Source organism: Oncorhynchus keta, chromosome 34 (assembly GCF_023373465.1).
Source record: "Oncorhynchus keta strain PuntledgeMale-10-30-2019 chromosome 34, Oket_V2, whole genome shotgun sequence".
In the NCBI taxonomy this organism is placed as follows: domain Eukaryota; kingdom Metazoa; phylum Chordata; class Actinopteri; order Salmoniformes; family Salmonidae; genus Oncorhynchus; species Oncorhynchus keta.
In genome coordinates, this window is record NC_068454.1 from 80,654,769 (window position 1) to 80,723,894 (window position 69,126).

The 69,126-nt window shown below is 42.1% G+C and overlaps 4 protein-coding genes and 2 long non-coding RNA genes across 16 annotated transcripts in view; 3 read left to right on the top strand and 3 right to left on the bottom strand.

Annotated features, from left to right (window-relative positions):
* LOC127915347 (tuftelin-like) overlaps positions 1-12,740 on the top strand; it is a 19,266-nt gene extending 6,526 nt beyond the window's left edge. Inside the window, exons 6-11 of one of the 2 annotated variants that reach the window (XR_008091061.1) lie at positions 100-210; positions 451-674; positions 913-1,018; positions 8,002-8,085; positions 8,800-9,316; positions 9,755-9,849. Coding sequence is in view for 1 of the 2 variants with exons in the window: in XM_052495417.1 (XP_052351377.1) it covers positions 100-210; positions 451-674; positions 913-1,018; positions 8,002-8,085; positions 9,755-9,849; positions 11,125-11,197 (693 nt within the window). In the remaining variant the exon portion in view is untranslated. Of the gene's footprint in view, positions 1-99; positions 211-450; positions 675-912; positions 1,019-8,001; positions 8,086-8,799; positions 9,317-9,754; positions 9,850-11,124 lie in introns of those variants that run through there. The other variant, XM_052495417.1, reaches the window with a different exon arrangement.
* A 1,350-nt stretch (positions 12,741-14,090) lies between these two features.
* Positions 14,091-15,722, bottom strand: LOC127915348 (uncharacterized). Its single transcript, XR_008091062.1, has 3 exons — positions 15,702-15,722; positions 14,432-14,634; positions 14,091-14,227 (listed from the first exon to the last, which is right to left on the bottom strand). It is a non-coding gene; the product is annotated as an uncharacterized LOC127915348 (long non-coding RNA).
* Positions 15,723-15,840: 118 nt separating this feature from the next.
* Positions 15,841-24,290, bottom strand: LOC118381163 (protein C1orf43-like). 2 transcript variants are annotated; one of them, XM_052495418.1, is made up of 7 exons: positions 23,931-24,290; positions 20,214-20,315; positions 20,023-20,122; positions 19,867-19,920; positions 19,301-19,467; positions 17,522-17,580; positions 15,841-17,442 (listed from the first exon to the last, which is right to left on the bottom strand). In XM_052495418.1, the coding sequence occupies exons 1-7, from the start codon at positions 23,991-23,993 to the stop codon at positions 17,214-17,216; spliced, it is 774 nt and encodes a 257-aa protein (XP_052351378.1). In that variant the 5' UTR covers positions 23,994-24,290; the 3' UTR covers positions 15,841-17,213. The 2 variants fall into 2 exon arrangements, with proteins under 2 accessions (XP_052351378.1, XP_052351379.1); XM_052495419.1 differs by having other exon boundaries at positions 15,841-17,424; positions 23,931-24,268.
* Positions 24,291-31,835: 7,545 nt separating this feature from the next.
* Positions 31,836-60,116, top strand: LOC127914914 (uncharacterized). Its single transcript, XM_052492688.1, has 10 exons — positions 31,836-31,983; positions 42,338-44,733; positions 44,944-45,758; positions 45,939-46,146; positions 46,398-46,496; positions 46,654-46,903; positions 48,043-48,159; positions 48,695-53,781; positions 56,940-58,798; positions 58,841-60,116. The coding sequence occupies exons 2-8, from the start codon at positions 42,841-42,843 to the stop codon at positions 48,850-48,852; spliced, it is 3,540 nt and encodes a 1,179-aa protein (XP_052348648.1). The 5' UTR covers positions 31,836-31,983; positions 42,338-42,840; the 3' UTR covers positions 48,853-53,781; positions 56,940-58,798; positions 58,841-60,116.
* LOC127915352 (uncharacterized) lies at positions 46,914-48,032 on the bottom strand. 9 transcript variants are annotated; one of them, XR_008091076.1, is made up of 6 exons: positions 47,926-48,032; positions 47,614-47,730; positions 47,380-47,496; positions 47,302-47,340; positions 47,109-47,264; positions 46,914-47,062 (listed from the first exon to the last, which is right to left on the bottom strand). It is a non-coding gene; the product is annotated as an uncharacterized LOC127915352 (long non-coding RNA). The 9 variants fall into 9 exon arrangements; XR_008091075.1 differs by having other exon boundaries at positions 47,614-47,769; XR_008091072.1 differs by lacking the exon at positions 47,926-48,032 and adding an exon at positions 47,809-47,918 and having other exon boundaries at positions 47,536-47,730.
* Positions 60,117-66,958: 6,842 nt separating the features above from the next.
* Positions 66,959-69,126, top strand: part of LOC118376982 (phospholipid-transporting ATPase ID-like) — a 132,642-nt gene continuing 130,474 nt past the window's right edge. Inside the window, exon 1 of the mRNA XM_052495451.1 lies at positions 66,959-67,173. The gene's annotated coding sequence lies outside the window, so the exon portion shown is untranslated. The remainder of the gene's footprint in view (positions 67,174-69,126) is intronic.

Below are 69,126 nucleotides of genomic sequence, written 5' to 3' on the forward strand. Positions count from 1 at the left end.
TTGGAGCTTCACTCAAATCTATGGAAACAAACTGTGTTTATAAGTTTTCTCCCAGTTGAACAGTTCCTTTATTCCCTCTTTCTTTCTCTCTGTCTTCAGGGAGGGGAGGATGAGGTGGAGAGGGACAAGATGAGGGAGGTCAGTAAGCGTCTGTATGCTCAGCTACAGGAGGCCGAGAAGAAACACCAGGAGGAGAGAGAGAGACTGCAGGTAAAACATACATACATACCTACATACATACATATATATATATATATACACACACACATACCAACATACACATACATACATATACACACACACATATATATACATACATACATACACACACACACACACACACACACACACACACACACACACACACACATACATATACACACACATACACACAGACACACCAAAGTGCTGTACATTATGAAACTATGACTCTGTCCTTTTCCTGTGCAGGCTGAGGGTGTGGATCTGCGCCAGCGTCTGGGGGAGCAGGATGAGAAGCTGAAGGGGGTGGAGGAGAGTAGTGAGAGGAAGGACCAGAGGATTGAGGAGCTCCAGAGGCTGCTGGGAGGCATGGCGCAGGAGAGCCAAGCCCTACGAGACACACTGAGGAACAGAGAGGAGGAACTCAGAGAATTACGCAAGATCAGAGAGGAGGGCAGGAACGAGGAGCAGAGGTGAGGAGGACAATAAACAGAGCACACACACACACACGCTGCCCTGTTGGAGCTAGAAACACAAGCATTTCACTGCACCGGCGATAACATCTGCAAATCTGTGTAAGTGATTTGAGTTGACACAGAGCACACACACACAGATCACACACATAAACATCAAGACAAGCACACACACACACGAGCACACACACATAGATGAAGAGTGTTCTCAGCCACTCAGGCTGTGTGTTCTTCTCAGGTCAGAGCAGTTGGAGAAGGAGCTGGCCATTCTGAAGGAGAAGATCCATCATCTAGATGACATGCTGAAGAGCCAGCAGAGGAAAGTCAGACACATGATCGAACAGGTGAGACACACACACACACACGACTATAACATGTTATAACTAGCTATAACACGACTATAACATGTTATAACTAGCTATAACACGACTATAACATGTTATAACATATAACATGTTATAACACGACTATAACATGTTATAACACGACTATAACATGTTATAACATGTTATAACTAGACTATAACAGGACTATAACAGGACTACTATAACATGTTATAACTAGCTATAACACGACTATAACATGTTATAACTAGCTATAACACGACTATAACATGTTATAACTGCTTAACAGGACTATAACATGTTATAACATGACTATAACATGCTTTAACAGGACTATAACATGTTATAACATGCTTTAACAGGACTATAACATGTTATAACTAGCTATAACACGACTATAACATGTTATAACTAGCTATAACACGACTATAACATGTTATAACATGCTTTAACAGGACTATAACAGGACTATAACATGACTATAACATGTTATAACAGGACTATAACATGTTATAACATGTTATGCTTTAACACGACTATAACATGTTATAACATGCTTTAACAGGCTATAACATGTTATAACATGACTATAATGCTTTATGTTATAACATGTTATAACATGCTTTAACACGACTATAACATGTTATAACTAGCTATAACACGACTATAACATGTTATAACTAGCTATAACACGACTATAACATGTTATAACATGCTTTAACAGGACTATAACATGTTATAACATGACTATAACATGCTTTAACAGGACTATAACATGTTATAACAGCTATAACACGACTATAACATGTTATAACTAGCTATAACACGACTATAACATGTTATAACTAGCTATAACACGACTATAACATGTTATAACTAGCTATAACACGACTATAACATGTTATAACATGCTTTAACAGGACTATAACATGTTATAACATGACTATAACATGCTTTAACAGGACTATAACATGTTATAACATGCTTTAACACGACTATAACATGTTATAACTAGCTATAACACGACTATAACATGTTATAACTAGCTATGACTATAACATGTTACGACTATAACATGTTATAACTAGCTATAACACGACTATAACATGTTATAACTAGCTATAACACGACTATAACATGTTATAACTAGCTATAACTAGCTATAACACGACTATAACATGTTATAACATGCTTTAACAGGACTATAACATGTTATAACATGACTATAACATGCTTTAACAGGACTATAACATGTTATAACATGCTTTAACACGACTATAACATGTTATAACTAGCTATAACACGACTATAACATGTTATAACTAGCTATAACACGACTATAACATGTTATAACTAGCTATAACACGACTATAACATGTTATAACTAGCTATAACACGACTATAACATGTTATAACTAGCTATAACACGACTATAACATGTTATAACATGCTTTAACAGGACTATAACATGTTATAACATGACTATAACATGCTTTAACAGGACTATAACATGTTATAACATGCTTTAACACGACTATAACATGTTATAACTAGCTATAACACGACTATAACATGTTATAACTAGCTATAACACGACTATAACATGTTATAACTAGCTATAACACGACTATAACATGTTATAACATGCTTTAACAGGACTATAACATGTTATAACATGACTATAACATGCTTTAACAGGACTATAACATGTTATAACATGCTTTAACACGACTATAACATGTTATAACTAGCTATAACACGACTATAACATGTTATAACTAGCTATAACACGACTATAACATGTTATAACATGCTTTAACAGGACTATAACATGACTATAACATGCTTTAATAACATGTTATAACATGCTTTAACACGACTATAACATGTTATAACTAGCTATAACACGACTATAACATGTTATAACTAGCTATAACACGACTATAACATGTTATAACTAGCTATAACACGACTATAACATGTTATAACTAGCTATAACACGACTATAACATGTTATAACATGCTTTAACAGGACTATAACATGTTATAACATGACTATAACATGCTTTAACAGGACTATAACATGTTATAACATGCTTTAACACGACTATAACATGTTATAACTAGCTATAACACGACTATAACATGTTATAACTAGCTATAACACGACTATAACATGTTATAACTAGCTATAACACGACTATAACATGTTATAACTAGCTATAACACGACTATAACATGTTATAACATGCTTTAACAGGACTATAACATGTTATAACATGACTATAACATGCTTTAACAGGACTATAACATGTTATAACATGCTTTAACACGACTATAACATGTTATAACTAGCTATAACACGACTATAACATGTTATAACTAGCTATAACACGACTATAACATGTTATAACATGCTTTAACAGGACTATAACATGACTATAACATGCTTTAACAGGACTATAACATGTTATAACATGCTTTAACACGACTATAACATGTTATAACTAGCTATAACACGACTATAACATGTTATAACTAGCTATAACACGACTATAACATGTTATAACTAGCTATAACACGACTATAACATGTTATAACTAGCTATAACACGACTATAACATGTTATAACATGCTTTAACAGGACTATAACATGTTATAACATGACTATAACATGCTTTAACAGGACTATAACATGTTATAACATGCTTTAACACGACTATAACATGTTATAACTAGCTATAACACGACTATAACATGTTATAACTAGCTATAACACGACTATAACATGTTATAACTAGCTATAACACGACTATAACATGTTATAACATGCTTTAACAGGACTATAACATGTTATAACATGACTATAACATGCTTTAACAGGACTATAACATGTTATAACATGCTTTAACACGACTATAACATGTTATAACTAGCTATAACACGACTATAACATGTTATAACTAGCTATAACACGACTATAACATGTTATAACTAGCTATAACACGACTATAACATGTTATAACATGCTTTAACAGGACTATAACATGTTATAACATGACTATAACATGCTTTAACAGGACTATAACATGCTATAACAGGACTATAACATGTTATAACATGCTTTAACACGACTATAACATGTTATAACTAGCTATAACACGACTATAACATGTTATAACATGCTTTAACAGGACTATAACATGTTATAACATGCTTTAACAGGACTATAACATGTTATAACATGCTTTAACAGGACTATAACATGTTATAACATGCTTTAACACGACTATAACATGTTATAACTAGCTATAACACGACTATAACATGTTATAACTAGCTATAACACGACTATAACATGTTATAACTAGCTATAACACGACTATAACATGTTATAACATGCTTTAACAGGACTATAACATGTTATAACATGACTATAACATGCTTTAACAGGACTATAACATGCTATAACAGGACTATAACATGTTATAACATGCTTTAACACGACTATAACATGTTATAACTAGCTATAACACGACTATAACATGTTATAACATGCTTTAACAGGACTATAACATGTTATAACATGCTTTAACAGGACTATAACATGTTATAACATGCTTTAACAGGACTATAACATGTTATAACATGCTTTAACACGACTATAACATGTTATAACTAGCTATAACACGACTATAACATGTTATAACTAGCTATAACACGACTATAACATGTTATAACTAGCTATAACACGACTATAACATGTTATAACATGCTTTAACAGGACTATAACATGTTATAACATGACTATAACATGCTTTAACAGGACTATAACATGCTATAACAGGACTATAACATGTTATAACATGCTTTAACACGACTATAACATGTTATAACTAGCTATAACACGACTATAACATGTTATAACATGCTTTAACAGGACTATAACATGTTATAACATGCTTTAACAGGACTATAACATGTTATAACATGCTTTAACAGGACTATAACATGTTATAACATGCTTTAACACGACTATAACATGTTATAACATGCTTTAACAGGACTATAACATGTTATAACATGCTTTAACAGGACTATAACATGTTATAACATGCTATAACAGGACTATAACATGTTATAACATGCTTTAACAGGACTATAACATGCTTTAACAGGACTATAACATGTTATAACATGCTTTAACAGGACTATAACATGCTTTAACAGGACTATAACATGTTATAACTAGCTATAACAGGACTATAACATGTTATAACATGCTTTAACAGGACTATAACATGCTTTAACAGGACTATAACATGTTATAACTAGCTATAACAGGACTATAACATGTTATAACATGCTTTAACAGGACTATAACATGTTATAACATGCTTTAACAGGACTATAACATGTTATAACATGCTTTAACAGGACTATAACATGTTATAACATGCTTTAACAGGACTATAACATGTTATAACTAGCTATAACAGGACTATAACATGTTATAACATGCTTTAACAGGACTATAACATGTTATAACTAGCTATAACAGGACTATAACATGCTTTAACAGGACTATAACATGCTTTAAAAGGACTATAACATGTTATAACATGCTTTAACAGGACTATAACATGCTTTAACAGGACTATAACATGTTATAACATGCTTTAACAGGACTATAACATGTTATAACATGACTATAACATGCTTTAACAGGACTATAACATGCTATAACGGGACGATAACATGCTATAACAGGAATATAACGGGACGATAACATGCTATAACAGGACTAACATGCTGTAACAGTACTATAACATGCTACAACAGGACTATAACATGCTGTAACAGGTCTATACCATGCTATAACAGGACTATAACATGCTTTAACAGGACTATAACATGTTATAACTAGCTATAACGGGACTATAACAGGACTATAACATGACTATAACATGCTTTAACAGGACTATAACATGCTATAACAGGACTATAACATGTTATAACATGCTTTAACACGACTATAACATGTTATAACTAGCTATAACACGACTATAACATGTTATAACATGCTTTAACAGGACTATAACATGTTATAACATGACTATAACATGCTTTAACAGGACTATAACATGCTATAACAGGACTATAACATGCTTTAACAGGACTATAACATGTTATAACATGCTTTAACAGGACTATAACATGTTATAACATGACTATAACATGCTTTAACAGGACTATAACATGCTATAACAGGACTATAACATGCTTTAACAGGACTATAACATGTTATAACATGCTTTAACAGGACTATAACATGTTATAACATGACTATAACATGCTTTAACAGGACTATAACATGCTATAACAGGACTATAACATGTTATAACATGCTTTAACACGACTATAACATGTTATAACTAGCTATAACACGACTATAACATGTTATAACATGCTTTAACAGGACTATAACATGTTATAACATGCTTTAACAGGACTATAACATGTTATAACATGCTTTAACAGGACTATAACATGTTATAACATGCTTTAACACGACTATAACATGTTATAACATGCTTTAACAGGACTATAACATGTTATAACATGCTTTAACAGGACTATAACATGTTATAACATGCTATAACAGGACTATAACATGTTATAACATGCTTTAACAGGACTATAACATGCTTTAACAGGACTATAACATGTTATAACTAGCTATAACAGGACTATAACATGTTATAACATGCTTTAACAGGACTATAACATGTTATAACATGCTTTAACAGGACTATAACATGCTTTAACAGGACTATAACATGTTATAACTAGCTATAACAGGACTATAACATGTTATAACATGCTTTAACAGGACTATAACATGCTTTAACAGGACTATAACATGTTATAACTAGCTATAACAGGACTATAACATGTTATAACATGCTTTAACAGGACTATAACATGTTATAACATGCTTTAACAGGACTATAACATGTTATAACATGCTTTAACAGGACTATAACATGTTATAACATGCTTTAACAGGACTATAACATGTTATAACTAGCTATAACAGGACTATAACATGTTATAACATGCTTTAACAGGACTATAACATGTTATAACTAGCTATAACAGGACTATAACATGCTTTAACAGGGCTTTAACAGGACTATAACATGCTTTAACAGGACTATAACATGTTATAACATGCTTTAACAGGACTATAACATGCTTTAACAGGACTATAACATGTTATAACATGCTTTAACAGGACTATAACATGTTATAACATGACTATAACATGCTTTAACAGGACTATAACATGCTATAACGGGACGATAACATGCTATAACAGGAATATAACGGGACGATAACATGCTATAACAGGACTAACATGCTGTAACAGTACTATAACATGCTACAACAGGACTATAACATGCTGTAACAGGTCTATACCATGCTATAACAGGACTATAACATGCTTTAACAGGACTATAACATGTTATAACTAGCTATAACGGGACTATAACAGGACTATAACAGGACTATAACAGGACTATAACATGTTATAACTAGCTATAACAGGACTATAACATGCTTTAACAGGACTATAACATGCTTTAACAGGACTATAACATGTTATAACAGGACTATAACAGGACTATAACTAGCTATAACAGGACTATAACATGCTTTAACAGGACTATAACATGCTTTAACAGGACTATAACATGCTATAACAGGACTATAACATGTTATAACTAGCTATAACAGGACTATACCATGCTTTAACAGGACTATAACATGCTTTAACAGGACTATAACATGCTACAACAGGACTATAACATGTTATAACAGGACTATAACGGGACTTATAACATGCTATAACAGTACTATAACATGCTGTAAAAGGACTATACCAGGAATATAACATGGCTTTGTGTGTGTGTGTACAGCTGCAGAACTCTCGTATGGTGATCCAGGAGAGGGACCGTGTCATCAGAGATCTGGAGGAGAAGGTGGCTTTCCTGGAGGCAGAGGTCAGTACCAACTAACCATGCCTGGGATTTGTAGTCTTTTGTTCACCAGCTACTGTAGCTCTGAACTGTATTCTTTTATGCCTGCAACACAAAGTATGGTTTGACTTCCTCCAACCTCTGACGCTACAGTTGAAGTCGGAAGTTTACATACACTTTAGTCAAATAGATTTAAAATCAGTTTTTCACAATTCCTGACATTTAATCCTAGTAAAAAGTCCCTGTTTTAGGTCAGTTAGGATCACCACTTTATTTTAAGAATGTGAAATATCAGAATAATAGTAGTAGAGATTTTTTTCAGCTTTTATTTCTTTCATCGCATTCCTTAGTCGTTCAGAAGTTTGCATACACTCAATTCATATTTGGTAGCATTGCCTTTAAATTGTTTAACTTAAGTCAAATGTTTCGGGTAGCCTTCCACAAGCTTCCTACAGTAATTTGGGTGAATTTTGTCCGATTTGTCCTGACAGAGCTGGTGTAACTCAGTCGAGTTTGTAGGCCTCCTTGCTCACACATGCTTTTTCAGTTCTGTCCACACATTTTCTAGGTCAGGGCTTTGTGATGGCCACTCCAATACCTTGGCTTTGTTGTCCTTAAGCCATTTTGCCACAACTTTGGAAGTATGCTTGGGGTCATTGTCCATTTGGAAGACCCATTTGCGACCAAGCTATAACTTCCTGACTGATGTCTTGAGATGTTGCTTCAATATATCCACAGAATTTTCCTGCCTCATGATGCCATCTATTTTGTGAAGTACACCAGTCCCTCCTGCAGCAAAGCACCCCCACAACATGATGCTGCCACCCTCGTGTCTGGATTTTTTTATGGCGGTTTTCAAGCAGTGGCTTCTTCCTTGCTGAGCAGCCTTTCAGGTTATGTCGATATAGGACTCGTTTTACTGTGGATATAGATACTTTTGTACCTGTTTCCTCCAGCATCTTCAAAGGTCCTTTGCTGATGTTCTGGGATTGATTTGCACTTTTCACACCAAAGTACGTTCATCTCTAGGAGACAGAACGCGTCTCCTTCCTGAGCGGTATGATGGCTGCGTGGTCCCATGGTGTTTATACTTGCGTACTATTGTTTGTACAGATGAACGTAGTACCTTCAGGCATTTGGAAATTGCTCCCAAGGATGAACCAGACTTGTGGAGGTCTACCATTTTTTTCTGAGGCCTTGGCTGATTTCTTTTGATTTTCCCATGATGTCAAGCAATGAGGCACTACGTTTGAAGGTAGGCCTTGAAATACATCCACAGGTACACCTCCAATTGACTCAAATTATGTTAATTAGCCTATCAGAAGCTTCTAAAGCCATGACATAATTTTCTGGAATTTTCCAAGCTGTTTAAAGGCACAGTCAACTTAGTGTATGTAAACTTCTGACCCACTGGAATTGAGACACAGTGAATTATAAATGAAATAATCTGTCTGTAAATAATTGTTGGAAACATTACCTGTGTCATGCACAAAGTAGATTGTGCATGACTTGCCAAAACTATAGTTTGTTAACAAGAAATTTGTGGAGTGGTTGAAAAATGAGTTTTAATGACTCCAACCTAAGTGTATGTAAACTTTAAACTGTGTGTGTGTGTGTGTGTGTGTGTGTGTGTGTGTGTGTGTGTGTGTGTGTGTGTGTGTGTGTGTGTGTGTGTGTGTGTGTGTGTGTTTAGAACCGGGAGATGCATGATCAGATGGACTACTTCCTGGGAGGTGAAAGGTCAAACTCGCACCTCTCATCAGACCGCCACGCCCAGATTGTCTACAGGTAATTTACATCCAGTAACACAGGCAAACACACACCCATCATAGACCTGTCAGATTGTCTACAGGTAATTTACATCCAGTAACACAGGCAGACACACACCCGTCATAGACCTGTCAGATTGTCTACAGGTAATTTACATCCAGTAACACAGGCAGACACACACCCGTCATAGACCTGTCAGATTGTCTACAGGTAATTCACATCCAGTAACACAGGCAGACACACACCCGTCATAGACCTGTCAGATTGTCTACAGGTAATTCACATCCAGTAACACAGGCAGACACACACCCGTCATAGACCTGTCAGATTGTCTACAGGTAATTTACATCCAGTAACACAGGCAAACACACACCCATCATAGACCTGTCAGATTGTCTACAGGTAATTTACATCCAGTAACACAGGCAGACACACACCCGTCATAGACCTGTCAGATTGTCTACAGGTAATTCACGTCCAGTAACACAGGCAGACACACACCCGTCATAGACCTGTCAGATTGTCTACAGGTAATTTAAATCCAGTAACACAGGCAGACACACACCTGTCATCAACTCACCACCCGCCTGACCTGTCATCAACTCACCACACACCTGACCTGTCATCAACTCACCACACACCTGACCTGTCATTAACTCCACACACCTGACCTGTCATCAACTCACCACACACCTGACCTGTCATCAACTCACCACACACCTGACCTGTCATCAACTCACCACACGCCTGACCTGTCATCAACTCACCACACGCCTGACCTGTCATCAACTCACCACACGCCTGACCTGTCATCAACTCACCACACGCCTGACCTGTCATCAACTCACCACACGCCTGACCTGTCATCAACTCACCACACGCCTGACCTGTCATCAACTCACCACACGCCTGACCTGTCATCAACTCACCACACGCCTGACCTGTCATCAACTCACCACACGCCTGACCTGTCATCAACTCACCACACGCCTGACCTGTCATCAACTCACCACACGCCTGACCTGTCATCAACTCACCACACGCCTGACCTGTCATCAACTCACCACACACCTGACCTTTCACCAACTCACCACACACCTGACCTGTCATCAACTCACCACACACCTGACCCCTCATTCCCCTGACTGACCAGAAACATCACCTGACCTCACACAGCCCTCCACACACACTTCTAACCCCTGCACATCCCCATAGTGTCCCTCAGCTGTTCACTAGTAATGTGTTCCCCAGAGTAAAACCTTGGCATCGATCTCATTTCTCTCTCCTCCACAGTAAGCCTTTGAAGCCCAGCAACTCGTCCAACAAGCCTCTTCCCTTCATCAAAATCATTGAGACCAAGTCCTGAACTGGTGAAAGCGAGGGAGAAGGGGCTAACCTAACGACACCAAACCTGCTAAGCTAAACAACAACGGACTGAAATAGACCACCACCACATTACTACCACACCAACATCACAGTGCACGTATGAAGTTTAAACTGAGGTGACCACAACATCACATCAACTGACCACCAGCTACGACCATCACCCATCCATGGCCACACTCCTTCGATAGGACACTATGCAGTGTGTGTGTGTGTGTCAGAGGAGGCTGGTGGGAGAAACTATAGGAGGAGTGGCTCATTGTCATGTCTGGAATGGTATATATGGAACAGTCAACTGTTCCCATATGTTTTCTGTGTTTCATACCGTTACATGTATTCCTCCTATAGCTCCTCCCACCAGCCTCCGTGTGTCTGTGTGTCTGTGTGTGTGTGTGTGTGTGTGTGTGTGTTTGTGTGTGTGTGTGTGGTTTTGGATTGTGTATGGACGTTGATGTAGATATACTTATAGAGTTGATTCTCAATAGAAGTCTATTTATTCATAGCAGACAGATTATTCTTTCTAACTCAGTGTCATAATCTATTGTCATCTGTTGAAGTCCGTCTGAAGGACTTTACTACTGACAGAGAGGACCAGAGACGGTGTGGTAGCACTGTGGTTAGTAAGGGTCTGATAACAGACCGAGTCTTTGGCCTCAGAGAGGAGGCAACCATGCCAGGCTGGGCCATAACAGAGAAATAAAATGGCTGATGAGTGAGAGGGGGATCGAAGAGAGAGGTGGGGGGTAAGAAATCTGTATTAAACTAATCAGAACACAACCAGTTTGTCATCTTTTTACCATGGCACCAAGGCAGGATAGAGTGAGTGTTATTATTGGAGAAGCAGAAACACATTAAGGATAGAGGATATAGTTTTCCATCAAACCCTTCTGTAACCCATTAACCTACTTCCTGTGTCTGTGGCCTGGAGTCCACTGTTAGAATCCTCTTTATTTGACACCTGAAAGAGAGGAAGACCATCTTTGACTTTTTGTAAATATACTTATATGGTCACGTAACGGCCACAGTGATGTGTCATGGTTTATACAAAGTTATGCAGGCCATGTTTGTTATTTTGTTCGTTGAGAAAGTGGGATGTTTGGTCTAGTATGTGTGGATTAGAATTCCCCTCACCAATACTGATGTCACTTTAAAGTCTAAAGGAGATGAAGATTCATTCTGACAAGTACTTACTAACCTTGTAAGAAGTTGACATTATCCACATTTTTGCATGCATTTCAGTTACCTGCTGTTTCATCCACCATCACCAGCTTTGTACATAACTATATTTATTTGTTTATGTGGTGTTCTTTGATGTCCCTGTAGTCTCACTCTGGGATTTGTTTGTTAGTTTTATCCTTCAGACAGGAATGTTTGGCCTGACACTTTAGTGTGTGACAATCATCTTTATGTATTTATGTGAAAATACAACTTTCATTTTAGGGAAAAAAATTTCACTAGACATGTTAGTGTGTGTTAACAACATATATACTTTGTGTTTTAGTTATTTTAATAAATATATGAAAATACTTGTTTTTTTCATGTTTTTTGAGGGGGTACTAGTGAGTCAAATATTCTCATTCACATTTCTATATTACATCTAAATGCATTATTATAATTTACTTATATATTATGTATCTCATGCATAGTGCAGTACTGTAGTTTATGCATAGTGCAGTACTGTAGTTTATGTATAGTGTACTACAGTAGTTTATGGATAGTGCAGCAGTACTGTAGTTTATGCATAGTGAATGTCTGCCCCCTGGTGGTGAGTCACATGATAGACCAACAAGTGCTGGGAGAAAAGGCAGATGTTCATGTTCCCCTTTTACAGTTGAAGGCTATTAAACAAATGAGCAACGTATAATGTTCTTGGGGGAGAAATGTAACCTACACCACTAGAATTGAGTTGTATCTCAAATGTCCATGAAAACAATGTGATAAGACATCACCATCAGTCAATAATCTCTGGTCCAGTGGTACCACTTTAATGGAATGGCAGCTGCAGTATGTATTACAATGCAGAGGATAGATCAGGGGAGTCCATTAAAACATAACGCAGCCTGTTCAGCACTATTATCAGGCCATAGTAATGGCTGGGATGGAATGGTATTAAACAAATCAAACACCTGATTTTTCGTGTTAGTTACCGTTCAGTTCTATCCATTATTGAGGCGTCCTCTCCTCACCAGCCTCCTCTGGTCCCAATCATACACACAACACACAACTCATTAGATTCAAACACACTTCTGAAGCTGTTCACATTTGATTGGAGGAACATTGCTACAATCATCCATAAATCTCTAGCCTGGTCCCACATCTGTAGGTGCTTTAGATAACTCCACTGACGATTCATATGAGCCTGGGTACCATACCAGTCTGTTTCTGCTGTAAGAGAGAGGGGATTGGTTAAAGCAGAAACTGACTGGAACCCAGGCTATATAGCCAACTCACACCTCATTTTGAACATATCAGACTGGAACCCAGACTTTATAGCCAACTCACACCTCATTGTGAATAGATCAGACTGGAACCCAGGCTATATAGCCAACTCACACCTCATTGTGAATATATCAGACTGGAACCCAGGCTATATAGCCAACTCACACCTCATTTTGAACATATCAGACTGGAACCCAGACTTTATAGCCAACTCACACCTCATTGTGAATAGATCAGACTGGAACCCAGGCTATATAGCCAACTCACACCTCATTGTGAATATATCAGACTGGAACCCAGGCTATATAGCCAACTCACACCTCATTGTGAATATATCAGACTGGAACACAGGCGTTACAGCCAACTCACACCTCATTATGAATAGATCAGACTGGAACACAGGCGTTATAGCCAACTCACACCTCATTGTGAATATATCAGACTGGAACACAGGCGTTATAGCCAACTCACACCTCATTGTGAATATATCAGACTGGAACACAGGCGTTATAGCCAACTCACACCTCATTGTGAATATATCAGACTGGAAACAGGCGTTACAGCCAACTCACACCTCATTATGAATAGATCAGACTGGAACACAGGCGTTATAGCCAACTCACACCTCATTGTGAATATATCAGACTGGAACACAGGCGTTATAGCCAACTCACACCTCATTGTGAATATATCAGACTGGAACACAGGCGTTATAGCCAACTCACACCTCATTATGAATAGATCAGACTGGAACCCAGGCGTTATAGCCAACTCACACCTCATTATGAATAGATCAGACTGGAACCCAGACTTTATAGCCAACTCACACCTCATTATGAATAGATCAGACTGGAACCCAGACTTTATAGCCAACTCACACCTCATTATGAATAGATCAGACTGGAACCCAGACTTTATAGCCAACTCACACCTCATTATGAATAGATCAGACTGGAAACAGGCGTTACAGCCAACTCACACCTCATTATGAATAGATCAGACTGGAACACAGGCGTTATAGCCAACTCACACCTCATTATGAATAGATCAGACTGGAACACAGGCGTTATAGCCAACTCACACCTCATTGTGAATATATCAGACTGGAACCCAGGCTATATAGCCAACTCACACCTCATTATGAATATATCAGACTGGAAACAGGCGTTATAGCCAACTCACACCTCATTATGAATATATCAGACTGGAAACAGGCGTTATAGCCAACTCACACCTCATTATGAATATATCAGACTGGAAACAGGCGTTATAGCCAACTCACACCTCATTATGAATAGATCAGACTGGAACACAGGCGTTATAGCCAACTCACACCTCATTATGAATAGATCAGACTGGAACACAGGCGTTATAGCCAACTCACACCTCATTATGAATAGATCAGACTGGAACACAGGCGTTATAGCCAACTCACACCTCATTGTGAATAGATCAGACTGGAACCCAGGCGTTATAGCCAACTCACACCTCATTGTGAATATATCAGACTGGAACACAGGCGTTATAGCCAACTCACACCTCATTATGAATAGATCAGACTGGAACACAGGCGTTATAGCCAACTCACACCTCATTATGAATAGATCAGACTGGAACACAGGCGTTATAGCCAACTCACACCTCATTATGAATAGATCAGACTGGAACACAGGCGTTATAGCCAACTCACACCTCATTATGAATAGATCAGACTGGAACACAGGCGTTATAGCCAACTCACACCTCATTATGAATAGATCAGACTGGAACACAGGCGTTATAGCCAACTCACACCTCATTATGAATAGATCAGACTGGAACACAGGCGTTATAGCCAACTCACACCTCATTATGAATAGATCAGACTGGAACACAGGCATTACAGCCAACTCACACCTCATTGTGAATATGTCAGACTGGAAACAGGCGTTATAGCCAACTCACACCTCATTATGAATAGATCAGACTGGAACACAGGCGTTATAGCCAACTCACACCTCATTATGAATAGATCAGACTGGAACACAGGCGTTATAGCCAACTCACACCTCATTGTGAATATATCAGACTGGAACACAGGCTTGATAGCCAACTCATTAAGAATATATTATGTTTTAGTATTCAACCATGCATACATACTAATTTTATTATTTAATTGTATTAAAATCATCCATTCAACAAAAAGGGCACTTAATAACATGAATGCTTTATTCTAAATAATTATCTTTAAAAATGGAATACAAAAAAATATTTCAGCAAAAAAAAACATTGTACAATATAAAAAGTATAATCACTTTTATGCAGCAAATAGACAACCGTCAGACTGTGTAACACTAGCCCTAAACCAGAGCAATTTATATGTAAATACATGGCTCTGCCCTAAACAAGTGCTGGCAACAGGACAATAATACTGGAAATGTCTAGCAGTAATACTGGAATAATCCATAGTTCTTCTGTCCTGTTCCAGCTCAACAGTAACTAACCGGATTCTACTAATCAGCTTGATTGGAGGTGTGTTAGTGCTAGGCGGGAACAAAAGCCTGCACAGCCTGTACTGTAGCTCTCCAGGGCCATTGTGAGGAACGCTGGTCTGCTATAACGTTAGTCCATCAATAGCTTAGTTAGCACTGAACACATTATAAACAAGTCTTACTCTAACACTGTGCATTAACGCAGCGTTTCCCAAACTCAGTCCTGGGGACCCCAAGAGATGTACATTTCAGGTTCTGCTCTAGGACGACACAGCTCATTCAAATAATCAAAGCTTGATGATTAGTTGCTTATTTGAGTCAGTTGTGTAGTGCTCGGGCAAAATCCAAAACGTGCACCACTTCGGGTCCCCAGGACCAAGTTTGGGAAACACTGCATTAATGCATTCTGCATAGACACTGCATGTCTCTTTTGCATGGCTCTACATGATGATCTACCTGCAAAGTCTGTGCAAAAGTTCACAACGATGTTTAAGGTCAGCTTAAATCTAGTGCCCTATTTATTATGTGAGATGCATGATAGATAGTAGGCAGTGTTTTTCCTCAGGACTAGTAAGGCAGCGTAATGTTACTGTCATTCCTATACTGCTGTGCTCCAGTCTTCCCAACTGTACCAAGTACCAACCCTACCAAGTCTCTTCTCTCTCTGCTGGCACTAACAAGCCTCTCACTAAACTAAATCACCAACCTCTTCTTTTACCACAGACCCCAGTATGTCACCTCCAGGAGCTCTACTTATCACTACCTTCATTTATTTTTATTTAACCAGGCAAGTCAGTTAAGAACAAATTATTATTTACAATGACGGTCTAGGACCAGTGGGTTAACTGCCTGTTCAGGGGCAGAACGACAGATTTTTTTCTCACTAGGCCATCTACTTTGTAAATAGAGAAGGAAAGTGAGTCCAGTAGTCGCAACAAAACAGATTTAAAGTGGTAGCAGAGGAGTTGTTGTAGTTTTCAGGTTGTTTTCTAGGGAGTTGCAGTTGTCAGAGGCAGCAAGTTGTCGTTTCTCAAGGTATGCTGTAGGGAATTGTAGTTTCTCGTGTTATGCCATAGGAGATTGTAGTTCTCAGAATGTGCTTTCCAAGGTGTTGTACTTGTCTTTAAAGTTCTTGAGTTCCAGGAAGTGTTTTGGTCGTTTGGTGCGTTGCCCAGCTGACGGCAGGTATGTGACCTGGGAGGGGGGAGAGGGGGGGGTGGGCTCTGGGGTACTGGTCAAGTCTTTAGCTGCTAACTGGTGATGCTGGTCCAGACTGGTGGAACTGGAGTGGCTCTTCACACTGGGGAGAGAAGAATAACTACTCGTGTCAAACTTGAAAAACCTTCATTAAAACACATGAGTAGTGCTTAGATAAATGGCAGTGTGTCTATACTCACACAGAGGACAGTTCGCTCAGGGCTTCCTTGTATTTGACAAACTCTGCTTCTCCAAACACCTTCAGACACAGAGAGACAGACAGGAATCACGCACTATAGACTAGAGGTCGACCGATTAATTGGAATGGGTGATTAATTAGGGCCGATTTCAAGTTTTCATAACAATCGGTAACAAATCGGTAATCATGGCCGATTACATTGCACTCCACGAGGAGACTGCGTGGCAGGCTGACTACCTATTACACGAGTGCAGCAAGGAGCCAAGGTAAGGTGCTAGCTAGCATTAAACTTATCTTATAAAAAAACAATCAATCTTAACATAATCACTAGTTAACTACACATGGTTGATGATATTACTAGTTTATCTAGCTTGTCCTGCGTTGCATATAATCGATGCGGTGCCTATTAATTTATCATTGAATCACAGCCTACTTCACCAAACGGGTGATTTAACAAGTGGATTCGCAAAAAAAGCACTGTCGTTTCACCAATGTGTACCTAACCATAAACATCAACGCCTTTCTTAAAATCAATACACAAGTATATATTTTTAAACCTGCATATTTAGTTAAAAGAAATTCATGTTAGCAGGCAATATTAAACTAGGGAAATTGTGTCACTTCTTGCGTTCATTGCACGCAGAGTCAGGGTATATCCAACCGTTTGGCCAGCCTGGCTCGTTGCGAACTAATTTGCCAGAATTTTACGTAATTATGACATAACATTTAAGGTTGTGCAATGTAACAGCAATATTTAGACTTATGGATGCCACCCGTTAGATAAAATACGGAATGGTTCCGTATTTCACTGAAAGAATAAATGTTTTATTTTCAAAATTATAGTTCCCGGATTTGACCATATTAATGACCTACGGCTCGTATTTATGTGTGTTATATTATAATTAAGTCTATGATTTGATATAGCAGTCTGACTGAGCGGTGGTAGGCACCAGCAGGCTCGTAAGCATTCATTCAAACAGCACTTTTGTGCGTTTTGTCAGCAGCTCTGCTGTTTATGACTTCAAGCCTATCAACTCCCGAGATTAGGCTGGTGTAACGATGTGAAATGGCTAGCTAGTTAGCTGGGTGCACGCTAATAGCGTTTCAAACGTCACTCGCTCTGAGACTTGGAGTAGTTCCCCTTGCTCTGCATGGGTAACGCTGCTTCGAGGGTGGCTGTTGTCTATGTGTTCCTGGTTCGAGCCCAGGTAGGAGCGAGGAGAGGGACGGAAGCTATACTGTTACACTGGCAATACTAAAGTGCCTATAAGAACATCCAATAGTCAAAGGTATATGAAATACAAATGGTATAGAGAGAAATAGTCCTATAATTCCTATAATAACCTCAACCTAAAACTTCTTACCTGGAAATATTGAAGACTCATGTTAAAAGGAACCGTCAGCTTTCATATGTTCTCATATCTGAACAAGGAACTTAAACGTTAGCTTTTTTACATGGCACATATTGCACTTTTAATGTTGTCTTCTCCAACACTTAGTTTTTGCATTATTTAAACCAAATTGAACATGTTTCATTATTTGAGGCTGAATTGATTTTATTGATGTATTATAATAAGTTAAAATAAAAGTGTTCATTCAGTATTTAAAAATTGGCTGATTAATCGGTATCGGCTTTTTTTTTTGGTCCTCCAATAATCGGTATCGTCATTGAAAAATCATAATCGGTCGACCTCTACTATAGACCACTCAGTAAGTGGCAGACACAATGTCATGTGGAGACACAGGCATGTTTCTCTCCCCCAGATAGAGACACACTGACCCCGGTGCCGTGGCGAGCGTTGTGGTAGCCCTCCAGCAGTGTGTCTATGAGGGAACTACGGCTGCTGCAGAACAGGGAATGGGAACTCCTCAGATCTAGAAGCCAGGCGCGGAATCTCCTCCCTGTCACAGCTGTGGGAGTCCCTCCCAACTCACTGAACGGAATATCTGACAGGAGATGAGAAGATATTTTATGATCAAATTGGAGTTCTGGATCTATAGGTCGAAGGCCACTGATTCATAAGGTAGTACAGTAGGTGAAGAGAATGTGCAGCATTATAAACTGGGTGGTTCGAGCCCTGCATGCTGATTGGCTGAAAGCCGTGGTATACCACAGGTATGACAAAACATGTATTTTTACTGTTCTAATTACATTGGAAACCAGTTTATAATAGCAACAGGGCACCTCGGGGGTTTGTGGTATATGGCCAATATACCACGGCTAAGGGTTGTATCTCCGCGTTGCGTCCATAGTTACTACATAATGCCCCAGCAGGGGGTGCTGTTGGACTCAGATGATGACAGTGAGATGTACAGGCCAGGGTGAAACAGCAGGAGAAGACTTACCAGAGTCTCGTATGGCATCTAGTGCCCTCATTCTGTACAGGTAGTCATAGCAACCTGAAAAACACACACATAGATCATATTTTTTAGTTCACAGAGGGCTACTGTAGCTGTAGATTGAGTAGAAAAGATATCTACATGATGTGTGTGTTCTCTCACCGCCACTCTGTAGTCTGTCGTCCTGTTCAGACAGCAGGCGTGGCTCAAAGCGGATCTCCTGAACCTTGGACAGACCAGAGTCTATATCCTGTCTCAGCTCCTAAAGGACACAGGAAGTAGAGAAAATTGTATAGAAAAATCATGTTAAAAATAAGTCAGACTGAGTGTGTGTGTGTGTGTGTGTGTCTTACCTTTGGAGCGTTGTGGCCCAGGGGTACATGTGGTCCTCTACGAGACTTCATGGCAAAGCGCATTATCTGCCTCTTCACAAAGATGAACAGCAGCACAAACACCTGGAGACACAGACCTCTGTACATTAGAGACATCAACCTATCCAGAGGAGTATGTCCTAGAAGAGACATCAACCTATCCAGAGGAGTATGTCCTAGAAGAGACATCAACCTATCCAGAGGAGTATGTCCTAGAAGAGACATCAACCTATCCAGAGGAGTATGTCCTAGAAGAGACATCAACCTATCCAGAGGAGTATGTCCTAGAAGAGACATCAACCTATCCAGAGGAGTATGTCCTAGAAGAGACATCAACCTATCCAGAGGAGTATGTCCTAGAAGAGACATCAACCTATCCAGAGGAGTATGTCCTAGAAGAGACATCAACCTATCCAGAGGAGTATGTCCTAGAAGAGACATCAACCTATCCAGAGGAGTATGTCCTAGAAGAGACATCAACCTATCCAGAGGAGTATGTCCTAGAAGAGACATCAACCTATCCAGAGGAGTATGTCCTAGAAGAGACATCAACCTATCCAGAGGAGTATGTCCTAGAAGAGACATCAACCTATCCAGAGGAGTATGTCCTAGAAGAGACATCAACCTATCCAGAGGAGTATGTCCTAGAAGAGACATCAACCTATCCAGAGGAGTATGTCCTAGAAGAGACATCAACCTATCCAGAGGAGTATGTCCTAGAAGAGACATCAACCTATCCAGAGGAGTATGTCCTAGAAGAGACATCAACCTATCCAGAGGAGTATGTCCTAGAAGAGACATCAACCTATCCAGAGGAGTATGTCCTAGAAGAGACATCAACCTATCCAGAGGAGTATGTCCTAGAAGAGACATCAACCTATCCAGAGGAGTATGTCCTAGAAGAGACATCAACCTATCCAGAGGAGTATGTCCTAGAAGAGACATCAACCTATCCAGAGGAGTATGTCCTAGAAGAGACATCAACCTATCCAGAGGAGTATGTCCTAGAAGAGACATCAACCTATCCAGAGGAGTATGTCCTAGAAGAGACATCAACCTATCCAGAGGAGTATGTCCTAGAAGAGACATCAACCTATCCAGAGGAGTATGTCCTAGAAGAGACATCAACCTATCCAGAGGAGTATGTCCTAGAAGAGACATCAACCTATCCAGAGGAGTATGTCCTAGAAGAGACATCAACCTATCCAGAGGAGTATGTCCTAGAAGAGACATCAACCTATCCAGAGGAGTATGTCCTAGAAGAGACATCAACCTATCCAGAGGAGTATGTCCTAGAAGAGACATCAACCTATCCAGAGGAGTATGTCCTAGAAGAGACATCAACCTATCCAGAGGAGTATGTCCTAGAAGAGACATCAACCTATCCAGAGGAGTATGTCCTAGAAGAGACATCAACCTATCCAGAGGAGTATGTCCTGGAAGAGACATCAACCTATCCAGAGGAGTATGTTCTAGAATGTTCTACAATATAGAATTTGGCAAGCAAGATATACACTGAACAAAAATATAAATGCAACATGTAAAGTGTTGGTCCCATGTTTCATGAGCTGAAATAAAAGACCACAGAAATAATTGTGTACAAATTTGTTTACAACCCTGTTAGTGAGCATTTCTTCTTTGCCAATACAATCCATCCACCTGACAGGTGTGGCATATCAAGAAGCTGATTAAACAGCAGGAGCATTACACAGTTGCACCTTGTGCTGGGGGCAATAAAAGGCCACTAAAATGTGCCATTTTGTCACAACACAATGCCACAGGTGTCTCAAGTTGAGGGAGCGTGAAATTGGCATGCTGACTGCAGGATTCTCCACCAGAGCTGTTGCCAGATAATGTAATGCTCATTTCTCTATCATGAGCCACTTCCAACATCGCTTTAGAGAATTTGGCAGTAAGTCCAACCGGCCTCACAACCGCAGACTACCTGTAAGGCGTTGTGTGGGCCAGCGGTTTGCTTATGTCAGTGTTGTGAATAGACTGCCCCATGGTGGCGTTGGGGTTATGGTATGAGCAGGCATCATTTAAAAAAATAACATGTTTTACTTATTTAACTAGGCAAGTCAGTTAAGAACAACTTCTTATTTACAACGACGGCCTGGGATCAGTGGGTTAACTGCCTTGTTCAGGTGCAGAACAACAGATTTTTACCTTGTCAACTCGGGGATTCGATCTAGCAACCTTTCGGTTACTGGCCCAACGTTCTAACCACGGACAATGAACACAATTGCATTATATTGAATGCACAGAGATACCATGACAAGATCCTGAGGCCCATTGTTGTGTCATTCACCCACCACCATGACCTCATGTTTCAGCATGAGTACCATGTCGCAAGGATCTGTACACAAATCCTGGAGGCTAAACATGTCCCAGTTCTTCCATGGCCTCTGCATACTCACCAGACATGTCACCATGTTTGGATGCTCTGGATCGATGTGTACGATAATGTGTTTCAGTTCCCGTCAATATACTGCAACTTCGTTCAGCCATTGAAGTGAAGTGGGACAACATTCCAAAGGCCACAATCAACAGTGTCGCTCTGCATGAGGCATGAGGTGGTCACATCAGATACTGACTGGTTTTCTGATCCACGCCACTACATATTTTAAAAGGTATTTGTAACCAACAGATGTATCTGTATTCCAAGTCATGTGAAATCCATAGATTAGGCCCTATTGAATGTATTTAAATTGACCAATTTCCATATATGAACTGGAACTCAGTCAAATCTTTGAAATGCTTGCATTTATATTTTTGTTCAGCATACACTGACACAGCTTGCATGTACTGTAACAGGGTGGAGGGGCCTCCATAAAGTCAACTACAGTAATCATATGATTTGTAACTGTCATCTTATTGGTCCCTTTGAATGATTGTTTTATGATTAGTTGCAGGTGATTACACAGTTGCACCATCTCTATCTAGAGAATGCACTTCCACTTGGGGGTGTATTCATTAGTCGGATTCCGTTGCAAAACGTTTTGAACCTAAAATCTCACGTAAACCCTGTCCACAATAGATACATTCTTACTTCACCCAAATTACAAAATTACATTTTGGTGTCAATACCCTGTAAGCAGTCTATGGTATGACCGAAATCAATGCTTTAATTAAGTTTCCCTGGCACTGTTTGCAAATTCATTAGTGACACAAATCCCATTTAGCATGTTCAAATCATCTATAAGTGACTTTGATGAGCTTCAGAACCATTTTGAGATACTTTCGGATGATTTGGACGTGATGCGCAAAAAAATGCTAACATCGGTCCCATTGAATGGGGTATGTGCCACAAATGCTAAAAGATTAGCATTTGGAAACAAAACCAAAGCAAGGGAAATAAAACCAAGGCGTGGATTGCTGTCATACCTTACAGTGTGAGGAAACCAACGTGTCATTTTGTGATTTGGGTGAAGTATCCCTTTAATAAAAGTTAGCTATATTTTACTGTGTTGTGTGCTTTCAGTACTACAAGTGCCCAGTTCGTCTTCATTGCCTGCCATATAACCTGTTTATTGTTACACCTTGATTGACACTTCTGCTGTGTTGCCTGTCTCTATACTGTAGCTAGCAAGCTAATTCCATTACACAGGAGTCCTGAGAAACGCAACAGCTCGCTCGTTTTGTCAAGCATTCTTTATATTAAGGAAAAACACGAGAATACATTCATTTAAGACTTACCAGACTTCCGTAGGCCATAACAAGCACTACGTTGACGCTGGAGAGAGGAGAATCGGACCTCATGTTGAAAGTCTTCGTCAAATGCTAAACTAGCGTAGAATCAACAGAACTCACTCATAGTTCCTTTCAGAATGTACACGAGTGTAACATGAATTAATTATCAAATGTCGGTTAATCCATTGGAAAATCTGTAACAACGAAGCGTTGACACTTCCCTGTTGTTGATATCGTTTGTTGACATCCGGGATTGTCACGTGTACATGGGTGGAAACAGAAACTCTCCTCATCCATTACCAATGTGTAGCACCCATCTGATTTCTCTGACTCAACCGTGTTTCCCCTATTGATTATTGCTTGGCTGGGTGGCAAATCTCTCAAAGCAAAACCCCCGGGCCTCTGACACCAAAGCATTACATTTACAGCTAATGCTTTTGGGAAGTGGTCAACAGAGATGGTGCCTAGTCTATACAATGCCCAATACAAACATTGAACTGTCAAGCAAGCAAAGCATTTATCTTAATTGGCATCTCCTGAAACTGAACTCTTTCTGCATAAATGTATTTTTCTCTTTTTTGTTTTTCTGTGATATATATATATACACTGCTCAAAAAAAATAAAGGGAACACTAAAATAACACATCCTAGATCTGAGTGAATGAAATATTCTTATTAAATACTTTTTTCTTTACATAATTGAATGTGCTGACAACAAAATCACATAAAAATGATCAATGGAAATCAAATTCATCAACCCATGGAGGTCTGGATTTGGAGTCACACTCAAAATTAAAGTGGAAAACCACACTACAGGCTGATCCAACTGATGTAATGTCCTTAAAACAAGTCCAAATGAGGCTCAGTAGTGTGTGTGGCCTCCACGTGCCTGTATGACCTCCCTACAATGCCTGGGCAAGCTCCTGATGAGGTGGCGGATGGTCTCCTGAGGGATCTCCTCCCAGACCTGGACTAAGGCATCCGCCAACTCCTGGACAGTCTGTGGTGCAACGTGGCGTTGGTGGATGGAGCGAGACATGATATCCCAGATGTGCTCAATTGGATTCAGGTCTGGGGAACGGGCGGGCCAGTCCATAGCATCAATGCCTTCCTCTTGCAGGAACTGCTGACACACTCCAGCCACATGAGGTCGAGCAGTGTCTTGCATTAGGAGGAACACAGGGCAAACCGCACCAGCATATGGTCTCACAAGGGGTCTGAGGATCTCATCTCGGTACCTAATGGCAGTCAGGCTACCTCTGGCAAGCACATGAAGGCCTGTGCGGCAAAGAAATGCCACCCCACACCATGACTGACATGACTGAGGATGTTGCAGGCAGCAGAACGTTCTCCACAGCGTCTCCAGACTCTGTCACGTCTGTCACATGTGCTCAGTGTGAACCTGCTTTCATCTGTGAAGAGCACAGGGCGCCAGTGGCGAATTTGCCAATCTTGGTGTTCTCTGGCAAATGCCAAACGTCCTGCACGGTGTTGGGCTGTAAGCACAACCCCCACCTGTGGACGTCGGGCCCTCATACCACCCTCATGGAGTCTGTTTCTGACCGTTTGAGCAGACACATGCACATTTGTGGCCTGCTGGAGGTTATTTTGCAGGGCTCTGGCAGTGCTCCTCCTGCTCCTCCTTGCACAAAGGCGGAGGTAGCGGTCCTGCTGCTGGGTTGTTGCCCTCCTACGGCCTCCTCCACGTCTCCTGATGTACTGACCTGTCTCCGGATAGCGCCTCCATGCTCTGGACACTACGCTGACAGACACAGCAAACCTTCTTGCCACAGCTCGCATTGATGTTCCATCCTGGATGAGCTACACTACCTGAGCCACTTGTGTGGGTTGTAGACTCCGTCTCATGCTACCACTAGAGTGAAAGAACCGCCAGCATTCAAAAGTGACCAAAACATCAGCCAGGAAGCATAGGAACTGAGCTAAATGGCATATATATTTCATATATATAGAAGTGGCCTGTGGTCACCACCTGCAGAACCACTCCTTTATTGGGGGTGTCTTGCTAATTGCCTATAATTTCCACCTGTTGTCTATTCCATTTGCACAACAGCATGTGAAATGTATTGTCAATCAGTGTTGCTTCCTAAGTGGACAGTTTGATTTCACAGAAGTGTGATTGACTTGGAGTTACATTGTGTTGTTTAAGTGTTCCCTTTATTTTTTTGAGCAGTGTATATATATATATATATATATATATATATATATATATATATATAGGTGACAAGTAAGTTTGCCTATGTGTTGTCATTGCATGGACTTTGGACATTCATGATATAGATATAGGCTAATGCCACCATTCCATAGTCCATGATATCTTGGGGAGACTTTGAGTTTGGCTCATTTGGCTGATACTGTATCTGCACACAGCCACGAGCCATCTGTCTGTACACTGTGACAGTCTAGTCATCTATAACCCAAACCACTACCCTGCTTCCGTTATGCTACTGGCTGACTGCCCCTGGCTGACTGCCCCTGGCTGACTGCTACTGGCTAACTGCTACTGGCTGACTGCTACTGGCTAACTGCTACTGGCTGACTGTCTGTTACTGGTGGATTTAAGGGGTGATGGCTGTAACTTGTTGCTTCACTAGAGATTGTACAAACACATGTAAGTACTGTACCTTTCTTATTACAGATTATACAGAAATGTTACAATGTAATGTTACATCTTCCGAATACAACAGGTACCGTGAAATACAACACCTTACCGTGAAATACAACACCTTACCGTGAAATACAACACCTTACCGTGAAATACAACACCTTACCGTGAAATACAACACCTTACCGTGAAATACAACACCTTACCGTGAAATACAACAGGTACCGTGAAATACAACACCTTACCGTGAAATACAACAGGTACCGTGAAATACAACACCTTACCGTGAAATACAATAGGTACCGTGAAATACAACACTTTACCGTGAAATACAACACCTTACCGTGAAATACAACACCTTACCGTGAAATACAACACCTTACCGTGAAATACAACAGGTACCGTGAAATACAACACCTTACCGTGAAATACAACAGGTACCGTGAAATACAACACCTTACCGTGAAATGCTTACCTTCAAGCCCTTAACCAACAATTCAGATTTTTAAGTAAGCAAGAAAATATTTGATATATATATATATATATATATATATATATATATAATTTTTTATTTTTAAGTAGCACAATAAAATAACAACGAGACTATATACAGGGGGTGCCAGTACTGAGTCAATGTGCGAGGGTACAGGTAAGTCGAGGTAATTGAGGAAACATGTACATGTAGGTAGGGGTAAAGTGACTGCATAGATACTAACAGCAAGCAGCAGCAGCCTAAAAAAGGGGGTCAATAAAAATAGTCTGGGAAGCCATTTGATTTACAGTTTAGCGCTTGTAACGCCAGGGTAGTGGGTTCGATTCCCGGGACCACCCATACGTAGAATGTATGCACACATGACTGTAAGTCGCTTTGGATAAAAGCGTCTGCTAAATGGCATATATATGTTTAGCAGAGTCTCATGGCTTGTTTAGCAGTTTCATGGCTTGTTTAGCAGTCTCATGGCTTGTTTAGCAGAGTCTCATGGCTTGTTTAGCAGAGTCTCATGGCTTGTTTAGCAGTCTCATGGCTTGTTTAGCAGTCTCATGGCTTGTTTAGCAGTCTCATGGCTTGTTTAGCAGTCTCATGGCTTGTTTAGCAGTCTCATGGCTTGTTTAGCAGAGTCGCATGGCTTGTTTAGCAGAGTCTCATGGCTTGTTTAGCAGTCTCATGGCTTGTTTGGCAGTCTCATGGCTTGTTTAGCAGAGTCTCATGGCTTGTTTAGCAGTCTCATGGCTTGTTTAGCAGTCTCATGGCTTGTTTAGCAGAGTCTCATGGCTTGTTTAGCAGAGTCTCATGGCTTGTTTAGCAGTCTCATGGCTTGTTTAGCAGTCTCATGGCTTGTTTAGCAGTCTCATGGCTTGTTTAGCAGTCTCATGGCTTGCTTAGCAGTCTCATGGCTTGTTTAGCAGAGTCTCGTGGCTTGTTTAGCAGAGTCTCATGGCTTGTTTAGCAGAGTCTCATGGCTTGTTTAGCAGTCTCATGGCTTGTTTAGCAGTCTCATGGCTTGTTTAGCAGTCTCATGGCTTGCTTAGCAGTCTCATGGCTTGTTTAGCAGAGTCTCATGGCTTGTTTAGCAGTCTCATGGCTTGTTTAGCAGTCTCATGGCTTGTTTAGCAGTCTCATGGCTTGCTTAGCAGTCTCATGGCTTGTTTAGCAGAGTCTCATGGCTTGTTTAGCAGAGTCTCATGGCTTGTTTAGCAGAGTCTCATGGCTTGTTTAGCAGTCTCATGGCTTGTTTAGCAGTCTCATGGCTTGTTTAGCAGTCTCATGGCTTGCTTAGCAGTCTCATGGCTTGTTTAGCAGAGTCTCGTGGCTTGTTTAGCAGAGTTTCATGGCTTGTTTAGCAGTCTCATGGCTTGTTTAGCAGTCTCCTGGCTTGTTTAGCAGTCTCATGGCTTGTTTAGCAGTCTCATGGCTTGTTTAGCAGTCTCATGGCTTGTTTAGCAGTCTCATGGCTTGTTTAGCAGAGTCTCATGGCTTGTTTAGCAGTCTCATGGCTTGTTTAGCAGTCTCGTGGCTTGTTTAGCAGAGTCTCATGGCTTGTTTAGCAGTCTCATGGCTTGTTTAGCAGTCTCATGGCTTGTTTAGCAGAGTCTCATGGCTTGTTTAGCAGTCTCATGGCTTGTTTAGCAGAGTCTCATGGCTTGTTTAGCAGTCTCATGGCTTGTTTAGCAGTCTCATGGCTTGTTTAGCAGAGTCTCATGGCTTGTTTAGCAGTCTCATGGCTTGTTTAGCAGTCTCATGGCTTGTTTAGCAGTCTCATGGCTTGTTTAGCAGAGTCACATGGCTTGTTTAGCAGTCTCATGGCTTGTTTAGCAGTCTCATGGCTTGTTTAGCAGAGTCTCATGGCTTGTTTAGCAGTCTCATGGCTTGTTTAGCAGTCTCATGGCTTGTTTAGCAGTCTCATGGCTTGGGGGTAGAAGCTGTTATTAAGGAGACTTTTGGTCTTTGACATGATGATTTACTGTTTAGCAGTCTCATGGCTTGGGGGTAGAAGCTGTTATTAAGGAGACTTTTGGTCTTTGACATGATGATTTACTGTTTAGCAGTCTCATGGCTTGGGGGTAGAAGCTGTTATTAAGGAGACTTTTGGTCTTTGACATGATGATTTACTGTTTAGCAGTCTCATGGCTTGGGGGTAGAAGCTGTTATTAAGGAGACTTTTGGTCTTTGACATGATGCTCCAGTACCACTTGCCATGCGGTAGCAGAGAGAACAGTCTATGACTTCGGTGGTTATAGTCTTCCTCCTACACTGTCTGGTATATTTTTTTACTTAAATAGGCAAGTCAGTTAATAAGAACAAATTCTTATTTTACAATGACGCCCTACCCCGGCCAAACTCTCCCCTAACCTAATAGTGCACCCTATGGGACTCCCGATCACAGCCGGTTGTGATACAGCCCAGGATCGAACCAGGGTCTGTAGTGACGCCTCTAACACTGAGATGCAGTGCCTTAGACCGCTGCGCCACTTGGGAGCCTACTGCTGGATGGCAGAGAGATTAGCCCCAGTGATGTACTGGGCCGTAAGCACTACCCTCTGTAGAGCCTTGCGGTTGGATGCCGAGCAGTTGCCATACCAAGCGGTGATGCAACTAGTCTGGATGCTCTCGATGGTGCAGCTGTAGAACTTTTTGAGGATCTGAGGACTCATGCCAAATCATATGTCTCCTGAACATACGAGTGAATTAGTGAGCGAGCCGGTGACTGAGTGAGTGAATGAATGACTGAGTGAGACAGTGGCTGAGTGAGACAGGGGCTGAGTGAGACAGTGGCTGAGTGAGACAGTGGCTGATTGAGACAATGACTGAGTGAGACAGTGACTGAGTGAGACAGTGACTGAGTGAGACAAGGGCTGAGTGAGACAGTGGCTGAGTGAGACAGTGGCTGATTGAGTGAATGTCTGCTCGCCCGCCTGCCTCTGTTTGTGTCTTATTATATTCCCATACTGTATAAACCAGTGTGGTTGTTTAGCTGCCCTCTCAGACCACATTCTGCTACTGAGAATAAACCATGCTGCCTTCACAGCCTTGGCAGTCTGAAACATCTAGAGGAAACCGAGGAATACTGCTAATGAGACAGTGGTCATGAAGGAGGAATACTGCTAATGAGATAGTGGTCATGAAGGAGGAATACTGCTAACGAGATAGTGGTCATGAAGGAGGAATACTGCTAACGAGATAGTGGTCATGAAGGAGGAATACTGCTAACGAGATAGTGGTCATGAAGGAGGAATACTGCTAACGGGACAGTGGTCATGAAGGAGGAATACTGCTAACGAGATAGTGGTCATGAAGGAGGAATACTGCTAACGAGACAGTGGTCATGAAGGAGGAATACTGCTAACGAGATAGTGGTCATGAAGGAGGAATACTGCTGACGAGACAGTGGTCATGAAGGAGGAATATTGCTAACGAGACGGTGGTCATGAAGGAGGAATACTGCTGACGAGACAGTGGTCATGAAGAAGGAATACTGCTGACGAGACAGTGTTCATGAAGGAGGAATACTGCTGACGAGATAGTGGTCATGAAGGAGGAATATTGCTAACGAGATAGTGGTCATGAAGGAGGAATATTGCTAACGAGACGGTGGTCATGAAGGAGGAATACTGCTGATGAGACAGTGTTCATGAAGGAGGAATACTGCTGACGAGATAGTGGTCATGAAGGAGGAATATTGCTAACGAGACGGTGGTCATGAAGGAGGAATACTGCTGACGAGACAGTGTTCATGAAGGAGGAATACTGCTGACGAGATAGTGGTCACGAAGGAGGAATACTGCTAACGAGACAGTGGTCATGAAGGAGGAATACTGCTAACGAGATAGTGGTCATGAAGGAGGAATACTGCTGACGAGACAGTGTTCATGAAGGAGGAATACTGCTGACGAGATAGTGGTCATGAAGGAGGAATACTGCTGACGAGACAGTGGTCATGAAGGAGGAATACTGCTAACGAGACAGTGGTCATAAAGGAAAGGAGACAAGGAAAGGATGCTGTTAGGAACACAGCACATTGTATATGTAAATGAAGGTGTGATACTGATGTCTCTACCGGTGGTGTGACGCTTCTTTGTTCCCTCAGGAAGGAAGTCTCCCAGCTCACGCTTCAGACGACAGAGCGGAACTGCTACAAGTCTGAGGTAGATGTTTTTTAAGTCATTTTCAACCTTTTCATGTATTTCTTATAATGCAGATATTGTCCTGTCTAGATCTTCCCTGTTTGAGGGCATCAACATGACATTTAACACACTGACAGATATATAATCAATATGTGGGAGTACCTTTAGACCTATTGACCTGTGCTATTGATAAGTTGATGTTGTTTATCTCAGTCAGAGCCCTGAACTGGCCAACCCTCACATTGCCCCAATAACCCTGTCCCTTCTTCCTCTGGCTGTGGTGATGTCACAGCAGGAGACAGAGAGATTGATTTTGATATGGCTGTTTGGTGTGTGTGGGTGGGTGGGTGGGTGTGTGTGTTGTACAGCGTCACATCTCATGTAGTGTAGTTGTAAATCTACTGACTGACTTCAGGGTCAACTGATCAATACAAAATGGCAGCATGTGTTTGTACTGTATGTGTGTGTGGAAGGGGATGATACATATGCATGTGTACATACAGTATAAGTGTGTGTGCGTGGTCAGAAGGTGACACACTGAGCGAGTCTGGAATGCTGTCCTGTGAGCAAGAAGGAAGGAGGGAGTAACAATGGAAAGGGGAGGAGAGAGAGGGGGGTAAACCAGTGGGGTAGGTTTGTGTTACTGTATAGATACATAATGCAAAGATGACAGAGAAGACACAGAGAGAGGGAGCTGGGAGAGGGAGCTGGGAGGAGGATGAGGATGATGGTAACAGTACTCTCTCCCACTACTACCCCAAAACACAGCTTCTGATTGGATCAGCTTGGACTCCTAAGTTTCTCTGAGGGTAAGGTGTGTTTCTGTGTCTTTGTTTAATTTGCCTTTAGAGTGAATGGGGCCATGTTGTTACCAACGGATACGCAGGTGGGAGGCTTTGTGAGCTGGGAGAACAGGTGTTTCTGTAAACTGACATGGGGACTTACCTGAGTCAAAAAAAGAACTGGTACACAGATAGAAAACCACACATTACCATCTTAATGGAATTAATACACTCATGGATTTAGTCTTCTTGTTGATAGATGTTATTTATTCATGTTTGTGATCTTCAAACTTACTGATATTATGATGAAGCTTAGTTGTACTGTGATGTTTTCAGCTGTTTGCTTTTGGCTAGGTTGGTGACAGTTATTCTGTTCACTGATATGACAGCAGTCTGCACCCATTAGACAGTTAGCTTTGCATAACACCCCAGAGATGAAATATTTGACAGTGGGAGGTTATATGTCAATCTGTAGGTGAATGACTGGATAACAAGTCAAGAACCCATAACTGAAGGGATGCTTCACTCTAACGTTCACTGGTTGTGAGTACTGTAGTAGATAGTGAGTAAACTATCTTATACTGAGTAGGATATCTTGGAGAAATAAAGGTGCTATCTAGAACCAAAAAGGGTTGTCCACATAGGAAAACCTTTGGATAACACTTTTTTGTTCCAGGTAGACTGTTTTTGGTTCCAGGTATAAACCTTTTGGGTTCCATGTAGAACCCTCTGTAACCCTTTCTACAGAGGGTTCTACATGGAACCCAAAAGGTTTATACCTGGAACCAAAAACAGTCTACCTGGAACAAAAAAGTGTTATCCTATGGGGACAGCTGAAGAACCCTTTTGGAACCCTTTTTCTAAGAGTGTAGTGAGTATAGTATCTTGTACTGAGAGTATAGTATCTTGTACTGAGAGTATAGTATATTGTACTGAGAGTATAGTATCGTGTACTGAGAGTATAGTATCGTGTACTGAGAGTATAGTATCTTGTACTGAGAGTATAGTATCTTGTACTGAGAATATAGTATCTTGTACTGAGAGTATAGTATCTTGTACTGAGAGTATAGTATCTTGTACTGAGAGTATAGTATCTTGTACTGAGAGTATAGTATCTTGTACTGAGAGTATAGTATCTTGTACTGAGAGTATAGTATCTTGTACTGAGAGTATAGTATCTTGTACTGAGAGTATAGTATCGTGTACTGAGAATATAGTATCTTGTGCTGAGAGTATGGTATCTTGTGCTGAGAGTATAGTATCTTGTACTGAGAGTATAGTATCTTGTACTGAGAGTATAGTATCTTGTACTGAGAGTATAGTATCTTGTACTGAGAGTATAGTATCGTGTACTGAGAGTATAGTATCTTGTACTGAGAGTATAGTATCGTGTACTGAGAGTATAGTATCGTGTACTGAGAGTATAGTATCTTGTACTGAGAGTATAGTATCGTGTACTGAGAGTATAGTATCTTGTACTGAGAGTATAGTATCTTGTACTGAGAGTATAGTATCTTGTACTGAGAGTATAGTATATTGTACGGAGAGTATAGTATCTTGTACTGAGAGTAGGGTATCTTATACTGAGAGTAGGGTACCTTGTACTGAGAGTATAGTATCTTGTACTGAGAGTATAGTACCTTGTACTGAGAGTATAGTACCTTGTACTGAGAGTAGGGTATCTTGTACTAAGAGTATGGTATTTTGTGCGGAGAGTAGGGTATCTTGTACTGAGAATATAGTATCTTGTACTGAGAATATAGTATCTTGTGCTGAGAGTATGGTATCTTGTGCTGAGAGTATAGTATCTTGTACTGAGAGTATAGTATCTTGTACTGAGAGTAGGGTATCTTGTACTGAGAGTATGGTATCTTGTGCTGAGAGTAGGGTATCTTGTGCTGAGAGTAGGGTATATTGTACTGAGAGTATAGTATCTTGTACTGAGAGTATAGTATCTTGTACTGAGAGTATAGTATATTGTACGGAGAGTATAGTATCTTGTACTGAGAGTATAGTATCGTGTACTGAGAGTATAGTATCTTGTACTGAGAGTATAGTATCTTGTACTGAGAGTATAGTATCTTGTACTGAGAGTATAGTATCTTGTACTGAGAGTATAGTATCGTGTACTGAGAGTATAGTATCTTGTACTGAGAGTATAGTATATTGTACTGAGAGTATAGTATCTTGTACTGAGAGTATAGTATCTTGTACTGAGAGTATAGTATCTTGTACTGAGAGTATAGTATCTTGTACTGAGAGTATAGTATCTTGTACTGAGAGTATAGTATATTGTACGGAGAGTATAGTATCTTGTACTGAGAGTAGGGTATCGTGTACTGAGAGTATAGTATCTTGTACTGAGAGTATAGTATATTGTACGGAGAGTATAGTATCTTGTACTGAGAGTATAGTATATTGTACGGAGAGTATAGTATCTTGTACTGAGAGTAGGGTATCTTATACTGAGAGTAGGGTACCTTGTACTGAGAGTATAGTATCTTGTACTGAGAGTATAGTACCTTGTACTGAGAGTATAGTACCTTGTACTGAGAGTAGGGTATCTTGTACTAAGAGTATGGTATTTTGTGCGGAGAGTAGGGTATCTTGTACTGAGAGTATAGTATCTTGTACTGAGAATATAGTATCTTGTGCTGAGAGTATGGTATCTTGTGCTGAGAGTATAGTATCTTGTACTGAGAGTATAGTATCTTGTACTGAGAGTATAGTATCTTGTACTGAGAGTAGGGTATCTTGTACTGAGAGTATGGTATCTTGTGCTGAGAGTAGGGTATCTTGTGCTGAGAGTAGGGTATATTGTACTGAGAGTATAGTATCTTGTACTGAGAGTATAGTATCTTGTACTGAGAGTATAGTATATTGTACGGAGAGTATAGTATCTTGTACTGAGAGTATAGTATCGTGTACTGAGAGTATAGTATCTTGTACTGAGAGTATAGTATCTTGTACTGAGAGTATAGTATCTTGTACTGAGAGTATAGTATCTTGTACTGAGAGTATAGTATCGTGTACTGAGAGTATAGTATCTTGTACTGAGAGTATAGTATATTGTACTGAGAGTATAGTATCTTGTACTGAGAGTATAGTATCTTGTACTGAGAGTATAGTATCTTGTACTGAGAGTATAGTATCTTGTACTGAGAGTATAGTATCTTGTACTGAGAGTATAGTATATTGTACGGAGAGTATAGTATCTTGTACTGAGAGTAGGGTATCGTGTACTGAGAGTATAGTATCTTGTACTGAGAGTATAGTATCTTGTACTGAGAGTATAGTATCTTGTACTGGGAGTATAGTATCTTGTACTGAGAGTATAGTATCGTGTACTGAGAGTATAGTATCTTGTACTGAGAGTATAGTATCTTGTACTGAGAGTATAGTATCTTGTACTGAGAGTATAGTATCTTGTACTGAGAGTATAGTATCTTGTACTGAGAGTATAGTATCGTGTACTGAGAATATAGTATCTTGTGCTGAGAGTATGGTATCTTGTGCTGAGAGTATAGTATCTTGTACTGAGAGTATAGTATCTTGTACTGAGAGTATAGTATCTTGTACTGAGAGTATAGTATCTTGTACTGAGAGTATAGTATCGTGTACTGAGAATATAGTATCTTGTACTGAGAGTATAGTATCTTGTACTGAGAGTATAGTATCGTGTACTGAGAGTATAGTATCTTGTACTGAGAGTATAGTATCGTGTACTGAGAGTATAGTATCTTGTACTGAGAGTATAGTATCTTGTACTGAGAGTATAGTATCGTGTACTGAGAGTATAGTATCTTGTACTGAGAGTATAGTATCGTGTACTGAGAGTATAGTATCTTGTACTGAGAGTATAGTATCTTGTACTGAGAGTATAGTATCTTGTACTGAGAGTATAGTATCTTGTACTGAGAGTATTGTATCTTGTACTGAGAGTATAGTATCTTGTACTGAGAGTATAGTATCTTGTACTGAGAGTATAGTATATTGTACGGAGAGTATAGTATCTTGTACTGAGAGTAGGGTATCTTATACTGAGAGTATGGTATCTTGTACTGAGAGTATAGTATCTTGTACTGAGAGTATAGTATCTTGTACTGAGAGTAGGGTACCTTGTACTGAGAGTATAGTATCTTGTACTGAGAGTATAGTACCTTGTACTGAGAGTATAGTACCTTGTACTGAGAGTAGGGTATCTTGTACTAAGAGTATGGTATTTTGTGCTGAGAGTAGGGTATCTTGTACTGAGAGTATAGTATCTTGTACTGAGAATATAGTATCTTGTGCTGAGAGTATGGTATCTTGTGCTGAGAGTATAGTATCTTGTACTGAGAGTATAGTATCTTGTACTGAGAGTATAGTATCTTGTACTGAGAGTAGTGTATCTTGTACTGAGAGTATGGTATCTTGTGCTGAGAGTATAGTATCTTGTACTGAGAATATAGTATCTTGTGCTGAGAGTAGGGTATCTTGTGCTGAGAGTAGGGTATCTTGTACTGAGAGTATAGTATCTTGTACTGAGAGTAGGGTATATTGTACTGAGAGTATAGTATCTTGTACTGAGAGTATAGTATCTTGTACTGAGAGTAGGGTATATTGTACTGAGAGTATAGTATCTTGTACTGAGAGTATAGTATCTTGTACTGAGAGTATAGTATCTTGTACTGAGAGTAGGGAATATTGTACTGAGAGTATAGTATCTTGTACTGAGAGTATAGTATCTTGTACTGAGAGTAGGGTATCTTTTACTGAGAGTATAGTATCTTGTACTGAGAGTAGGGTATTTTGTACTGAGAGTATAGTATCTTGTGCTGAGAGTAGGGTATATTGTACTGAGAGTATAGTATCTTGTGCTGAGAGTAGGGTATATTGTACTGAGAGTATAGTATCTTGTGCTGAGAGTAGGGTATCTTGTACTGAGAGTAGGGTATCTTGTACTGAGAGTATAGTATCGTGTGCTGATAGTAGGGTATCTTGTACTGAGAGTAGGGTATCTTGTACTGAGAGTATAGTATCTTGTGTTGAGAGTAGGGTATCTTGTACTGAGAGTAGGGTATCTTGTGCTGAGTGTAGGGTATCTTGTGCTGAGAGTAGGGTATATTGTACTGAGAGTATAGTATCTTGTGCTGAGAGTAGGGTATATTGTACTGAGAGTATAGTATCTTGTGCTGAGAGTAGGGTATCTTGTACTGAGAGTATAGTATCTTGTACTGATAGTATAGTATATTGTGTTGAGAGTAGGGTATCTTGTACTGAGAGTATAGTATCTTGTGCTGATAGTAGGGTATCTTGTACTGAGAGTAGGGTATCTTGTACTGATAGTATAGTATCTTGTGTTGAGAGTAGGGTATCTTGTACTGAGAGTATAGTATCTTGTGCTGATAGTAGGGTATCTTGTACTGAGAGTAGGGTATCTTGTACTGATAGTATAGTATCTTGTGTTGAGAGTAGGGTATCTTGTGCTGAGAGTAGGGTATCTTGTGCTGAGAGTAGGGTATCTTGTACTGAGAGTATAGTATCTTGTGCTGAGAGTAGGGTATCTTGTACTGAGAGTACAGTATCTTGTACTGAGAGTAGGGTATCTTGTACTGAGAGTATAGTATCTTGTGCTGAGAGTAGGGTATCTTGTACTGAGAGTATAGTATCTTGTGCTGAGAGTAGGGTATCTTGTGCTGAGAGTAGGGTATCTTGTGCTGAGAGTAGGGTATCTTGTGCTGCGAGTAGGGTGTCTTGTGCTGAGAGTAGAGTGTCTTGTGCTGAGAGTAGGGTGTCTTGTGAAACGCACACCACTCATTTTAGCCCCATGTGCCCAGAGATTGGAACAAATCAGACATTAGACATTTCACCCCAGAAAGCTACCGAGAAAACATTTCAGGCAAGTGGACATAGATAACAACCAGGGATTCAGGCATTTAGACCTATTCTGTAAACAACAATAATAACCTGCACTGAACATTTGTTTCTTAAACACTGTGATCTGAATAGCAACAAATGCAAAACTACTAAGATGTAGGCTATAGATTATTTACACTATAGAAGTAGTCACTATTTTTGACTGAAAACTCAAATGATTGGTTATTGCATTCCCTCAGATATTAGAATGTATGCACACATGACTGTAAGTCGCTTTGGATAAAAGCGTCTGCTAAATGGCATATATTATTATTATTATTATTTGTGCTGAGAGTAGGGTGTCTTGTGCTGAGAGTAGGGTGTCTTGTGCTGAGAGTAGGGTGTCTTGTGCTGAGAGTAGGGTGTCTTGTACAGACAGGAGAGTGTCTTGTACAGACAGGAGAGTGTCTTGTACAGACAGGAGAGTATGTTGTACAGACAGGAGAGTATGTTGTACAGACAGGAGAGTATGTTGTACAGACAGGAGAGTATGTTGTACTGACAGGAGAGTATGTTGTACAGACAGGAGAGTATGTTGTACAGACAGGAGAGTATGTTGTACAGATAGTAGAGTATGTTGTACAGACAGGAGAGTATGTTGTACAGACAGGAGAGTATGTTGTACAGACAGGAGAGTATGTTGTACAGACAGGAGAGTATGTTGTACAGATAGTAGAGTATGTTGTACAGACAGGAGAGTATGTTGTACAGACAGGAGAGTATGTTGTACAGACAGGAGAGTATGTTGTACAGACAGGAGAGTATGTTGTTCTAACAGGCCCAGATTCCCGTCATTTGTGTGAAGAGAAGACGTAAGAGCACGCAGATCAGGCTGCTTTTTGAGGATCCGTAGGCGAGCGAGTAAACTTCCACTGCCATCAGTTCTACTTTCTAACATGCAATCATTGGAAAATAAAATTGATGACCTACAATTACGATTATCCTACCAAAAGAACATTAAGAACTGTAATATCTAATGTTTCACGAGTCGCGGCTGAACGACAACACAGATAATATAGAGCTGGAGGGATTTTCAATGCACCGGCAGAACAGAAAAGCTATGTCTGGTAAGACGAGGGGTGGGGGTGTGTGTCTTTAATGCAGGGAAACTTACATTTTTTTACCAGCATGTCACATGTGCAACCAGAAGAAAAAACCTCTCCACCACCTTTACTCCACAAACAGAGATGCATACAAAGCTCTCCTTCACCCTCCATTTGGCAAATACAGTGGGGCAAAAAAGTATTTAGTCAGCCACCAATTGTGCAAGTTCTCCCACTTAAAAAGATGAGAGAGGCCTGTAATTTTCATCATAGGTACACTTCAACTATGACAACTATGACAACTATGAAAATCAATATGATTTTCTGGATTTTTCCCCCTCATTTTGTCTGTCATAGTTGAAGTGTACCTATCCGGATGCCTATAAGAAATCCGGCTATGCCCTCAGACGAACCATCAAACAAGCAAAGCGTCAATACAGGATTTAGATTGAGTCCTACTACACCGGCTATGTCGCTCGTCGGATGTGGCAGGGCTTGAAAACTATTATGGACTACAAAGGGAAACCCAGACACGAGCTGCCCAGTGACGCGAGCCTACCAGATGAGCTAAATGCCTTTTATGCTCGCTTCGAGGCAAGCAACACTGAAGCATGTACGAGAGCACCAGCTGTTCTAGATGACTGTGTGATAACGCTCTCAGTAGCCGATGTGAGCAAGACCTTAAACAGGTCAACATTCACAAAGCCGCGGGGCCAGACAGATTACCAGGACGTGTTCTCAAAGCATGCCGGACCAACTGACAGGTATCTTCACCCAAATGTTCAACCTCTACAATTGTGGTATTTGGCACATGTGACAAATAAAGTGTGATTTGATACCCATCTTGTACTGACGGTAAATAGATTAGTAAATAAACTGGTGGTTCAGTAGGTTGGAACATGCTGATTGCAACACCAGAGTTGAGGGTCTAATTCCCACACAGGCCACCATATACTGAGTGGCTTTGTATAGAAGTCCATCACCATGCTATTGTTCTAACAGCAGGTCAACAGTACCCTGTGGTGGTGACAGTGTTGATATCAGTAGCTCCATCTGAACGCAGTGCCCATACAAACTGCATGGAAAGCAGTTTCACTCAGTTCCGCTTCTGTTACAATCTTATCTGATCACATTCAACTCTGTTTGACTGAGCCCTTTGTGAAGCACTTTGAATCTCTGTCTGTGTTTTGATTGTTTTATTTGACGAGAGAGTGCATGTATATGCGTGTGTGTGTGTGTGCGAGAGAGAACCAGAGAGAGAAAGAAGGAAAGAGAGAGATTAAGCCGTATCTGTGTAATACATTGTTTCCTAGTGTCAGAGTGGATAGTTGTCTGACTGGTTTTTCCAGTTAGATTTTAGGTTGTCACCAGTCCAGCTGACCCAGGACATGTTTCTAGTGTAAACAGCTGTTAGGACATACCCATTCAAGTGACGTGTTTAGGTGGTGAGTGTGTGTGGGAAGAGGGAGACCTCTATGTGAATGGACTCATTGAGTCAGTATGAGGGGAATGTATGGAAGGCAGCAGAGTTTCACTGATGAGGTAACCTCACTTCACTGAGATGGTAGTTGGATGGAGACTTACTATAGAGTTTGGAATGTCCTGTTTTTCAACTTAATTGTTTTTTTCATTAGTTTTTTGTCACTTTCGTTTCTTTATATATCTCTCTTTCTGTATTTTTCTTCTTCTTTCTGTCATCTCCTTTTCTGTCTCTCTTTTATCTCTCTTTCTGCCTCCTCGTCTGTCTCTTTCTGTCTCCTTGTCTCTGTCTCTTTCTGTCTCCTTGTCTCTGTCTCTTTCTGTCTCCTTGTCTCTCTCTTTCTGTCTCCTTGTCTCTCTCTTTCTGTCTCCTTGTCTCTGTCTCTTTCTGTCTCCTTGTCTCTGTCTCTTTCTGTCTCCTTGTCTCTGTCTCTTTCTGTCTCCTTGTCTCTCTCTTTCTGTCTCCTTGTCTCTCTCTTTCTGTCTCCTTGTCTCTGTCTCTTTCTGTCTCATTGTCTCTGCCTCTTTCTGTCTCCTTGTCTCTGTCTCTTTCTGACTTCTTGTCTCTGTCTCTTTCTGACTCCTTGTCTCTGTCTCTTTCTGTCTCATTTTCTCTGCCTCTTTCTGTCTCCTTGTCTCTCTTTTTCTGTCTCCTTGTCTCTGTCTCTTTCTGTCATCTGTCTCTGTCTCTTTCCGTCTCCTTGTCTCTGTCTCTTTCTGTCTCCTTGTCTCTGTCTCTTTCTGTCTCATTGTCTCTCTCTTTCTGTCTCCTTGTCTCTCTTTCTGTCTCCTTGTCTCTCTCTTTCTGTCTCCTTGTCTCTGTCTCTTTCTGTCTTCTTGTCTCTTTCTGTCTCATTGTCTCTGCCTCTTTCTGTCTCCTTGTCTCTGTCTCTTTCTGTCTCCTTGTCTCTGTCTCTTTCTGTCTCATTGTCTCTGCCTCTTTCTGTCTCCTTGTCTCTCTCTTTCTGTCTCCTTGTCTCTCTATTTCTGTCATCTGTCTCTTTCCGTCTCCTTGTCTCTCTCTTTCTGTCTCCTTGTCTCTCTCTTTCTGTCTCCTTGTCTCTGTCTCTTTCTGTCTCCTTGTCTCTGTCTCTTTCTGTCATCTGTCTCTTTCTGTCATCTGTCTGTCTCTTTCTGTCATCTGTCTCTGTCTCTTTCTGTCATCTCTCTCTTTCTGTCATCTGCCTGTCTCTTTCTGTCATCTGTCTCTTTCTGTCATCTCTCGCTGGCTCTCTCTCGCTCTCTCTCACTCACTCTCTCGCTCTCGCTCTCTCTATATCTCTCGCTCTAGCTCTCTCTATATCTCTCTCGCTCTCTCTCTCTCGCTCTCTCTATATCTCTCTCTCTCTATATATATATATATATATATATATCTCTCTCTATATCTCTCTCGCTCTCTCTCGCTCTCTCTCGCTCTCTCTATATCTCTCTCTCTATATCTCTCTCGCTCTCTCTATATATCTCTCTCTATACATATATATATATATATCTCTCTCTCTATATATATCTCTCTCTCTATATATATATATATATATATCTCTCTCTCTCTCTCTCTCGCTCTCTCTATATATCTCTTTCGCTCTCTCGTTCTCTCTCTCTCGTTCTCTCTCTCTCTCGCTCTCTCTATATATCTCTTTCGCTCTCTCGTTCTCTCTCTCTCTCGTTCTCTCTCTCTCTCGTTCTCTCTCTCTATATATATATATATATATATATATATATATATATATATATATATATATATAGATAGATATCTCTCTCTCTGATGACTGTAATCTGGCTACTGTGTGCTACTAACTGTACTGTATCATTACATTTGACCATAGTGTCCAGAATACCATTACCTCAGCATTCCTAACCATTTCATTTCAAAGATGGAATTTTCTCAGTAAAAATATGCAATGTTTTTCATATGTAAATATAACAAAACATAACATTTGACATATGATATATTTCTTTATGTTTGCAGTGTTCTGGGCTTGTGCGTGTGACCGCTCACCCAGGAAAACTTCACTGCTGAGGACCTCTGTTTGACTACTGGAGCCGACACCACAGAGAAGAATGGACAGAGAGGGAGGGAAGTAGAACTAACAATCATCTCTGAGTGTGTGGGAGACAGAAATGCAGAGAATCTTCATGGATGGAATCTCAGACCTGTGGATATACAAGTGAGTGTCTGTTGATATCTGGAGCCCCAAACATGAGAAGATTGCAGTTCAACCACTCTGACGTTTCTGCTGGGGCAGACAAACACCTTTCCTACCAGGCCTGTGCTGCTACCAGGCCTGTGCTGCTACCAGGCCTGTGCTGCTGTCGAAGGCTTCTGTGATGATTTTGACCAGTGGTTAAACTCTGCAAAAAGGATTACTGGGATTCTTAAACTGTCCCCTTTTACTACATACTACATTTGGAATAATTCAACTCGCACTGGACCCATTCCCCAGTGAGGGGAAATCCACAACAGGCTCCACAATGGCCACCAGACAGTTGAGACAGAATGGTGGTGTGAGGGACGTGATCCCAGAGGATGGCAGTGACAGGGGAGGAAACTGTGGCATTGCAGGGAAGTTGGCTGGAGACCGGGGCAGGACAGAGTGGAGAAGGCTAAACCTGCCCAAAAGGAGTAAGAGTTTAGACTGGAGTGGAAGGGGGGCTAGCCCTGGCGAGGGGCTCAGACCTGGGCTGCTGAGGTTTTCTGGGAACCTAGGGGGGTCCACACTTAAACGAGCAGAGAGTTTGGGGAGTAGGGGGGCAGGAGAGAGCAATGTGTTGTCCAGGGTGAAGGCCTTTAACTCAGTTGGACCAGGGGAAGTGATGAGCCCCGTTGGGGGGTCAGGGCATTCCCTTGGTGAAGGGGTGTCCCCTGTGGGTCTAGCATATGTGGCTATATCTCTGGAGAGGGCCAGTGGGGGCCAGTCCCTCCCCACCAGACTGAGTTCTAGTCCTGGTCCTGGGTCTGGAACCAGAAAACCAGCCGGTGGATCTCTTGGATCCTCCAGGGGTCAGAGTATCTGGGACCGGATACAGAAGCTCTATGGGTCTACTGGAACTGATAAAGCTACAAACAGAGATGTGAAGGACTCAACCAGAACCAAGCGTCTCTCAACACCGGTAGGAGACTGGTCTCTATTGGAGAGGGATGGGGGGGATACAGCAGCCAATCGCAGGAAGTCTACCACAGACTCTGTCTTTGTCTCCCCCCTCTCCTCCCCCTTTTCCTCCTCCCTCAGTGGATTATCCAGGGGGGAGAGGAACGGCCTACTCTCACACACACCCCTAGGAGAACAGAACACCACACACACACCCCTGGTAGAACAGAACACCACACACACTACACACACACCACAGAGACATCAGAATAGTGCAGTCAAGGTGTCTGGTTTGAGCCCCTCACTGTCTCCAGTGTCAGGGTGTACCACACCCACACACTCATACAAACCCTCACACACACCCTTAGTGGAGGGGTCATCAGTGTGCATTAGGGACCCCTCACTATCCCCTCCATTAGAAGACAAACAGGAGAGAGGGGAAAAGGAGGTGACAAACACTGTGGGCAAAAAGAGTGTAAGTAGTGAAGACAGCGAAAAGGAGAGCTTCAGGGTGGGGAGCATGGCTCAGGAAAAAGAGAAATGGACTGATGTCGAAGGAAAAGGACACAAGAAAAAGGAGAAGCGAGGGAGAGATAACGCTGAAGTCTTTCTCCCCCAGCACAGACTATCAGTGACACCCACCAGGGACTCTCAGCCTATCACAACGTCCGGAGTAGGGGTCACCACAGGGTCAAACCCCCTCCTGACCAATCAGCTTAATGGGAAAACTGACACCTATGACAGGAGCAAGACCCCTGGTAGAGGCGTGGGCAGGGAACAGAGCCTGTCAGAAGATGTGTTTGAAGCCAACACCCCACAGAGGATAACATTACAGAACACAGAAAATACCAAGTTACCTGGGAAACTGGTAGTGCCTTCTGCAGCCAGTGTGAGGAACAAGATCCACCAGTTTGAAGCTCTGACACAGACATCTCAGGTCCCAGTGCCCAACTACCTGAAGCCCAGACGGGCTTTCTCTGTCCCAGAGCAGCTCAGTGAGTCTGGAGAGAGGGTCAGGAAGAGTGGGTTGGATAGACAGGTACGTGGGGTGGGGGGAGTATGGGAGAGAGGGAGAGGAGGAAGAGAGGGAGGGATTGTAATTATGGATGGGGGGAGAGGACAAGGAGAAGGGGTAAGGAAGAGTGTGCCAGATAAAGCACTTGGTGGAGGGAGAGGAAGTGAGGTAGTGAGAGAAGAGAGGAAGGCTCATAGAGGGTGGGCGGTGAGGTCTATGTCAGTGGATGAGGTGAGGCTGGGGAGCAGGGAGAGAGGGGGAGTAGGGGAGAGCGGGGGAGTGGGGGAGAAAGCCGGCAGAGTGGTTTATAGAGGTTTGGTACAGGGAGTGGGGGAGAGAGGGGGAGTGGGGGAGATGGGAGGAGTGGGGGAGACAGGGGAAGTGGGGGAGAGCGGGGGAGTGGGGGAGAGCGGAGGAGTGGGGGAGATAGGCAGAGTGGTTTATAGAGGGTTAGTACGGGGAGTGAGGGAGACAGGGGGAGTGGGGGAGATGGGAGGAGTGGGGGAGACAGGGGAAGTGGGAGAGAATGCTGTTGGCTCTGGTACGTTTTCCAACGTCAAGGGTAAACTAGACATCCCTCTGAATGGCAAAACCACCAGAGACACACTGAGAGACTTTTCCATTGATGAGCCAGACCTCCCCAATCACACAGTCACACCCCTGGACTGGAGTAGGAGAGGCACCAACACAAAGACTACTACAGTCACTGCCAAGGATACTTCATCCTCCCAGCTGTCTAACTCTGTGAACAACTCCAATGACGTTCTAGGTGGCCCTGACCAGTCTAGGAGGCCTCACAGTAGAGACTCACCTAACCTGCCATCTCCAGTGAGCGATGACGACAAGACACCAACCAACACCCCCCAGAACTCTCTCTTCCACCCCCAGAACACACCTCCCACCTCCCCACACCTCCCCACTACTTCCATGCAGCCTAAACACCAACAGGGTGTAGATTCAGGCCTGGCTGACCTAAAGAACCCTCCATTCTCCACACACACAGCCCAGGGTAGGGTCACTACTGACCCTGCTATCCCAGTCTCACACTCTGGCCTGGGGAGGGATTCCATGTCCCTTCCCCTCACCTCCTCCTCCCCCAGCAGCCTACCCCTCCTCCCCACTATGGCTCGATGGAACTCAGAGGAGGGGGGATGGAGTGATGAGGATATTGATGATGAAGGTACAGAGAAGGACGAGGACTCCACCTACGACTCAGACTCTGCTGAATCCTCGGTGACCGTCACCAGCGCCATGAGCCAATCACATCGCAGGAGCTTCTCTCTCAGGTGGGTCACTTCTGTTTTCAACTGATGATGAAAATACTACGCTAACACAACAAGCACCATGTTTAAAAGTCAATTAACAGCTAGAAAGGTGGGATTATTGTCAGTCTACCTGTTACTTGTTTTTATCTAATCATTCAACTTTATCTTTGAGTTTATTCCCTCACTATGTCTCTCTCTCAGTCTGGCAGAGCTGTGTAACTTCGGAGAGGTGGACTATGATCCCCAGTCTTCCTCTGACAGTGAGGAGTGGCCGTCCAGCCGGTCAGCCAGCCGGTCAGCCAGCCTGTCGTCTGACGTGTCGGCATTGTCCTGTGTGTCTGTCCTGGGCAGTGATGAGCTGAACCGCCTGCTGGACGACATAAAGGGCCTGGGGGACACAACGCTGCAGGTACCACAACTATCTTCACTATACCAGACTAAACAACCAGCTAAAACATTACGTAAAGGGCCTGGGGGACACAACGCTGCAGGTACCACAACTATCTTCACTATACCAGACTAAACAACCAGCTAAAACATTAAATTAGTGTTATTCCATTCGTATTAACATTAATAATAGCATCAGTATTTGTCAATGCTCAACTGCCATCTTGTGCTGTTGCTGTTCTATCCCCCTCACTCTCTCTCCCCGCTCTATAGAACTATGAGGATGTCCAGGTGGTGGTTCTCCATAAGGATGTTGGTGTGGGCCTGGGCTTCACCATGGCAGGAGGAGTGGACCAGAACAAACCTGTCATTATGAGTACCACTCAACTAGTACCAATGCTTCCATGTTTCTGTGACCGACTCAAGTCGCCCACACAATTCAAGACCACATTAGCCCACTGATCTGAAGCCTAGGCATCATGTTCTTTCACTTCCTGGTCTACTCTGACCTCTGGTGTTTGTCTTCCAGGTCCATAAGGTGTTCCCGGCAGGGGTGGCTGCTAAGGAGGGATCCATCCAGGAGGGAGACAAGGTCCTGTCAATCAACGGCACAGCGCTGTGTGGCTCCTCCCACTGGGAGGTGCTGAGGACACTAAGGAGGGCACGGACTCACGGGATGGGCGTGGTTGTCTTGAGGAGAGGGGGGGTAACAGACCCCCGTAAGGGAGGAACAGTGACTGATAGTCCAGGAGGGACACAGACAGAGCCTGCTAACACTGGTGAGATGGATCAGCTGGTTGGAGCATTGCATTAGAACTGTGGTAAAAGTTATCTAAAGCAGAACAACATTGATCAATGTTCCAAAGTCATTTCACAGCTTCTCTCTTCTCACCCTGAACCTGTTGTTTTTCCACAGCTTCTCTCTTCTCACCCTGAACCTGGTGTTTTTCCACAGCTCACAGCTTCTCTCTTCTCACCCTGAACCTGTTGTTTTTCCACAGCTTCTCTCTTCTCACCATGAACCTGTTGTTTTTCCACAGCTTCTCTCTTCTCACCCTGAACCTGTTGTTTTTCCACAGCTTCTCTCTTCTCACCATGAACCTGTTGTTTTTCCACAGCTTCTCTCTTCTCACCCTGAACCTGTTGTTTTTCCACAGCTTCTCTTCTCACCATGAACCTGTTGTTTTTCCACAGCTTCTCTCTTCTCACCCTGAACCTGTTGTTTTTTCACAGCTTCTCTCTTCTCACCATGAACCTGTTGTTTTTCCACAGCTTCTCTCTTCTCACCCTGAACCTGTTGTTTTTCCACAGCTTCTCTCTTCTCACCCTGAACCTGTTGTTTTTCCACAGCTTCTCTCTTCTCACCCTGAACCTGTTGTTTTTTCACAGCTTCTCTCTTCTCACCATGAACCTGTTGTTTTTCCACAGCTTCTCTCTTGTCATCCTGAACCTGTTGTTTTTCCACAGCTTCTCTCTTGTCATCCTGAACCTGTTGTTTTTCCACAGCTTCTCTCTTCTCACCCTGAACCTGTTGTTTTTCCACAGCTTCTCTCTTCTCACCCTGAACCTGTTGTTTTTCCACAGCTTCTCTCTTCTCACCCTGAACCTGGTGTTTTTCCACAGCTTCTCTCTTCTCACCCTGAACCTGGTGTTTTTCCACAGCTTCTCTCTTCTCACCCTGAACCTGTTGTTTTTCCACAGCTTCTCTCTTCTCACCCTGAACCTGTTGTTTTTCCACAGCTTCTCTCTTCTCATCCTGAACCTGGTGTTTTTCCACAGCTTCTCTCTTCTCATCCTGAACCTGTTGTTTTTCCACAGCTTCTCTCTTCTCATCCTGAACCTGGTGTTTTGACAGAGAACATAGGCAAATGTGTGTGTGGGAGTCATTTTGACCGTGTGTGTGTGTCCTGTGTGTCAGGTCAGAGGGTGTGTGTGAGGCTGGAGAAGTGCAGCAGAGACCTGGGCTTCAGTCTGGAGGGAGGAGTGGGTTCCAGCCTGGGAGACAAACCCCTCACTGTACAGAAACTCTTCCTGGGTGAGAGGTCAACCTACCTACAAAATATAATAGTATTAATGAACGTTACTTGATCATCTATTTTATTCCTATTGCTGTTTCCTCCCTATTGAAAAAATGATGTATTCTGTTGTCATGTTATCATCTTGTGTAAATATTCTGTTTTCATGTTGTGATCTTGTGTAAATATTCTGTTTTCATGTTGTGATCTTGTGTAAATATTCTGTTTTCGTATTATCATCTTGTGTATATATTCTGTTTTCATGTATTTTCAAGAGGACCATAATGGAAATAAGTTTTTAAGTGATTTAAAAACTGCAATAATGCATTGTGTCCACACATATTGTGTTTTTAAATGGCCAAATAAATCAATACACTTACTGTATATCACCACATGGTGGAGGAGCTGACCTTTCTATTGAGGTCATTCAAATGAATGTCTCTTTAGTCAGCAGAAACACGTGTCAAACTCCAAGCTCAGACCATTGGTTATGAGGTGTCTGATAAAGATATCAAGGTCAACATCTACTAACAATAAGCCCCTCATCCCTTTCAGGTGGTCCAGTGAACCAGGTGTCTCCAGGGGACGAGGTGATGGAGATCGAGGGTGTGAGCTTGGTGGGCCTGAGGAGGCTGGAGGCCTGGACCTTGATCAGAACATTGCCCCCTGGGCCTGTGGATGTGGTACTACACCGTCCTCACAAACCACAGTAACAGGAATGAACATTGATATGCACCCTCGATATGATTATAACAAGGCACTGAAGCATTGTCCTCCTATGAGGTTGAAGTGAGGGTTGCCAATCTGATTTTGGATATGTGGTTCGGGTCAACTTCTACCTCAAGTGAGAGGGATGATATGTATTGCAGCAGTCATACGATAATAAAGCACTGAAGAGACCAGTAAACACTGAGGAGGGGGTCTGTCTGTGTATAGGGTCAACCCAGGGTATGAAGAGGGAGACAGAGATCAATACAAAGCACTGAAGAGACCAGTAAACACTGAGGAGAGGGTCTGTCTGTGTATAGGGTCAACCCAGGGTATGAAGAGGGAGACAGAGATCAATACAAAGCACTGAAGAGACCAGTAAACACTGAGGAGAGGGTCTGTCTGTGTATAGGGTTAACCCAGGGTATGGAGAGGGAGACAGAGATCAATACAAAGCACTGAAGAGACCAGTAAACACTGAGGAGAGGGTCTGTCTGTGTATAGGGTCAACCCAGGGTATGGAGAGGGAGACAGAGATCAATACAAAGCACTGAAGAGACCAGTAAACACTGAGGAGAGGGTCTGTCTGTGTATAGGGTTAACCCAGGGTATGGAGAGGGAGACAGAGATCAATACAAAGCACTGAAGAGACCAGTAAACACTGAGGAGAGGGTCTGTCTGTGTATAGGGTCAACCCAGGGTATGAAGAGGGAGACAGAGATCAATACAAAGCACTGAAGAGACCAGTAAACACTGAGGAGAGGGTCTGTCTGTGTATAGGGTCAACCCAGGGTATGAAGAGGGAGACAGAGATCAATACAAAGCACTGAAGAGACCAGTAAACACTGAGGAGAGGGTCTGTCTGTGTATAGGGTCAACCCAGGGTATGGAGAGGGAGACAGAGATCAATACAAAGCACTGAAGAGACCAGTAAACACTGAGGAGAGGGCCTTTCTGTGTATAGGGTCAACCCAGGGTATGGAGAGGGAGACAGAGATCAATACAAAGCACTGAAGAGACCAGTAAACACTGAGGAGAGGGTCTGTCTGTGTATAGGGTCAACCCAGGGTATGGAGAGGGAGACAGAGATCAATACAAAGCACTGAAGAGACCAGTAAACACTGAGGAGAGGGTCTGTCTGTGTATAGGGTCAACCCAGGGTATGGAGAGGGAGACAGAGATCAATACAAAGCACTGAAGAGACCAGTAAACACTGAGGAGAGGGTCTGTCTGTGTATAGGGTCAACCCAGGGTATGAAGAGGGAGACAGAGATCAATACAAAGCACTGAAGAGACCAGTAAACACTGAGGAGAGGGTCTGTCTGTGTATAGGGTCAACCCAGGGTATGAAGAGGGAGACAGAGATCAATACAAAGCACTGAAGAGACCAGTAAACACTGAGGAGAGGGTCTGTCTGTGTATAGGGTCAACCCAGGGTATGGAGAGGGAGACAGAGATCAATACAAAGCACTGAAGAGACCAGTAAACACTGAGGAGAGGGTCTGTCTGTGTATAGGGTCAACCCAGGGTATGAAGAGGGAGACAGAGATCAATACAAAGCACTGAAGAGACCAGTAAACACTGAGGAGAGGGTCTGTCTGTGTATAGGGTCAACCCAGGGTATGGAGAGGGAGACAGAGATCAATACAAAGCACTGAAGAGACCAGTAAACACTGAGGAGAGGGTCTGTCTGTGTATAGGGTCAACCCAGGGTATGGAGAGGGAGACAGAGATCAATACAAAGCACTGAAGAGACCAGTAAACACTGAGGAGAGGGTCTGTCTGTGTATAGGGTCAACCCAGGGTATGGAGAGGGAGACAGAGATCAATACAAAGCACTGAAGAGACCAGTAAACACTGAGGAGAGGGTCTGTCTGTGTATAGGGTCAACCCAGGGTATGGAGAGGGAGACAGAGATCAATACAAAGCACTGAAGAGACCAGTAAACACTGAGGAGAGGGTCTGTCTGTGTATAGGGTCAACCCAGGGTATGGAGAGGGAGACAGAGATCAATACAAAGCACTGAAGAGACCAGTAAACACTGAGGAGAGGGTCTGTCTGTGTATAGGGTCAACCCAGGGTATGAAGAGGGAGACAGAGATCAATACAAAGCACTGAAGAGACCAGTAAACACTGAGGAGAGGGTCTGTCTGTGTATAGGGTCAACCCAGGGTATGAAGAGGGAGACAGAGATCAATACAAAGCACTGAAGAGACCAGTAAACACTGAGGAGAGGGTCTGTCTGTGTATAGGGTCAACCCAGGGTATGAAGAGGGAGACAGAGATCAATACAAAGCACTGAAGAGACCAGTAAACACTGAGGAGAGGGTCTGTCTGTGTATAGGGTCAACCCAGGGTATGAAGAGGGAGACAGAGATCAATACAAAGCACTGAAGAGACCAGTAAACACTGAGGAGAGGGTCTGTCTGTGTATAGGGTCAACCCAGGGTACTCACTCTGGATAAGAGCGTCTGCTAAATTACTCAAATGTACATTGTTTTACTTACAGGGGTGCTAGAGGATCACATTATCTGGCCACCTATGCTGCACACAAATATACTCTGTTCTCAGGGATAGGTGTGTGTGTGTGTGTGTGTGTGTGTGTGTGTGTGTGTGTGTGTGTGTGTGTGTGTGTGTGTGTGTGTGTGTGTGTGTGTGTGTGTGTGTGTGTGTGTGTGTGTGTAATGAGGCTCTTAGGTTTAGTTTATAGGCCTATATGTGTTTATGTAATGTCTCATGTCTCAGTGACACATCGCGTTCAAATTACACTGATTAACGTCACTGATTAACGTCACTCATTAATTAGTGACAGGTCAGGTCAGAAGACTCTGCTCTTGGTGGGATGGGTTCTCATTGGATGGGTCTCCCTCCCTGACACCTGACCATGTGATAAGATGGCATTCGGCTATAGCCGATGTAATACTAAGCGTAGCTTTTTCTGCCCCTACCAAGACAATAATGCCAAGTCATTGTTTACTGCTCCCCAGTGTGACCTTTAGTGAGCTAGTGATACTTCATAACATTTCAACCAAGCTGCGTTTTATTAGTATCTGTCTTCCCTGAGTCATTATCTCCTCATTATCGGTACTGTCTTTTTATTATCCTGAGGGTTTCATCAGGGCCTGTTCAGGAGAAGTGACTTTTCATAACGTTCAGATAGAAATGTCTTTTCTAGAGCAGACACATGGGTCTGTCATGTAGAATACAGAGTTGTACCAGCTCTAAGCACATATTTTCTTCTTTAATTTACCTGAAATTGAAGGACAGTTCACTGCCTTCCTCAGTTGTGTTTGTACACTCTTTCATTTTTCTCTGTGGTTTATTAATTACAGTAGATTACTCAACACTATTACAAGAGAGGTCAATATAACCACATTGACCAATCTTATCACTCTGGTGGAGTTGTCAACACAGGCTTAATTAATGATTAGTTGCCTAGTTGGCACAGGCCTACATTAGGTTTGCCAAAAGAACCAAAGGGCAGTGTTGTACGATTGTGAAGTTCTTTTTAATGTACTAATACTGAAGAATCAGAATACACAAATGGGCAGGCATGCACACGCACGCACGCACGCGCACACACACACACACACACACACACACACACACACACACACACACACACACACACACACACACACACACACACACACACACACACACACACACACACACACACACACACACACACACACACACACACACACACACACGGCACCTTAGGAGATCATGTTGTTAAAGATGCTAACCCCCCGGAAGGTCACATGGTCCTTATCTAATTCCCTGTGGTATCTTTAGGGTCAGGTGGGGCTGTAAACACAACATACAGATATTATACACCACTCTTACACAACGCTCACTCAATATTCAACTGCATGATACTCAATACAAAGACTAGAGAAACAAGGGAAGACAGTCAGAGATGTGTTGTAATACTTCATTTTCAGCCCAGATAAGTAGATCTGGGTTAAAACTATAATTATATTTATATCGGAACAAAACAGCTCAAAGGATATGCCTAGCTAGTTACCTTGGGAGCTAGGTAGCTAGTTAACTTGGTAGCTAGTTACCTTGGGAGCTAGGTAGCTAGTTACCTTGGGAGCTAGGTAGCTAGTTACATTGGGAGCTAGGTAGCTAGTTAACTTGGTAGCTAGTTAGCTTGGTAGCTAGGTAGCTTGGTAGCTTTCAAGATAGCAATATATATCTGGGATCCAACTTTTTTCTCAAATGACTTAGCTGGCTAATTGACTTCCTCAAGCATGGTAAGACAAAGGAGCTCAAATGTTTAATCACACCAAAAACACAGCAGATACTGTTTGTTTAGAAGGAGGATGACATTTAACTAGGATTTAAAACTAGGTTTTGTGCAGTTTAGAGTTCATGGTTATGGAGGCCAAAGTCTGATTGACGAGATCAGATCCGATACTTTAGTTAATGGACAGTCAGCCGTGTGTGTGTGTGTGTGTGTGTGTGTGTGTGTGTGTGTGTGTGTGTGTGTGTGTGTGTGTGTGTGTGTGTGTGTGGTTGACGTGGATGTGATGAGGGGACAGGTCGGACACTGATAAAGACCGTAACTAGCTAGTAAAGGAGTGCACGGGGAAAGATGAAGACGGACATTAGACCACAGACAGGTGAAGATGACAGCTGTTATTGACTGAATGACACTTTTTATTTTTGCCTTTGACAGTGTGTGAATACCACTTTGACTACAAGATTCTGCAGAAACCAGTAGATCTGCACAGAGCAACATACACATAATCTGTAGGCTGGCCAGGTGTAAGCTACAGGTTTAGGCACAGATGCATATAGATGGGATAGGTCCAGGCTAACAAACAGGTATTGGGGATGAAGGAGAGCGGGCAGGTACCAGGTACCTGACGAACCCCTTGGCTCGGGAGTGTTTGGGAGAGCTGATGGGAACATTTGTTCTGCTGGTGAGTAGCCTAGCTTCTAAAGCCTTACTGTTCAAAATGGAAAACATAAAGCACACTATTTTTATAGACAGAAGAAAAAAAATTGATATATATATATATATATATGTGTATAAATATATATATATATGTATGTGTATAAATATATATATATGTATGTGTGTATATATATATATATATATATATATATATATATATATATATATATATATATATATATATATATATATATATATATATATATATATATATATATATATATATATATATATATATATATGTATGTGTATATATATATATGTGTGTGTGTGTGTGTGTGTGTATATATATATACACACACACATACATATATATATACACACATATATACATATATATATATATATATATACACATACATGTATATATATATATGTATGTGTATATATATATATGTGTGTGTGTGTGTGTGTGTGTATGTATATATATACACACACACATACATATATATATACACACATATATACATACATATATATATATACACATACATGTATATATATATATGTGTGCGTGTATGTATATATATATATAAGTAAGCACTTCATTGGACTGTGCATATGACACACACACACACACACACACACACACACACACACACACACACACACACACACACACACACACACATATATATATATATATATGTGTGTGTGTGTGTGTGTGTGTGTGTGTGTGTGTGTGTGTGTGTGTGTGTGTGTGTGTGTGTCATATGCACAGTCCAATGAAGTGCTTACTTGCAGGTTTTCCTCTCGACATTGCAACCACAAATAAGAATTGATAACCTGAGTAAACAGTCAGTAGACAAATGACCACCAGTCAACACCACTTATTGCAACCATGTTCATACATGCAGTTGTGTAAAGTACTGAAGGAAAAATATTTTAAAGTGCTACTTAAGTTGTTTTTGGGGCTATCTGTATTTTTTTTTAACCACTTTTACTTTTAATCCACTTTATTCCTGAAGAAAATAATGTACTTTTTACTCCATACATTTTCCCTGACACCCAAAAGTGCTCATCACATTTTGCATTCTTAGCAGGACAGGAAAATTGTCAAATTTATGCACGTATTAAGAGAACGTCTGGTCATCTCTACTGCCTCTGATCTGGCGGACTCACTAAACACACATGCTTCGTTTGTAAATGAGTGTTGGAGTGTGCTCCTGGCTATCTGTAAAAAAATACTAAATAATACTACAATATGGTGACGTCTAGTTTGCTTTATATAAAGGAATTTGAAATATTTGTACTTTTACTTTTATTTTAGCAATTACAATTACATTTTGGATATTTAAGTATATTTAAAACAAAATACTTTTAGACTTTTACTCAAGTAGTATTTTACTGGGTGACTTTCACTTGAGTCATTTTCTATTAAAGTATCTTCACTTTTAAGTATGACAATTGTGTACTTTTTCCACCACTGCCTACGTCGTGAACATATTTTTATCAGTATACTATTACAGTAGCTTATGAAAAAGTAATTTGGTACATTATGACTTGATAAGAAGTTGATAGCTTGAAGCTATAACCAGAGAGGTTTTAGCTGTATGGCATCTTTGTTCAACTCTGCGCAGTTGTTTTGGGCCAGGCAAGTTAACCCCCCTCCCATTTTGGCACCGTGACTCTCTACCCAAACCAGATGCAACTGGTTTCAAGAGAGACATCATGTGATATCCTACAAAAGGCACTCTTTTCATGGAACGACCCATCTACTTTTAGGAAACTACTTCTCCTTATCTATAGCCTTCAATAAGCCATAATACACAGACTTGTAAGACTGGTTATCTAAGCTGGTCTCTGTTAAGAGCCTTTGAACGGGGTATGGTAGAAGGTGTCAGGCGCAATATCGTTACAGTTTATACTGTCAGGTATAAATATAGTGTGTCATGATGACTGTCACTGAACAACCAGCTCCCTCTCTCTGTCAGGTATAAATATAGTGTGTCATGATGACTGTCACTGAACAACCAGCTCCCTCTCTCTGTCAGGTATAAATATAGTGTGTCATGATGACTGTCACTGAACAACCAGCTCCCTCTCTCTGACAGGTATAAATATAGTGTGTCATGATGACTGTCACTGAACAACCAGCTCCCTCTCTCTGTCAGGTATAAATATAGTGTGTCATGATGACTGTCACTGAACAACCAGCTCCCTCTCTCTGTCAGGTATAAATATAGTGTGTCATGATGACTGTCACTGAACAACCAGCTCCCTCTCTCTGTCAGGTATAAATATAGTGTGTCATGATGACTGTCACTGAACAACCAGCTCCCTCTCTCTGTCAGATATAAATATAGTGTGTCATGATGACTGTCACTGAACAACCAGCTCCCTCTCTCTGTCAGATGCTATCATGGACTTCAGTGGAGGGAATTTGACAGTGTATGGGGCTAATGAAACGGCGTCCATCTTTGCCACCTATCTCTCAGAGCACCTATCTCTCAGAGCACCTATCCCTCAGAGCACCTATCCCTCAGAGCACCTATCCCTCAGAGCACCTATCTCTCAGCAGCAGCATCCTAGACCAGGTCAGACCAATATGATACAGTACGAAGCAGGAACGGATGATGGTGTGTTGTCACTAACTCAAAAGGCACTCACTCATCTGAGCCATCTTTGTTGCAGGTGAATGGTAACAGCTGAATAAGATGAGAAAAAGAGGAAACCCGCACACTGATCTTGATAGTATCACTGCTCTTTAAAAACGTTACATATCTGCCTCAAGGCCTTCCTCAGAGCGTTTGGCCTTCGTCACTCCGGGCAGCCGGGCTCCGGGCAGCCGAGCGGAAATGGAGGAAAACTCGCCTCCCTGCGGACCTGGCATCCTTTCACTCCCTCCTCTCTACATTTTCCTCCTCTGTCTCTGCTGCTAAAGCCACTTTCTACCACTCTAAATTCCAAGCATCTGCCTCTAACCCTAGGAAGCTCTTTGCCACCTTCTCCTCCCTCCTGAATCCTCCCCCCCCCCCTCCCTCTCTGCAGATGACTTCGTCAACCCTTTTGAAAAGAAGGTCGACGACATCCGATCCTCGTTTGCTAAGTCAAACGACACCGCTGGTTCTGCTCACACTGCCCTACCCTGTGCTCTGACCTCTTTCTCCCCTCTCTCTTCAGATGAAATCTCGTGTCTTGTGACGGCCGGCCGCCCAACAACCTGCCCGCTTGACCCAATCCCCTCCTCTCTTCTCCAGACCATTTCCGGAGACCTTCTCCCTTACCTCACCTCGCTCATCAACTCATCCCTGACCGCTGGCTACGTCCCTTCCGTCCTCAAGAGAGCGAGAGTTGCACCCCTTCTGAAAAAACCTACACTCGATCCCTCCGATGTCAACAACTACAGACCAGTATCCCTTCTTTCTTTTCTCTCCAAAACTCTTGAACGTGCCGTCCTTGGCCAGCTCTACCGCTATCTCTCTCAGAATGACCTTCTTGATCCAAATCAGTCAGGTTTCAAGACTAGTCATTCAACTGAGACTGCTCTTCTCTGCATCACGGAGGCGCTCCGCACTGCTAAAGCTAACTCTCTCTCCTCTGCTCTCATCCTTCTAGACCTATCGGCTGCCTTCGATACTGTGAACCATCAGATCCTCCTCTCCACCCTCTCCGAGTTGGGCATCTCCGGCGCGGCCCACGCTTGGATTGCGTCCTACCTGACAGGTCGCTCCTACCAGGTGGCGTGGCGAGAATCTGTCTCCTCACCACGCGCTCTCACCACTGGTGTCCCCCAGGGCTCTGTTCTAGGCCCTCTCCTATTCTCGCTATACACCAAGTCACTTGGCTCTGTCATAACCTCACATGGTCTCTCCTATCATTGCTATGCAGACGACACACAATTAATCTTCTCCTTTCCCCCTTCTGATGACCAGGTGGCGAATCGCATCTCTGCATGTCTGGCAGACATATCAGTGTGGATGACGGATCACCACCTCAAGCTGAACCTCGGCAAGGGGATCGGCATGTCGATGTCGTCCAATTGCAGCGGAGCGATAAACCCTGCCCTTGACCTGGGGCCACGCCTCTTGACACTGACCGCCGGCTGGGGCACTGAGGTGTTCACGTAGGTCTAACACACAAACACCTTTTGACCTGAGTCTGCAGGTGTGCAACATGTCAGGTATTACAGGAAGTGGTCAGTAGGTCAGTTAAGTGCACGGGAGAGAAGAGTGAACCATATGAAAGGAGTGGCATACTGCTGGACTAGAGGTAGATCTGGTTTGTGTGTTTGTGTGTTTGTGAATGTGTTGGTGCCAAGTGTGCCACACACAGGAGGCTGCTGAGGGGAGGAATGGGATGATGTTGAATCAACGTGAAAAACTGATTGGATTTGCAAAAACTCGTCAATATAACGGCATTTCTTCTTATTTTCACCCAACTTTTCACCTAATTCCAATGTTGTTGATTTCATGTTGAATTCACATTAGTTGACAACCCAACCAAATGTCAATCAAAACTAGATGTTGAATGGACTGCTTTGCCCAGTGGGGAGACATTTCTCTGGCTGTTTCCTATAGGAGAAAGGACATGCTAACAGACTGATGGGAGAACATTTGTCCAAGCCTCCTCTCCTGACATTTTGTTCTATTGACATGATACTGCTGATTGAGGATCAGGTGTATATATTAGTAGTGAGCTTCAAAAACAGAGTCAGAGGTAAAAGGAGAAGTTGATACTATGATTAGAGCCAGGCGTTCTGGTTGTTTTTTGAGGGTTTTATCTTTGACAGGTATTTACAACATTATCCACTGGGTTTGCTGCAGGCAGAAAATCCAAGGAAACGCTCTTTAATTGAAACAAGCTGTCTCCAATCAATAATTCATTGTTTGGTTGTGAGTGAGTGTTTCGGGGAGGTGTAGCTCAAGTCAGGGGAGGCGTAGCTCATGTCAGGGGAGGCGTAGCTCAAGTCAGGGGAGGCGTAGCTCAAGTCAGGGGAGGCGTAGCTCATGTCAGGGGAGGCGTAGCTCAAGTCAGGGGAGGTGTAGCTCATGTCAGGGGAGGCGCAGCTCATGTCAGGGGAGGCGTGGCTCAAGTCAGGGGAGGTGTAGCTCAAGTCAGGGGAGGCGTAGCTCAAGTCAGGGGAGGCGTAGCTCATGTCAGGGGAGGCGTAGCTCAAGTCAGGGGAGGCGTAGCTCAAGTCAGGGGAGGCGTAGCTCAAGTCAGGGGAGGCGTAGCTCATGTCAGGGGAGGCGTAGCTCATGTCAGGGGAGGCGTAGCTCAAGTCAGGGGAGGCGTAGCTCAAGTCAGGGGAGGCGTAGCTCAAGTCAGGGGAGGCGTAGCTCAAGTCAGGGGAGGCGTAGCTCTATGAAAGTAATTGCACAAAGCCTATTATTTGGCAGAGAATGCTATTTGTATACTGATCAAAAGCATAAACGCAACAAAGTGTTGGTCCCATGTTTCATGAGCTGAAATAAAAGATTTCAGAAATGTTCCATACAAAAAAAAGCTTATTTCCCTCATTTTGTGCACAAATTTGTGTACATACCTGTTAGTGAGCATTTCTCTTTTGCCAAGACAATTCATCCACCTGACAGGTGTGGCATCTCAAGAAGCGGATTAAACCGCATGAACATTACACAGGTGTACCTTGTGCTGGGGACAAAAGGCCACTCTAAAATGTGCAGTTTTGTCACACAACACAACGCCACAGATGTCTCAAGTGTTGAGGGAGTGTGTAATTGGCATGTTGACTGCAGTAATATCCACCAGAGTTGTTGCCAGATAATTGAATGTTCATTTCTTTACCGTAAGCCACCTCCAGCGTCGTTTTTGAGAATTTGGCAGAACGTCCGACCAGCCTCATAACCGCAGACCGTGTATAACCTTCTTCACCGGCAGGATTGAGACCAGCCACTTGGACAACTGATGAAACTGAATATTTCTGTCTTTTGTGAGGAAAAACTCATTCTGATTGGCTGGGCCTTGCTCCCCAGTGGGTGGGCCTATGCCCTCCCAGGCCCAGCCATGGCTGCGCTCCTGAGCAGTCATGTGAAACCCATAGATTGGAGCTTAATACATTTATTTCAATTGACTGATTTCCTTATATGAACTATAACTTATTCAAATCGTTGCATGTTGCGTTTATATTTTTCAATAAAGATCAGTGATTATACACCTCACTTTGCTCAAGCTGATTCTCTCCAAGACTCAATCCCTGATCATTGGAGGTTGTAAAATGGTGCAGTTAGGACAGTTAGGACAGTTCAAGGGGAGAAGAGATGAATCCAACCAGAAAAAAAACTCTAAATCACAATATCGCTTGAAAAAAAGAACACCAATGAAAACATTTCTGAAAAACCTGCAATGTAGCATTATAATATAAATGGAAAGACAGGACACACAGCCATCGGAAATCAAATAAACACATTACACTGTCTGAGAAGAATACACATCATTGTGTGTCAGTGTATTTGTCTGTAGTTTATGGAGATGCTTTCAGTTGTTTTTTTTTACCTCCGTTCATTACATGTGTTAATGAATGCACACATTTTGGGATTGTCAACTTTTTTGAGGGATGTTGGCACTTGCAAAAGCCATATCCTCAGCATTTACGTTTTTACTTTCATTTCTGTGGCAAATGAAAATGGCTACTTTGTTCGGAAATAGGCTACTTGTGTGTGTGTATATATATATATATTGTATATTTGGTGTAGTTAGACCTCAGAACATGTTCATACACATCACTGTTTATGTTGTTCTAAGTAATTGTCTGTACAGAAGCTGCTATTTAATTCTTTATATTATATATAATCCCTATTATTCCAATATAATGTTGATAAGACAATGAATAAGTGAAATGTTTGTTGCTAATGTCCTTAAACCAGGCTAATAATTTGGTGCTATATCTGCCTACTGAGGTTGAATGATCAAAATGCGCAGCAGAAAACCCCCCACCAAAATGATGATTATTTTACTATAATTTTATTACTCTGTGAAAATCTAATGGTTGCACTGATGCCAATAACACCTGAGTGTAATCGTTTCCTGTGTAACGGCTGTCGTTGGTGGAAGAAGGTGATGTTTAATAAAATAAACAGAACCCTAAATGACCAAAAACAACAAAGAGCGTGAACTACACGAAACAGTTCTGTATGGTAAACACAGACACAGAAAACAACTACCCACAACCCATAGTGGGAAAACAGGCTGCCTAAGTATAGTTCTCAATCAGAGACAATGATTGACAGCTGCCTCTGATTGGGAACCATACCAGGCCAAAACCAGAAATACAAAACATAGAACAAAAACATAGAAAAAAGAGCATAGAACGCCCACCCTAGTCACACCCTGGCCTAACTAAAATAGAGATTAAAAAGCCTCTCTGTGACCAGGGTGTGACATCCACCTTATCTGTGGAATAATTATGAATAAGTAATTATAAACCTGTGTATATACATTTCTGGAGTTGAGGCCTTTTCTGTGAGCACATTTAGGGCTTCTGCATGCATGCGACCATGGGTCTGTGTTTGTGCTGCTTACGGCTAATGGATCTAGTTTAAAGGGTAGATAGATGTACAGCGCTCTATCTTCGGCAATTGACAGAAGCCTAGTATTTTGTATAGACTAGCGAATATTACCCGTAAAGACATCAAATCAAATGTAAGCCTACGGATGCACACAGTGCCATTGAACAAGCTATTTTGAAATATTGTTGTTGGTTTCAAAAACTTGTATTTTAAAGATTAACCATCCATGGGTTCATGGTGATAAGATAGGCACGGCCTACATTGCTCGAATGCAATGCAATTTAGTCTGCCATTTCTGGAGAAGTGCAAATATAATTTTGGGGTGGTGTCATGTTGTATAAATGATTGGAGACAGGGTCAGGAATACGCCACCCAAACAATACAACATGCCATGATGCCCAAAACAAACATATACAAAAACAGGATGTAACCCAAACAAAAGAGCTAGGTTAAACCTCTAATAAATATGCACGGGAACGAGACCCGAAATAACAAGTGCACAATACACATAGCACGAAAGCCGAAACAACAAAGCACAGTTACTCACAAGACCAACGGACATGGGAACAATAATGGACCAGGCAATGGTGAACTGAGGGCACATGTATACAATCACCAATTAGGTCGCAGTTGTAAATGAGAACTTGTTCTCAACTGGCCTACCTGGTTAAAATCTCTTTGGGCTGCAATCCCGTTAACGGGATGATATGACAACAGCCAGTGAAAGTGCAGGGTGCCAAATTCAAAACAACAGAAATCTCAAAATTAAAATTCCTCAAACATACATGTATCTTATACCGTTTTAAAGGTAGTCTTGTTGTTAATCCGACCACAGTGTCCCATTTCAAATAGGCTTTACGGCGAAAGCACCACAAACGATTATGTTAGGTCAGAGCCAAGTCACAGAAAAACACAGCCATTTTTCCAGCCAAAGAGAGGAGTCACAAAAAGCACAAATAGAGAAAAAACGAATCACTAACCTTTGATAATCTTCATCAGATGGCACTCATAGGACTTCATGTTACAATGTATGTTTTGTTTGATAAAGTTCATATTTATGTAAAAAAATCAGAGTTTACATTGGCGCGTTAAATTCACTAGTTCCAAAAACATTGCATAGCCACATCGATTCAACAGAAATACTCATTATAAATGTAGATGATAATACATACACATGGAATAAGTTATACACATGGAATTATAGATATAGCTCTCCTTAATGCAACCGCTGTGTCAGATTTCAAAAAAACTTTACGAAAAAGCAAATCATGCAATAATCTGAGACGGCGCTCACAACAAGTCAATTTAGCTGCCATGTTCGAGTCAACATAAATAGATTACATAATAAATGTTCCCTTACCTTTGATGATCTTCATCAGAATGCACTCCCAGGAATCCCAGGTCCACAATAAATGTTGGTTTTGTTCGATAATGTCCATTATTTATGTCCAAATACCTCTTTTTGTTAGCGTGTTTGGTATAAATATCCAAACGCTCGTTCTGGTCAAGCGTTAGTTCGAATAAAAACTTCAAAAATTTATATTACAGGTCGAAGAAACATTTCAAACTAAGTACAGAATCAATCATTAGGATGTTTTAATCATATATCTTCAATAAAGTTCAACCGGAGAATTCCTTTGTGTATTCTGGAGCAACGGAACGCAAGAGGAAGTCATGTGGAATACGCGTGACCAGAAAATGGCTGACTGCCAGACACCTGTTCATTCTGTTCTTATTCAGTCCCACAACACAGTAGAAGCCTCATTAAAATGTATATAGATGGTTGACATCTAGTGGAAGCCCTAGGAAGTGCAACTTCATTCATATCTCAAGGGGATTTCAATGGGAACTGTGTTGAAAGCCTACCAACCTCAGATTTCTCACTTCCTGTTTGGATTCTCCTCAGGTTTTTGCCTGCCATATGAGTTCTGTTATACTCACAGACATAATTCAAACAGTTTTAGAAACTTCAGAGTGTTTTCTATCCAATACTAATAATACTATGCATATATTAATAACTGGGACTGAGGAGCAGGCCATTTACTCTGGGCACCTTTTCATCCAAGCTACTCAATACTGCCCCTGCAGCCATAAGAAGTTTTAACAATCCACCCTTAATGACTAAATAATACACACTAATACATCAAACACTATATGGAAAAATAAATGGTATCCAAGAATATTTCAAACCAATACATGTATGTATATTCGATATTCATCAATGGCTGTTATAGACCTATATCCAATTATAAAGCTTCCTGTTAGGATTTTTATTACAATCCTCATAAAAAAAACAGTCTAAACATTATCCCCTTGTTTCATGTGTCTCTTCTCAGGCCAGTGTTAGCTGGTCCCCTGCAAGAAGGTGAGGTGCCGGAGGTCCATCCGCCCCCTCTGGACAGCGAGGGGTCCCTAGCGTACACAGTACGTGCTATTCTGGACTCTAGACGCCGGGTGAGGGGCCTGCAGTACCTCTGGACTGGGAGGGGTACAGTCCAGAGGAGAGGTGCTGGGTACCGGTGGGGGACATCTTGGATCGTCCTGCACCTTGCCCTCCGGGTCGCCCTCGAGGCTGGTGTCGGCGCGCTGGAGGAGCCGCGCGTCGGGGGGGGGGGGGAATACTGTCACGACTCCTACCGAAGGTGGCTCCTCTTCCTGTTCGGGTGGCGCTCGGCGGTCGTCGTCACCGGTCTACTAGCTGCCACCGATCCCTTTTCATTTTCTGTTGGTTTTGTCTTATTGGTTACACCTGTTTCTTGTTTATGTTATTAGTTGGGCTATTTAAGCCGGTAATGCCCGTCTGCTCTTTGTGCGGGCTTATTTTTTCTCTGTGTTTATGTGTGGTAGTGTGTTACATTTTGTTTGTTTCTCCGGACTAGTTGGGTCCTGGTTTTGGGCCAATAGTTTATGTGCGCCCGGTATTGGCGTATATGATTTTCTCCTGCGCCTGACTCCGCACCCACTACGCCTGACTCCGCACCCACTACGCCTGACTCCGCACCCACTACGCCCAAGTGCATCACACCTGTTGGCTTGGATTAGGTTTTAAATACTTAACATAAATCTACTATTAATCCAAGGCTATGCTATCATTGGTTCAAATTACAAATATGTCAAAGAACTATAAACTCGTTCATAATTATCAATTACACAATTTACCTTGAAATCAGTATCACTAATGACCTTAAATTCATTATCCAAATGGCCCTCCCATGAGGCTGATCAGACCACAAAGGAAAGCCATGATAGAGGTCAACAGTTATACCACCCTTTTACAGTCGTGTTTCCTACTATATTATACAAATGAAAGAAAAACCATAAAACATTTTCTACATGTTGTATCCCAGGTTTCCAGAACATTCCCTTTATCAAAAGAATTCACGTGTTTAATTGAAATTCAGAAAATAAACTTCTAATATTCCATATGTGTGTGTACCCCTTTAAGATATCGTCTCTATGAAAAATGGAATTCTCATCAAACCCAAAGACAACCCCCAGGTTCTAAACAAACAAAACATTTCCAGGCCATTTCAATTTGGTAGAAATATGCCTCTCTCACTCGCTCCCTTCAAGATTACAGCCCCAAGAAAACATTTCAAAATAAATACAATGAAGCACTCCTTTTCACAGAAAAAAACCCTTGGTCAGCATTCGTTACACTACCCCGATTCAGAAACCCAAACGTTGACTACTAACAAAACCTAATAATAGTGATATCTTCTCATTGTACTCCCTCCAATCATTAGTTTTAAATTTCCTCAATGGTTATATGTACTTAATTGAGCATGCGCTACCCTTGGATACAATACTGTACTTTAAATCTATGAAATTCCCCTACTACTTGACTAGTTTTAGCCCAAGTTTGCTTTGCAACATTAAAACCCGTTCAGTCTGTCAGCAAACAGTTTCTCAAAATGCTTGATATGAACACCCTGCAATTAGACCCACACAACTGTGATTAATGTGCACTGTCCCTGTAAAATGAAATAAACTCAACCTGCAATCCACTTTACTGACCTGACATTGTTCCATGTAATGGAAACAGATTATAATGTTAGAATACCTTAACTTCCTGTTAAATTTCATTGGTGTTACCTAAACAATCAAACCAAGAATCAATAACCAGAAACTATCACAAAACTTTTACGATAGTTAGCCCAGTGAGCGTGACTAACTCCCCTCCAACCACATTCTGAGAGAGAAAACATATTTCAACCCTGCAGGCGCGACACAAAACGCAGAAATAAAAATATAAATCATACGTTACCTTTGACAAGCTTCTTCTGTTGGCACTCCTATATGTTCCATAAACATCACAATTGGTCCTTTTGTTCGATTCATTCCTTCATATATATCCAAAATGTCAATTTATTTGGCGCGTTTGATCCAGAAAAACACCTGTAAACTTTGCCAAAACATTTCAAACTACTTTTGTAATACAACTTTAGGTATTTTTTAAAAGTAAATAATCAATAAAATTGAAGACGGGATGATCTCTGTTCAATACAGGAAGAAAACAAACTGACGCTACCTTTCTGGTCACACGCCTCTATCTAACAGTACACTTGAAGTGACCCTCGTTTTGAACAGGGCTACTTTTTCATTACTCAAAGGAATAACCTCAACCAATTTCTAAAGACTGGTGACATCCAGTGGAAGCGGTAGGAACTGCAAGAAGGTCCCTTTAGAAATCTGGATTCCCAATGAAACCCATTCTTGGGGGCAATGGTAGGCGAGGCTCTTCATTGAGCTGCACCACCCACCACTGCAACTGGAGTCCGATGGGCTCTATCTGGAAAACAAGATGGCGCCCAGTCTGGAGGCAATGGACCTGGGCCTGAGTCATTCCCCAAGGACATACGATCTCAATCTCTAGCTGTTATACAGCTGGACATAGAGAAGGTTGCCCATCTGGAGGAGAAAGTCAGCCATCTTCTCTGTACTCCTCTCCTCTCTCTCTATCTCGCTCTCTCTATCTGCCTGTGTTCTCTCTTTCTCCTGAACTTGTTCTTCCCTTTGTCCTTCTACCTTGCTTCTGTCCTTCACAACATATTCCTACATTTTCCCCTCCTGATTCCTGCTTTAGTACTCTATTGATTTGTAATTTGATGATGAAGAAAGGTGTGTGTGTTTGAAGAATATGGTTGTATGAGAGTGCTTATTTGTACAGGTTTGGCCATTGTAGTCAAAAGTTATAGTGTACGCGTTGAGATTGTTTTGGGCTGTGTTTTGTGAGTTCAGAATAAATTAAATATAAAATATTGATTTGATTTGTAGCTCTGAATATCAAAAGCTGGAGAAAAAAATCGCTGCAGCCTTGGTGCTGATGTTGCGCCCCAAAATATAGGCTGTTGCTGTTACCGACCAGCGACAGCAGGGGGCGCTATGAGATCAATAATATAAAGCACATGGCTGAAAGGCTGTTGTTCAATAATAACCTTCAAATGCAATATTGAGGCGGGAGGTTTTGTGAAATTATGGTGACAAAAAAGGAACACTCAAAAGTTCCCCAAACTGTAATAACTAGATGTCGACATTGTTGAATAATTAAAATAAAAAATAAAATATCTCCCTGAGATTACAAAGAGTATGTTTCCTCATGAGATGAAATTATAAAAATTGCTTGAATATGCGTAGGAGGGTGGTCGAAGTAAGCATCGCCCCTCCTTCCTGTTTCTCTCTCTGGATGGAGACAGAAAAGCTCTTTCACCTCGCCAGCATGTCTGTGTATCAGGACGGCGCATCCACAGTGCCTGTCTGTATCCTCTACCTCCGTGGCCTTACTAACAAGGGCAGGCGTGTCATCAACACTCAAACTGCAGCATGAACCCAGCGAGAGGACTTGGATGTTGCTGACAGAAATGTGCACATAGCGTGGACTTGAAAAGGTAGGTTCCATAGCCAGCCAGTCGACAAATGTAGGCGAGCCAGCTAAACAATTGAATGTCAGGTTCTTTGTTTATTTCGCGGAGATTCTGATTGAGCTAGTTTAGCTAGCCATTAACAATGCATAATAATTGTTGCCTGTACTTCAAATGTTCTTACCACACCTGTGTATAAACTTTGACCTGTTTAGGTCCTACTGTTGTTTGATAACTTGTGAATAATTATGGGTACCTTTGTTGAGTTATTGTGCTTCACACTGGCTGTGCAAGTGTAAACCTCTTCCTGAATAAACTTTGCATATGCTATGCTATAAGGGCTATAGTAACTAGCTAGGCAGATTTATTACACCCTTTACTATTTTTTGTTATTGATACTGTCAACTACTTGAACTAATAACTATGTTATTACATGCTAATAATGTCACGTTATGTATCTAATTTGATTATTTAGGCAGTGTTTTGTATATATATAGATTGGGTCAATAGGTGATTCATGGTAATGCAGGGATTGGTTGCTTTAATATCCTCAAATTCTTATACGTCAGTCTCCAGTGAGAGTTGAGCGGAATTCTGAACAGCAGCCAAGAAAGGTGATTGATATTCAGCATGTCCCTGGTGTTACGCACTCCCCTATCTGCCCTCCTACCTGCCTGCCTCGTACTGGCCCTGCTCCCCTATCTGCCCTCCTACCTGCCTGGCTCGTACTGGCCCTGCTCCCCTATCTGCCCTCCTACCTGCCTGGCTCGTACTGGCCCTGCTCCCCTATCTGCCCTCCTACCTGCCTGGCTCGTACTGGCCCTGCTCCCCTATCTGCCCTCCTACCTGCCTGGCTCGTACTGGCCCTGCTCCCCTATCTGCCCTCCTACCTGCCTGCCTCGTACTGGCCCTGCTCCCCTATCTGCCCTCCTACCTACCTGCCTCGTACTGGCCCTGCTCCCCTATCTGCCTGCCTCGTACTGGCCCTGCTCCCCTATCTGCCTGCCTCGTACTGGCCCTGCTCCCCTATCTTCCCTCCTACCTGCCTGCCTCGTACTGGCCCTGCTCCCCTATCTGCCCTCCTACCTGCCTGCCTCGTACTGGCCCTGCTCCCCTATCTGCCCTCCTACCTGCCCTCCTACCTGCCTGCCTAGTTCTGGCCCTGCTCCCCTGCATCCCTACCTGCCCTTCTACTTCCATTCCTTCCTGCGCGCCTCATTCCGGTCCTACCTCCCTGCCTGCCTCATTCCGGCCCTCCCTGCCTGCCTCCTTCCGGTCCTACCTCCCTGCCTGCCTCCTTCCGGTCCTACCTCCCTGCCTGCCTCCTTCCGGTCCTACCTCCCTGCCTGCCTCATTCCGGCCCTACCTGCCCGCAATAAGGACACTGCATTCCACAGGGTTATACAAGGAGCCTGAAGGAGAGTGGTTAAGGGAGGGAGGGAAAACGTAAGGGAGGGAGGGGAGGTAGTTTCTTTTAATTTAATTTCATATGGTTTAATCTGGCACTCAGCCCAAACCATTCGCTTGTCCTGTTTTGATCTTTAAATATACAGTGGGAGAAAAAGGAGGAAGGTTATGAGTGGAGAGAAGAGAGCAGAAAGAGACAGGGGATTGGTGAAAGAGAGGTAGGTATGGAGGGAATTGGTGAGATGAACGGAGAGGTATAGAAGATGGGGGAGAGAGAACAGAATGTACACAGAGAGAGAGATAGAGACTGGTGTATGTATCTGAAAGCTGATCTGTCCCACTCAGAGAGCAGTTCTTTCTGTGGACTATTGATTTAGGCCCGACCACCATCTCCCTCAGTCTACCAGTTCTGGAACCCTAGACGTTGTCTGTAGATACAGACCTAGGATCAGTTTACCATCCCCTAATCCTAACCCCAACCATAGGGATCAAAATACAAAAATAATTTCATCCACCCTTTGTTTTCCTACAGTATCAGTACAGATGAAGGAAAGGAGATGAGGAGACCACTTA

Coding starts and splice junctions, on each gene's coding strand:
- LOC127914914 (XM_052492688.1), top strand. CDS start 42,841: ATGGCCACCAGACAGTTGAGACAGAATGGTGGTGTGAGGGACGTGATC. Junction 46,904..48,042: donor GACAGAGCCTGCTAACACTG/GTGAGATGGATC, acceptor CCTGTGTGTCAG/GTCAGAGGGTGTGTGTGAGG. Junction 48,160..48,694: donor TGTACAGAAACTCTTCCTGG/GTGAGAGGTCAA, acceptor CATCCCTTTCAG/GTGGTCCAGTGAACCAGGTG.
- LOC118381163 (XM_052495418.1), bottom strand. CDS start 23,993: ATGAGGTCCGATTCTCCTCTCTCCAGCGTCAACGTAGTGCTTGTTATG. Junction 19,921..20,022: donor CGACAGACTACAGAGTGGCG/GTGAGAGAACAC, acceptor TGTGTTTTTCAG/GTTGCTATGACTACCTGTAC. Junction 19,468..19,866: donor AGATGCCATACGAGACTCTG/GTAAGTCTTCTC, acceptor ATCTCCTGTCAG/ATATTCCGTTCAGTGAGTTG.